This window comes from Elaeis guineensis, chromosome 8 (assembly GCF_000442705.2).
Source record: "Elaeis guineensis isolate ETL-2024a chromosome 8, EG11, whole genome shotgun sequence".
NCBI classification, from domain to species: Eukaryota; Viridiplantae; Streptophyta; class Magnoliopsida; order Arecales; family Arecaceae; genus Elaeis; species Elaeis guineensis.
Genome location: NC_026000.2, coordinates 92,135,658 through 92,207,746, shown reverse-complemented (window position 1 = coordinate 92,207,746; position 72,089 = coordinate 92,135,658). Strand labels below are relative to the sequence as shown.

The following is a 72,089-nucleotide window of genomic DNA, read 5'->3' as shown; positions in this document are numbered from 1 at the left end:
CTCTAATTCAAAGAATTATCTTAATTCCTTAGTGGATACTAGAATCCGCACAAACTGCACATGGACCTAAATGTGGCTCGACCAACTGCTATGCACTATGGGTTGGTTCTTAATCAATTATTTTATTAAATAATTTTTAGTATTAATTTCACTCTAGGCACCTCTTCAACAGGCATGTGGCACCTCCACTAAAAGTTCTAATTAGGTCCAACCATTAACATAACAAAATTAAAGGCATCTGACTAACGAATGATCAGGCCTGAGTATGACTTGGCCAACCTAGCCACCTATTAGAAAGCATAACTGAATCATCATATTATAAATAATAATTTCAATAGCAGACAAGCACCAGATGTGGGGCACCTCCAATGATTATCAAACTATGAGACCGATTATCATCCACTTTAATGGGAGGCTATGACTTTGTTATCTCCATAACAATATCATTTTAAGGATCTAATAATTTAAAAGATTTAGTTAATTATTTTACAAAAGAAAAGAGATTAACTGGTAATCAAAAATTTTTTCACTGACTTCATCAAGTCAGAGGACTAAAGATAGGTTGGTTCAAGGGCACCTAGATCAGTTATACTGATCAACCTTAATAGCATCAGTCAACTCAAATCACTAAGCGATCTAATTAAAATATAATTCATCAAGTTGGTTAGATAAGTGAGATCAGTGGGAGGATCTATCAAGCTTGCCTTAGATATCATCGAAATAGATAAATAAGTGGCTGCCAATTAAAAATCATTGGTCAGAACTATCGAACTTATCTTAGACATCAATTGGTTAATTAATTTTGATTTGATCAATCAATGACTCAGGCTCGACCGCTGAGCCATAATCAAGTCCATTTGGTCTAATCAAAGATATGGACTTGACCAACTATAACTATTGTATTTGATCTTAAAAAATTCTGATTTAATCTAATTCAACTCTTGGTTAGATTTAATCAATTTTTCTAATTAGTCCGTATTACATTTGATTCTAACCTTTGGGCTAACCTAATTAAAAGGCCTGACTCAAACTAACCCATTGTCTATGATTTATGAAATATCTTTAAATCTTTCATTCTCAAATCTAGATCTTTAATTTTTATAACTTAATTCTTAATTAAGTATATGACCATTAGATATTGAAATAGTTTCATATTATGAAATCATTTTCAAATATAATCTAAACATGATTTTATATAGAATAATTTTAGATTTGAACCTAAATTTTATATCATATAAAATATTAATTTCATATCTAAGAATTCATGAAAATCTTTTCAAAAACTTAGATCTAAATATGAATAAAAATCTATTTCTAAACTAATATGAAAATTTATAAAAATTTTATTCAAAATAGAACCAAAATCCATGCTAAAATAGATCTGAAATCTGTTCAAAAATTTTTTGCAAAATCTACTCAAAATGAATCTAAAATGCATGAAATAATTGTTCAAAATCAATCTAAAAATTTGTTCAAAAAAAATAGATCAAAAATGCATGAAAAATTTGATCAAAATCAATTTATGATTTCAGATTTTAGCAAAAAAAAAATAGCACATGTGATCAACAATTGATTAGATCTAAGATATCTTATATCAGATCATGTGATGATAAATTAACTAATTTTAGATCTAATGTATCAAATATTAGATCTAAATTAATATAAAATTATTTCACTATTTTTCTTCATGAGACATAATCATATGACACCCTGACATGTCATAAAAAAATCTCATCGAATAGAAAGAGAGGATCTTTAAATCCTACTTGTTCTTATGACTGGATGACCTGATGATCAATCCAATCCAAGTATTTGGCTACTTAGATATCTAATCTAACATATCATATATGAAAGATATAAATTTTAAATCTAATATGCATATATGATATGTCATAATGAACTTACTCTGATACCACTGAAGGAAACCGACAGGGATTTTATGCATGCATTTTTAAAATTTTTGAAATAAATCACAGTAGAATAACTATAGATTAATCATATTAATCTAATCATGCATATGATCTGATCATGAAGCCATCTATGTTAAGATCTATGACATGATATATTATGCATAAAAATCTGAAAATCAAAAACACAAATCAAATCTATGTGATCAAAGCAATACTGTAGATCATATCTACGATAAATCTGAGTTTAGAACTCAATACCTTGCATGGGTTGCTGATCTCCACAATTGAGTAAACATGGTATAAGATTCTTTCTGAGCCTCACAACAGTCGCACAGCACATTCGGCCCCCACAGCAAGTTCACACGAAGTCTTAGTGTTGATCGATCTCCCCAGAAGTGCTAGCTCGTATAGAGATCTCTTGATGATTGATCAAATTGCTTCCTTCGATCTCTCAGACACTTATAGGAGGTGAAGGAGGTCGCTTGGGAGGAGAATGTGGTGGAAGAAAAATGAAGACAAGACACTCTTATTTTTCCTCTCTTCTCAAAACCCTAGACCGAAACCCTAGGGTGTCATGCCAAAAAGACCCACGCCCAATACTACTCACGCCCCAACCTTTCTCTTGGTAAAACTCTAATATTTTTAATGGTGAAAACTTTTCTCTCCATCGGCACGCATGCCAAAAATGACTCTCATTTATTTTGGCATCCCAATGTGGTTCAGGAAAAGATCAAAGTTGAATTTAAATGAAGTTATATCCTTATCATAATTCAAACTTGAATTCAAACTTCATCCAAATTCAGCTTGGGCATTGAGGAGGGTGAGAAAACACTTTGGAGTATTGAGAAATTTCATGCAAATCTAATTTGGCATGAAAGTAAATGGCATGGAGAAAGGGAGGTGGTGCAATGAAAGTTCAAACAAATTTGAACTTCAATTTGAATTTCAATTGGTTCTCCAATTTAATCCAAACCAAATCTTATTTGGTTAGACCCAATTAAATAAGAGAACCAAATCCAATTAGGCATTAAACCTTCTCAATTAAATCCTAATCAGATTAAAAATTAGTTGAGCTCAAGTCTTGATCAAATCAGAAATTAATCTCCCTTAGCAATTAGGTCATCTCATAACCTAATTGGATCATATCTAATTGAATCTAATTCAATTAAACTTAATCTGAATCTCATTGCTCAATTAAAATGAGCTAATCAGCAATCTAATTACTAATAAATCCTCCATTAATTCACTAATTCTTAGCAAATTATTTTTATCATAATTTTTGCATGAGGTTAATTTATCAATCATATTGATGATTATACCCTTAAATAATTTTTAATCATTGATCAGCCATCTGATCAGACAGAAATTTTTTTTGTGTGTGACCCCATAGGTTCGAACCTAAGCCAGTAGCACAGGAATAAATTTTTGTACCAATCAAAGTGACCATCTAGCAATGATATCCGATGTCCGGATAGGTCGAATGATTGCAAAGCAATATTCAAGAATCTTTGGTATATGGTTACCATATAATTCATCTTTTTGATCCTCAGTACTCATGATGACTTCAGAGTTAAACTGTCAACTCTTAGTTAGTACATCCATAATGTATCTCAACCTCATAAGTCTTGTGACACCTCACAAGGACTATCCTAGCCAAGATTTTGCTGAATTGAAATACAATATAGTACTAACTCCTAAAGCCAGAAGCAGTCAATCCTATCATAATCACACACCAACTTCACAAGTACTTGACTATGCCCAAAAATCTTTTGTTACTAAATCAAAAATTCAGATAGTCCGACACCAAAGCATAGTGAGTTGCTTGTAACTCACCGTGATGATCTTAAATCGGAGGGATACTTATATCTATATCCTTCGTGAGCTACTTTTGACAGTAGAGTACTCCGAGATGAATCACATTCAGTGAAATACACTCCTATATTTTACCTGCATGCCATACCAGTATCTCCACACTTCTTGGTTATGAGGACAACCAATCCATATGGCATATAACGACCTACACTTGATGAACATTACATCCTAGTTAATAATACATCGTTTGGTCGTGAACTAGTTTATGAACTATACAATAAATCCTCCTTTATCGATTAAAAGTAGATCTAAGGACTTCATCATAACACAGGAGTTCAATAAAGAAGATGCATAATTTATGATAAAAGTATCAAATAATTTTAATTAATAAATAATTTATATACAATGTACAATGAGCTCAATTGTCAACAAATTGACGATTGGCTATAGGATATATTTTTCAACATCACCAATATATTAAGTAATTCATGCAAAGTGCTATCAATCTTATTCATATAGTAGTTTATAATAAACTATCCATATGAATCAGGAAGGTATTGTAGGATCAGATCCACCTACAATTCTTTATCCATGTTCATTCTAAGCTTTTGAAGCTCCTCAATATTTTTGATCATTATCAAATAACGATCATGAACCAACTGCCCATCACACATCTTTATTCTGAAGAGTCTCTTGGAGACCTTAAAGAGTGCTATGTGACTCTGATCACCAGACAACTCTTGCAGGTGAGACAGCATGTCCTTGATAGTCTTGATATCTTCATGCTGGTGCTGAAGATTGTTAAACATGGACGTCAAGATGCAGCACCTAACCCAATTATCATCATCCATCCACTTTTCAAGTGTAGCTCATTGATCAGTGGATGGATGAGTCGGCAACACAGAGATTTTCTGATCAAGAATATAGGTCAATTTTTCAGAACTGAGAACTATTCTTAAGTTCCTGAGTTAGTCCTTATAATTGGTTCTGATCAACCTATTGGTCTCTAGGATACGAGCTAGTAGGTTGGAAGTCGACATGACTAATTACAAAGTAAAATTTTCTAATTAGATATTTGTACTTAATTTTGATTTATTTTAAAAACTTTAAAAATAAATACTGCTTTCACTATTTTTTTGAGTCTCTCACACTCTTCGAGTGGAGAAATGAAAACCCCTATGCGATTAGAGTTTCAAATGGAGACTGTACTTCCACTGATCTACGTGTATTTTATCTAACAGTTATTAGTGATATGCAAACTAATGAGTGGACAACTCTTTGCCCATTGCTTCACTAAGCAAGATACAATGACATCGGTCTCTAAGTCCTGTAGCCTCATCTAACAGTTATTGATATATTTTTTAGTTAAGTCAGACCCACCATTTACTAGTCGGTGTAAGCTGTCATTGGATCCCTCACAAATAGTTATTGGACCCAATTGCATCTCTATCCCGAAGCATCTAATGTTAATAGAATAGTTGCTCTTTCCCAATGCAATCAAACCACTATGACCAATCGAGAACGATCAACATCAGGAAGATGCCCGTATCTCTACAATGATGGAAGACCGCTAAACTTAATTTATGCAAGAAGATTTATTTAGATCTCTTTTAATCATTTATATCTCATGCAAATCTTTAATTGATTAGGGTATGAGTTCAGCTCAAATCACCAGGCATCCAAATCAAAACTGATCACAGTTGGCCAGATAAGCAAGAGATTGATGGGAGCCTCCCCACTGCCAGTGGCAACAATCCTAATTAAATAACCATCACTCAATATGCTTGCCTTGGACACCAACTGATCCTGACCAATTTCAATTGGGTTAACCTAAGTAATCGAGCCTTGAAACACTGAGCCAAGATCAGATTATGGGTCAAAGATTTTAACACACATGCAACTTAATCGATTTGATCCTATAACTATTGTTTCGATCTTAAGCTAACTCGACCTAATCACAATCAACTCCTTGATTTGATTAGATCAATTGCTCATTTTGATTGGGCCCAACATGTGCTAATCAAGAATCCTAAGACTCTAATCAAATTAGAGATCTAAATTGGTCTTCTTATGAACCTAAATCATAGAAATTTTAGATCTTGACATAAAATTTAGATCTGAATTCAGATGTGAGATATATTTCAGATTCGAATGATAATGACTCAAAACATCTTCAGATCTGAATCTAATTTTGGATCTGAAAGAAAATAAATTTATTTTAGATCTGAAACAAATTTCAAATCTAAAACAAACACATAATCATATCTTGTATTATGTAGAAATTTTAGATCTAATAATTTATGATGTTCAACATCATTTTAGGACAATCTTTTAGCATAACCAAGTTATACCAGGATAATCTTATTTCAAAATAATATTAAAATATTTAATTAATTTTAGATTTGATTTCTGCAAATCAGATTTCAGATAGCATGCATTTATATTCATATCATAACTGTAGCTCTGATACTACTGTTAAATTAGGTGGTTCTATGCATATAATTTTAAAATATTTTTGAATTAAGTAGTTAAAGTAAATCTAGATTAAAATATTTTTAATCTAAATATGCATCAGATCAAATATGCTAAACCACCTACAAATAGATCAATGATAAAATCATAATCATACATCTGAAATCTGATCTAAGATCAATCTGTCAAGAGGAGATCTGATTTCCATACCTTTGCACGGATCGATCTACACCACAGTCGATGATTATGGATGTCTTGGTTCTTTGAGCCACACAAACGTCCAGCCTCTACAAGTATCCACACAAGATCTTGATCTGATCAGAGGCTCCTTAATCTCTTTGAGGTGCTAGCTCCCATGCAAAGATCACTTCCTAATGGTTAATTGAAGATCTTCTTTAAATGTCTCAAACCCTCTTGAAGATGAAAAGAATGAGGAGGAAGAAGAGTTGGAAGAAAAAGATGGGAGAAATTCTTTATCTTTTTTCTTTTTCTCTCTTCCCAAAACCCAATGCCCAAAGAGGAACTCCCTAAGAACTCTCATGGCCAAGAGAAGTATTCCACGCCCCTCTCATCTAAATTTTATTGTAGAAAATTAGATGCCATGCTTCTCACATGCCCAAAAATAGCCCCTTTTAATCTTGGCATCTAAGAGAGTTTAGATGAGATCAAACTCCATCAAGATAAGGATTGAATTCAAACAACCTATCTTTATCCATGAGGGGCGATGAGAAGGGGTTTGGCATGATTTTCTTCATGCAAAATCAAAATTTGCGTGAAGAGTTTTCGCATGGCTTTGATGGAGTAAGTGGATATATGGGTCACGGCAATATGGGGTGCTAGGGAGAGAGAGTCCCAGTCCAATGGGACTCTCAAGATGCTTCATTAAAATCCTAACCAAATCTAATTTGGTTGCATCCAAGGAGAAGTCTAATCCTAATCCAATTAAGAATCCAATTTTCTCAATAAGATCCTAATCTAATTAAAAAATTAGTTGGATCCAAGTCCCAATCAAATCAAGAATTGATCTTCCTTACAATTGGGTTATCTCATAACTCAATTAGACTTGATCTAATCAAATCCAAATCAAGTCAAATCGAATCTAATTCAATTAGATTTGATCTTAATCTCATTGTTCAATCAGATTGAGCTAATTAACAATTCAATTACTAATTAATCCTCTTACAACTCACTTACTCTTAGTAAATTATTTTATTATAACTTTTACATTGGATCAATCATCAATCAAATTGATGATTAAACCCAATAGCGATTCATAATCACTAATCAAATATCTGATCATTCAAAAACCTCTATCGTGTGTGATATTATAGGTTCTATTCTATATGATAGTGAGATATACTATGATCCCTATTACAATATCATTAAAATTTTTTTCAATAAGTTAGAATGATTCCAACTCTATCCATCAAGGATCATCGATCATCAAGATGATGCTCGATGAATCTCATAATCTACCAATGATACCTAACAGTATGTAGTGACAATATAACAAAATAAAAGTATTGAACCTTTAGATGCAATTACCATATGATAAATCTTTCTATCGTGAGTCCCAACTAGATGAAGGTCATGAAAAACTCATCAAACCTCAACGTCAGTCATATACATGATTGGCTCAACTCGAGTTCATTCATGATCCTATGAAAACTCATTTTCAGTATTCACACTTGCTTTGGTCAAAGTCTTTTTGAACTCAATCTCATGAATCGCATAAGACTACTCTTTTTTTACTAAGATTGATAGATCCATCTGGGTGCATCTTACTCCTAATAGTGAACCTGAACCAACTGTAGTCAACATACACTATAAGGACTCAAATGGCTAAGGATCCAAGTTTATGTGCAGTCAAACTATAATAGTCTCACTACGAACAATCGAGGCACCATAGGTCAAAGAACCACTCACACCACTATAGCATCAGGCAAACCACTGATGAGTGAGTAGACATCCAAGTAGTTTCTCATGTTGGTCATGTTCAATACAAGTTGTTCTCTGTTCAATACAAGTTGTTCTCTAACAATCACCTACACTCTTATCTCAATATCTCTATACTGTAGACTCGAGACTCATCTATCTGAAAGAAAAGCGATCCATGCACCGATCTAACTGGATCGATCACCATCCTCCATGATGATCCCTCGATCGGGAGCTTTTAGAAATTAACCATCAATAATATATATCCCAAATTCTCAATATCTTAAGAATATATATTATCATCTATTAATCCCTTCGGTGAATCTTGGATACATAAAACATGATTGAAATAAAAATTATCTATTTATTAATAAATAAAATTTACAAGTATAAATTTTGTATCCTAAAATTTACAATATGTGTCAGCCAATAATTGACTTCTAAAGCACACATTTAATAGATAAGAGGGGTGGGGTCAGATTGGATCAAGTCAAATACATGTAAATATTATAAAATAATAATAATTTTGAAAGATAGATATATATATTAAGATTATATTAGGTTAGATTCAGAACAGGGTATACTATTATCTGCATTGGATCTGAATCTGCTTCGGATATTTTTTCTAAAACCCATACCCATTCTGAATTCTAATCAGATTGAGTAAAGCCCACACCATTTAGATTGGATTGGATATCCAGTAGGTCAGCTAAAAATGCTATCCTTATGACCAACTTTCAAAATTTGTATGTCCTTGATGCAGGTGAAATATGGAGTTGAGGAATAGATCCGGCATTGTAGACCTTGCTCTTTCATCCAGAGAGCCTTGTGCGTGATTGCTCCCAAGCTTTCTTTCAAGTTTAGATGGCTAATTGGTGATGGGAGATCTATCAATGTGCTCAATGACCCTTAGATTTCTACTATTCTCCTTGCTTGTTAGCCACTCCCATCAATTACAAGGCCTTGGAGAATATGTGGTCCACGACTTATTCTTAGATGGAGCTAAAATGCGGGATTGAGAGTGCATCAAGGGTGCATCTCGGCATGTTTTGTTGGCAAGTGCAACTCACGAGTCCTCTCCATGGTGATTCCCTTGAATGATTATCCTAATAGATTAATGTGGGATGGGTTCAGCTCTCGGAGAGTGAAGGCCAGTAAGTTGTATCTCTTGCTCAGATGGCCACTGTGGAGACTGTGGATCAACCTAGAGTTTATCTGAAAGCTGGCTTGGAACTGGTTACCCTACAGAAGCTTTTTGCATTATCATAGCATTGTTGTTTCCCCATACTATGGTCAGGGCAAGGATGTGGAGGAGACAGTTGATCATGTCATCTTTCAGTGCCCAAGAGCCTCTCTCACTTGGGATCAAGTGTTCGTTCAGTTGGCTTTTGCGTAATCAATGCTGGAACAGGGAAAACTTCATCCACTTCATGGGGTAGGAAAGCCAAGTTGGGGCATTGCGGTAGGGTTTGGCTATTTGCCTTTTCTATACAATTAATTACATTTGGGCCACCAAAAAACAAAAGGATTTTTCATAGTACCAACAATAGCCCAATCGAGTTGTGATGAGAGTCATGGTTTTTGCCACTACTTCATGAAGATTAAGAATTCAGAGAGGTCTTTGATAGATGGGGAAACCTAGGTTCCACCACTATGGTCTTTGTATCTCAGCTGGTATATATCTCGTGGGAACCCCTATCTCCCAGCTTCCTGAAAATCAACTTCAATGGTAACGTGAAAGATAGAAGGTGTATGTGGAAGCCAATTTTGTTATCTAGGATCGGATATGTTAGAGCCCAAACCCATTACAGCCCACAAAAGCCCAAAACGAAAAAAAAAATAGAAACAGAGTTAAACCGGGAAGAAGACTCCCGGTAGGAGTCTTCTTCTCCGGCGAGACCTAGGGACTTTAGGAGTCCTAGGATCCCTCGAAATCCTAGGACCCTCTATAAGAAGGTCTCCCCTCTCCTTGGAATCAATCGATCAGCCTCTTCCCTCTCTCCTTCTCTCCGTTTTTCTCGAAATAGAGCCACGGACACCGTTGTGAATCCCGTCGTGATTGCCCGCCGATGAGGTTCCAAGAGGCCGAGCTAAGTTCTTCTCTTTTTCCCCTCTTCCTTCCCTTTCCTTCCGTGCGCTTGTGCGCGGTGGCCGGCGACGAGCGTCGTCGATTTTTGGTCGGGAAAAGACTCTATTTTTGGGCACCATTTTCGTGAATCTCCGACCCGGCGATCGGAATTGATCGCCGGCCATGTTTCCTCCGTGATCGGAGGAGCGGCCCCGTCGGCCGTCGGCCTCCGCCGTGGCAGCCGCGACTCGAACGGCCGTTCAAAGCCTGAGGACCAAGAGTCCTCTGTTCCGGCGCGGGAAGAAGAAGAAGAAGAAGAAGAAGGAGAAAAGAAAAAGAAGAAAAAGAAGAAAAGAAAAATAAGAAAAAGAAGAAAAAGGAAAAGGAAAAAGAAAAAAAAAAAAAAAAGAAGGGGCGGAGAGAGAGAAACTCTCTCTCTCTCTCTCTTTAGATTTTAGGATTTATGGAATTAATTTAAAAAAAAATAGCAATAAAAAAATAAAAATAAAATTAGGATGTCTATGGATTAATTCAACAACCGGGATACTGTCGACGAATTGATCCTAGTGGAGATATTAGATTTTAATAATTTAGTTATTTTTAATTTGATAAAAATTTGATTTAAAATATGATATTTGATGTATCAGATTCTGAGAAGGATTTTCGAGATCCCTAGAATTTCTAGTTTGGACTTTCTTTTGAAGTAAGTAGTGATTACTTTTACTGAATTTATCTGGAAAATTATGAATTAAATAAATTTATGCATGATTGTGATTGAAATTATTTATTGAAATAATTGTTGGAATTATTTATGATAGAAAATTATTTATTGAATGATGTTATTTGCTGAGCAATTATTATAAGAATGTTATAATTGATTTGACTTGAATATCAATTAATTTTATTATTCTTGAAAATAATATATGAATTGGAAGACAATATGAAATTGACAACCTGACTGTGTTGAGGACCCCGCCAATGGGGGCATATACGTTGGCAATTGACTGTCTGAGGGTTTACGTCGCCAGTAAGACCAGTGACATGTCGCCAGATAGACCAGCGACAAAACTGCCAGTTAGACCAGCGGTTCCAAAGGACTTTGCTGCCAAATGATTCGCAGCCCACCGCAAGCAGATACGCGGTATTATGACCCTGCCACAGGGATAATGTGGTCATAGTCATGGTTGGTAAGAAGAATTTAAGAAATTGATGAAATTAAGAAGAAAAGCATAATTGAAAATTATGATGAATTGACTTTTAAATATGATTGACAGTATGAATATGATTTCATGAAATTACATATTGAATTGTTATGCATAGTATTATTGCCTGATTATTCAGTTAAAGGTATACACTGCTTACTGGGCTATTTAGCTCATGATAAGTTTTATGTTTTTCTTACAGATCCAGAAAATTAGCATGATGCGGGATTTCGGTTGGGAGAGCGATTAGAGATGGAGTTAACTCATTGATTTAGGATTTTCTCAGAATTGATTCAAGACCTTTAGTTTTGTTTTTAGTATTGACTTTGTCAGACAGTTACTTTCTTTTGAACACTTAGTTTGGATTTGTTATTTGAACCAAGGTTTGATTATTGAATGAAGAAAAATTTATTTAACTATTTGTGAAGATATCATGATGAGATGCCTTGCATGCTTATGGAAAAAGTATTCTATAAGTATGCGGCGGTTGCCATGACCCTCGATTCAAATCTCAGGTCGGGGGCGTGACAATTAATATGGTATCAGAGCATAAGTAGATAGATAGAGACATGTAGAATAAAGTGAGCGAGTGACGGGTAGACATTAGGAAATTGAAAGGTTAGTCATGATGATTTTGATTTGACTTGTCATAAGTTATAACCTTATTAAGGATAAGTTATTATCTCAAATCTAACATAGGTCAATATGCCTCCACGACGAGCGAGGAATACTCAAGGAATGGTAGGAGGGATATCAAATCCACTTGGCGATAATACTCCCCAATTAAACAGTGGTACAACTCAGCAGGAGGGAATCCATGATCCTACCGAAAATACTCCGACAGTATAGGAGCCGAACATGACTCAACTAATGCAAACTCTGATCGGAGTAGTTCAAACACAGCAACAGTTACTTCAACAACAACATGCACAGCCACATCAGCAATTTCCACCAATACCTGGACATGGAGAACATCCGATGCAAAAAAATAATATCGTCGAATTTAAGAAGCTAGCTCCTCCAGTCTTCAAAGGGACCATCGAGCCACAAGAAGCAGATAACTGGATTATGGAAATAGAGAAGGCCTTCGCCGTGCAAGAATGCCACGATGAAGAGAAGATCCGTTATACAGCATATCTGTTACAAGGCGAGGCATACAACTGGTGGCGTATACTGGAACAAAAATATGAGCACGATGGGATACCACTCACTTGGGAGAGATTTCAAGATGAATTCTTTGACAAGTATTTCCCCCGAAGTGTCAGAATACAGAAAGAACAGGAGTTTATTCACCTGAGACAGGGTAACAGATCTGTTGCAGAATATGAAGCCAAATTCACGGAGTTAGCCAAATTTGTTTCGAGACTAGTTGAAATTGAGCAAGACAGAGTACACAAATTTGAAATGGGACTGAAGACAAAATCAGGAGACAGGTTGTACCCTATGAGCTAACTACCTATGCCTCAGTTGTGAACAAAGCTCTAATAATTGAGAGAGAAGCTAATGAAGCTCATGCGGAGTGTGAACGGAATCAGAAGAAGAGAAATAGGTTTAGTGGAACTCAAGGACGAAACCAGAACAATAAGGTTCCAGCAAAGAAGCCAGCAACTGATAAGAATCGTGAGAATGAGGTAGCTAAATGTTCAAGATGTGGCCGAAGAGAGCATGAGACTTCTAATTGCCCATGGAATACTGGTACGTATTTTAGATGTGGCCAGAAAGGACACAAGATTGCAGATTGCCCGTAGATGGACGAAAATAGATCAACACAAGCAAGGGACGGAGGTCAAAGGCTGAAAACTCAAGGAAGAATCTATGCACTCACACAACAGGATGCTCAGGCCTCCAATGATGTGGTGACAGGTACCATTCCTATATCTGGTATTTATGCTTCAGTTTTGTTTGATTCTGGTGCTACACATTCCTTTATATCCACTACTTTTATTAGACAGCATGATATAGGTTGTGAACCCATGAAAACCAAATTATATGTTGAGACACCAGTAGGTGGTATTTTGAGTACCGAAAGTGTGTGCAAGTCCTGTAGTATTAAGATAGGAGAAAGAGAATTACCAGCAGATTTGGTGGTCCTGGATATGCATGATTTCGATGTCATTCTAGGAATGGATTTGCTGGCTACCTATCATGCCTCTGTGGATTGCCATGGAAAGAGAGTGAATTTTCACATACCGGGAGAATTAACTTTTAGTTTTGATGGAAGTACAGGAACCACCCCTCCATGTATTATTTCACCTGAACAAGCTAGACAGATGATAAGAAAGGGATGTAGAGGTTACCTAGTATCAATAAAGAATAAAGAACATGATGAATTGAAGTTACAGGATATTCCTATCGTAAATAAATTTTTGGATGTATTCATTGATGATTTAGTCGGGCTACCCCCAGATAGAGAACTTGAATTTACTATTGAGTTGGCACCTAATACCAATCCGATTTCTAAAGCTCCTTACAGAATGGCCCCTATGGAATTAAAGGAGTTAAAAGATCAATTACAGGATTTATTGGATAAAGGTTTTATAAGGTCTAGTGTATCTCCTTGGGGAGCTCCAGTCTTATTTGTGAAGAAGAAAGATGGTAGTATGAGACTCTGTATCGACTATAGAGAGTTGAATAAAAATACTATCAGAAATAAGTATCCTCTACCTCGAATTGATGATTTGTTTGATCAGTTGCAAGGTGCACAAGTCTTTTCTAAAATTGATCTTCGTTCAGGGTATCATCAGTTAAAAATTAAAACAGAGGACATACCAAAGACGGCATTTAGAACTCGTTATGGACATTATAAATTTTTAGTGATGCCTTTTGGGTTAACCAATGCTCCAGCAGCCTTTATGGATTTAATGAACAGAATATTCAGATCTTATCTTGATAAATTTGTTGTCATATTTATTGATGATATCTTGATATATTCAAGAAGTAAATTGGAGCATGAAGAGCATTTACGGTGTGTACTACAAATATTGAGGAAAGAAAAACTTTATGCCAAATTTAAGAAGTGTGAATTTTGGTTGGACAAAATAGCCTTTTTAGGACACATCGTATCTAAGGATGGAATTTCTGTGGATCCAGCAAAAGTGGAAGCTGTGATGCAGTGGAACAGACCTACAAATATTTCTGAGATTCAAAATTTTCTGGGAATGGCAGGATATTCTAGACAATTTGTAGAAGGATTTTCCAGCATAGCTGCACCTTTGACTCGTCTTACTCAAAAAGGGGTTAAATTCGAGTGGTCTGAAGATTGTGAACAGAGTTTCCAAGAATTAAAATAACGATTAGTGTCAGCCCCTATCCTTACTATACCAACAGGAGATGAAGGTTTCACAATATATAGTGATGCATCTAAAAAGGGACTCGGCAATGTATTGATGCAACATGGTAAGGTAGTAGCCTATGCCTTGAGACAATTGAAACCATATGAACAAAATTATCCGACACATGATTTGGAATTAGCTGCAGTGATTTTTGTCCTAAAAATTTGGAGACATCACTTATACGGTGTGCAGTGTGAAGTGTTTACAGATCATAAGAGCTTGAAGTACATTTTTACACAGAAAGAATTAAATATGAGACAGAGAAGGTGGTTAGAACTATTAAAGGATTATGATTTAACAATCCATTATCATCCGGGAAAAGCTAATGTTGTTGCTGATGCCCTTAGTAGAAAATCTGTGGGAAATTTGGCGGTTTTAATCACACACCAAAGTCAATTATTAAAGGATATAAGAAAACTGGAATTAGACATCCGAATATATGACTCAACAGTACAGTTAGCCAACATAAGGGTTCAGCCAACACTCATTGAAAGAATTTCCGTTGCCCAGAATGATGATCCACAACTAATAAAAATAAGAAATTCAGTGGAAGCTGGTGTTCAATCTGAATTCAAGATACATGAAGACGGTTCGTTAAGGTTCGAAAATAGGATTTGCGTACCCAATGATTCAGCACTCAAGCATGAAATACTTCAGGAAGCACATCAGATCGGTTATACAGTTCATCCGGGAGGTACCAAGATGTATAGAGACTTAAAAGAAATATACTGGTGGAATAATATGAAGAGAGAGATCGCTCAATTCGTGGCTCAATGTTTGGTGTGTCAACAAGTTAAAGCTGAACATCAGAGACCTGCGGGACTACTTCAACCTCTTGATATTCCAGTTTGGAAGTGGGAACAATCACTATGGATTTTGTAACTGGACTACCAAAGACTCCCAGTAAAAATGATGCAGCCTGGGTGATTGTGGACCAATTGACAAAGTCTGCACACTTTCTTCCAATTAGAGTTGGATTTACCTTGGAAAGACTAGCAAAGTTGTATATGAAAGAAATTGTAAGACTACATGGAATTCCAGTGACCATCGTATCAGATCGAGACATCAGATTTGTATCACAGTTCTGGAAGACCTTATACAAGGCATTAGGAATAAAATTGAACTTCAGTACAGCTTTTCATCCACAGACTGATGGTCAGTCAGAGAGAACTATTTAGATCTTAGAAGATATGTTGAGAACTTGTATTTTGGATATGAAGAGTTCATGGGATGAGCATCTACCTTTGATTGAGTTCGCTTACAATAATAGTTATCAGGCTAGCATTGGTATGGCACCTTACGAAGCTTTATATGGTAGAAGATGTCGGTCACCGATTCACTGGGATGATGTCGGTGAGCAAAGAATATTGGGTCCCGAACTTGTTCAACAAGCAGTCGAGAAGATTCAATTAATTAAAGATTGACTTCGGGCAGCACAAAGCAGACAGAAAAGCTATACAGATAACAGGAGGCGGAAATTAGAATTTCAAGTCGGTGACCATGTGTTTCTCAAAGTATCTCCTTCAAAAAGAATCTCAAGATTTGGCATTCGTGGCAAATTGAATCCTAGATATGTGGGTCCATTTGAGATTTTGGAAAGAATTGGTGAGGTGGCTTATCGACTTGCCTTACCCCCTTCACTTGCAGGAGTACATAATATTTTTCATGTTTCTATGTTAAAGAAATATTTACCAGATCCAAGTCACATTGTGGAACTTGAACCAGTACAAGCCAGGAAGGATCTAACATATGAAGAATACCCGATACGGATTGTAGACCGTAAAGAACAGGTGCTGAGACGTCGCAACATTCCTTATGTCAAGGTACAGTGGAGTCGGCATTCAGAAAGAGAAGCTACTTGGGAGCTAGAAGAAGAAATGAAGCAAAAATATCCCCAGCTCTTCGAGACTACAGGTATGAAAAATTTTGAGGATGAAATTTCTTTTTAGGGGTGAAGAATGTTATAGCCCAAACCCATTACAGCCCACAAAAGCCCAAAATGAAAAAAAAAAAAAACAGAAACAGAGTTAAATCGGGAAGAAGACTCCTGGTAGGAGTCTTCTTCTCCGACGAGACCTAGGGACTTTAGGAGTCCTAAGATCCCTCGAAATCCTAGGACCCTCTATAAGAAGGTCTCCCCTCTCCTTGGAATCGATCGATCAGCCTCTTCCCTCTCTCCTTCTCTCCGTTTTTCTCGAAATAGAGCCGCGGACACCGTTGTGAATCCCGTCGTGATTGCCCGCTGACGAGGTTCCAAGATGCCGAGGTAAGTTCTTCTCTTTTTCCCCTCTTCCTTCCCTTTCCTTCCATGCGCTTGTGCGCGGTGGCCGGCGACGAGCGTCGTCGATTTTTGGTCGGGAAAAGACTATTTTTGGGCCCCATTTTCGTGAATCTCTGGCGCCGGCGATCGGAATTGATCGCCGGCCATGTTTCCTCCGTGACCGGAGGAGCGGCCCCATCGGCCGTCGGCCTTCGCCGTGGCAGCCGCGGCCCGAACGGCCGTTCAAAGCCTGAGGACCAAGAGTCCTCTGTTCCGGCGCGGGAAGAAGAAGAAGAAGAAGAAGAAGGAGAAAAGAAAAAGAAGAAAAAGAAGAAAAGAAAAAGAAGAAAAAGAAGAAAAAGGAAAAGGAAAAAGAAAAAAAAAAAAAGAAGGGGTGGAGAGAGAGAAACTCTCTCTCTCTCTCTTTAGATTTTAGGATTTATGGAATTAATTTAAAAAAAAAATAGCAATAAAAAAATAAAAATAAAATTAGGATGTCTATGGATTAATTCGAAAATCGGGATGCTGTCGACGAATTGATCCTAGTGGAGATATTAGATTTTAATAATTTAGTTATTTTTAATTTGATAAAAATTTGATTTAAAATATGATATTTGACGTATCAGGTTCTGAGAAGGATTTTCGAGATCCCTAAAATTTTTAGTTTGGACTTTCTTTTGAAGTAAGTAGTGATTACTTTTACTGAATTTATCTGATAAATTATGATTTAAATAAATTTATGCATGATTGTGATTGAAATTATTTATTGAAATAATTGTTGGAATTATTTATGATAGAAAATTATTTATTGAATGATGTTATTTGCTGAGCAATTATTATGAGAATGTTATAATTGATTTGACTCGAATATCAATTAATTTCATTATTCTTGAAAATAATATATGAATTAGAAGATAATATGAAATTGACAACCTAACTGTGTTGAGGACCCCACCAATGGGGGCATATACGTTGGCAATTGACTGTCCTGAGGGTTTACATCGCCAGTAAGACCAGCGACATGTCGCCAGATAGACCAGCGACAAAACCGCCAGTTAGACCAGCGGTTCCAAAGGACTTTGCTGCCAGATGATTCGCAGCCCACCGCAAGCAGATACGCGGTATTATGACCCTGCCATAGGGATAATGTGGTCATAGTCATGGTTGGTAAGAAGAATTTAAGAAATTGATGAAATTAAGAAGAAAAGCATAATTGAAAATTATGATGAATTGACTTTTAAATATGATTGACAGTATGAATATGATTTCATGAAATTACATATTGAAATTCGACATCAACTACAGACCTAGACCAGCAGTAAAGGTCCAAATATTGACAGATTTCATAGTAGAGTGCACCATCCCAGAGGAGGCCGAACCTGAGCAAAGCAAAGTTGACGACTTGAAGTCTCAACCGAACTCCCCCAACGAAGGAGCCAATCCCTCCGATTGCTTTTGGACCCTCTATGTGGATGGATCTTCCAACATGGCAGGCGCGGGTGCAGGCCTGATCTTGGTCAGCCCGGAGGGAGTCATCGCGGAGTACGCTCTGCGTTTCGAGTTTCCCGCAACAAATAATGGAGCGGAATATGAAGCTCTGATCGTAGGATTAAGGATCGCCAAAGAGCTGGGAATAGGTCAACTCCAGGTACACAGCGACTCCCAACTAGTGGTGGGACAAGTCAGCGGGAGTTATGAAGCGCGGGAGGACAGTATGGCCAAATATCTTGAGAAGGTAAAGGAGCTTACCCCCGCCTTTAGCAGTTTCGACATCAGGCAGATTCCAAGGCTGGAGAATACCAGAGTCGATCTTCTCTCCAAGCTGGCGACATCGGCTTCGGCCGAATTGCCCAAAGGCATCCTCTTTGAAGTTCTAAAACATCCAAGTACAGAAGAATCACGGCCCGTAATGGAGATCGACCACGAGCCCAGCTGGGTCGACCCGCTGATAACCTATCTTAGAGATGGAGTTCTCTCCCAGGATGCGAAGGAGGCTCGGAAGCTCCGAAATCAAGCCTCCCGGTACATCCTTCATGAGGGCAAATTGTACAAAAGATCATACTCCTTGCCCCTCTTAAGATGCCTCCGGCCCTTGGAAGCTGACTACGCCTTATGGGAAGTACACGAGGGAGTTTACGGAAACCATTTGGGAGCTAGATCTTTATCCCATAAGCTACTCCGCCAAGGATATTACTGGCCAACGATGCATCATGATTCGATTAAATATGTTAAAAAGTGTGATCGATGCCAGAGATACGCCAACATCCAGAGACAGCCCGCCACCGAGCTCACACCCTTGAGTGCCCCATGGCCTTTTGCACAATGGGGGATGGACATCCTTGGCCCCTTTCCCATGGCGTCTGGACAAAGGAAGTTTCTCCTTATAGCGATCGACTACTTCACCAAATGGGTTGAAGCCGAACCACTAGCAAAAATCACAGAAGCGAAAGTACAAGATTTCGTCTGGAAGTCAATTATATGCAGGTTCGATCTGCCTAGAACCCTAATCACTGATAATGGACGGCAATTCGCGGGAGAAAGATTCACCGAATTCTGTGAAGATCTAAACATCTCCCACAACTTCACATCAGTAGCCCATCCTCAGGCGAACGGCGAAGCTGAGGTGACTAATAGAACCCTTTTGCAGGGGATTAAGACAAAGCTTGAAAAAGCAAAAGGAACTTGGGCGGACGAGCTTTATCATGTGCTATGGGCATATCGAACTACCCAAAGGTTACCTATGGGGGAGACCCCCTTTGCTTTAGCCTTCGGAATGGAAGCCGTCATCCCGATCGAGCTTAAACTCCCATCAGCACAAGTCATGGCATTCGACGAACACCAAAATTCACAAAGTCTTAGAGCCAACCTCGACCTACTGGAAGAAAGATGGGAGATCGCTCAGGTCCGAATGGCAGCCTACAGACAGAAAGTTGCTCGATATTACAACGCCCGGGTCAAGAACAAAGCCTTTAAAGTAGGAGATCTAGTGCTTCGACGAGCTGCTGTCTCGCAACCTCAGGACCGGGGGAAACTCGTCCCAAACTGGGAGGGACCTTATGAGGTCAAAGAAGTAGTCCGGCCCGGAACTTATTATCTTAAGGAGCTCGGAGGAGCCGACCTCCCGCGATCGTGGAGCTCAGAAAACTTACGGATGTACTACCAGTAACTTCGTTTTAATCAAAAATCGCATACCCATATGTCTTTGGACAATTCAAACAAACTGTATCAAAAGCAAAAGGGCAACCTCATAAAGTCGAAGGCCCGGTTCTATTTAGACTGGATGGGGGGAGAGGCCTTACAACGCCCATATGTGCCCCCACAGCCTTGTTAGGGATAGGAGGAGAACCTCGCCCTAACTTGAGCAAAGTCAAAGGCCCGGTTCTTTTAGACCGGATGGGGGGAGAGGCCTTACAACGCCCATATGTGCCCCCACGCCCTGTTAGGGACAGGAGGAGAACCTTGCCCTAACTTGAGCAAAGTCGAAGGCCCGGTTTCTTTTAGACCGGATGGGGGGAGAGGCCTTACAACGCCCATATGTGCCCCCACAGCCCTGTTAGGGACAGGAGGAGAACCTCGCCCTAACTTGAGCAAAGTCGAAGGCCCGGTTCCATTTAGACCGGATGGGGGGAGAGGCCTTGCAACGCCCATATGCGCCCCCACAGCCATGCCAGGAACAGGAGGAGGACCTCGTCCTGACATGAACAAAGTCAAAGACCCGGTTCTTTTAGACCGGATGGGGGGAGAGGCCCTGCAACGCCCATATGCGCCCCCCAAGAGGAAAACCTTGCCCTAGCTTAAGCAACTTCGACCGGTGGTAAGCCCAGCCCGGACTCCTACGGGAGCCGGGCTCCGTCACCGACATCGACTACAGGACAACTCCGTCCGGACTCTTACGGGAGCCGGACTCTGCCGACAACAGCAACTGCCGGTAAGCCTTGTCCGGACTCCTACGGGAGTCGGACTTCGCCTATGGCCTTGATTGCAGGAAGACTTCGCCCTGACTCCTACAGGAGCCGGGCTCTATCCACGATGCCAAGGAAGGCTCCGCCCGGACTCCTACGGGAGCCGGGCTCCACCCATAACTCCAACTTCGAGAGGGATTCTCCGATCGGACTCCCACGGGAGCCGAACTTCGCCTCGGCTTCAGCAGAGAAAAACTCCAAGCGAAAAAGGAAGGCAATGAATTACAACAGTGACGATTGGAAAACAAACAGTGTCCGAGGTATAAAAACCCTGTCACAGCAAGGATTGGGACTCCCGATGGGAGTCCCAGCTTTCAAGGAAGCTTTCGGCGCAAAATAAGACAACTCCCTTAGGGTGACAGAGGCTCGGATCCCCGAATTCAAGCCCTAGGAGGGACCCCGGGCCCGAATGGCCCCAAGCGAACCTGCAGCCATTGACTGAATGACAATCGGGTATCTTCGAACAGCGTAAAAGTCGAAAAGGAGCTCGGCAAATAACAACCCTACACGAATAAAAGAGGTCGTCGATGACCTTAGAACGACATGAAAAAGAAAAGAAGAAAAGGAGGAAGAAAGAGGAAAGGAAAATGAAGAAGTTCGACAGACAACTATTCGATGCAAGATGCAGACAAGATAACAAAATCTCCTTTTCATTTAATAAAATATACGTTACAAGATCTGGTGGGTCAAGAAAAAAAAAAAAGAAGATATACATCATTGCAAGCCTCGCGAACACAGCTTGGAAAGGATATACCGGAGGCCGCTCCAAGCTGCAAACTCCTCTTCCCGTCTCTGTCCTTCTCAGCCGTGTTCTCCAGTGCGTGTAACGAACCTATCGGCTCTCATCCCATCTCGCTTCGCTCCATCTCCGAAGTCCCAACCCTAGGGGGAAAAGGGTGGGATAGATTCTCGGGGGCGGTAAAGGCAACGGTAGCAGTGACGAAGACCTGTTTCAAGAAGAGCCGGAGTCACCTTGGAGGCAACGGTGATGCCAAAGATATGCTCCATCTCTGAATGCTCCGCGACAGCCGCCACCCAAAATACTCCGGCAAGGTCGGTATGCGCTACTTCCACCATCCCCGCAACAAATTCCACTGCCCCACCATCGACGCCGACCGCTTCTGGTCCCTCGGCCCCGACGGCATCAAGGATCCCGTCACAGCTTGTGACGAAAGCTCTACCCTCTTGACCGGTATCACCCCGTCTTGCTACTTCGAAATTCTCGGGCAGAATAACTTTACCGGCGGCCCCCATTATTAAACCCCTGTTGTTGAAGGAATTCTTCTTTGAGCCCCCTTTGAAACGATGAGGATCCTCACCGACTGCTGTTCTCCTCCTCGCCTTCCTCCAAGCCTAGACATCCCTTCAAGGATGGCCTCCGGGGTAGAGGACATGGCGTGGGAACCCCTTAGAGAAGAATTGGGGGGCTGAAGACGGCAAGGACCGGTGCGGGGGAAGTAGCTGAGTAGCTAGGCTCTCAGATGAAAGAAGGGTGCCGTCTTCTCGGCAGAATGAAACCCCGAAGGGAGAGAAGGGGGGGTTTAAATAGCCAGCGAATCTTAGCGCAGTTATGGCAGCAGACGTACCTGGGCCAACCGATGCATGCCACGTGCTCTGCATGTCCCCCTCACCGCTATCAAGGATTAACCGTTCGCAGATTTCGTAGAGCGACGCTTGGGATCGCATTTCGGCGGGAGTTCCGAAAAGACTCTTCAGGTCACCTTAACCAGAAAAAGAGTTCCGATATGCACACATTTAATGCCAAAATATCTGGGAGCGGCGGTGCGCAGGATTCGAGGGGACGGCTTCGGCTGTGCCCATCTCTCTGTACTTCCTTCATTCGAAATTCAAACTCGAAAGTAGGGGGACTGGTGTTGGGTATAAAATATCCACAGCCGAAGCCCTCAGCAGAATCAGCTCCAAGTTGACTCCGCCCAGACTCCCACGGGAGCTGGGCTCCGTCCTCAACATCAACTGCTATACCCACAGCCGAAGCCCTCAGCAGAATCAGCTCCAAGTTGACTCCGCCCAGACTCCCATGGGAGCCGGGCTCCGTCCTCAACATCAACTGCTATACCCACAGCCGAAGCCCTCAGCAGAATCAGCTCCAAGTTGACTCCGCCCGGACTCCCACGGGAGCCGGGCTCCGTCCTCAACATCAACTGCTGGTAAGCCCCGTCCGGACTCCTACGGGAGTCGTACCTCGCCTTTGACTTTAATTGCAGGAAGACTCCGCCCGGACTCCTACGGGAGCCGGGCTTCATCCTCGACTCCAACGGCTGCAGACAGACTTCGTCCGGACTCCTACGGGAGCCGGACTCCGTCGATAACTTCGATCTCAAGTTGACTCCGCCCGGACTCCCACGGGAGTCGGGCTCCGTCCTCAACATCAACTGCTGGTAAGCCCCATCCGGACTCCTACGGGAGCCGGACCTCGCCTTTGACTTTGATTGCAGGAAGACTCCGCCCGGACTCCTACGGGAGCCGGGCTTCATCCTCGACTCCAACGGCTGCAGACAGACTTCGTCCGGACTCCTACGGGAGCCGGACTCTGCCGACAACTTCATCTCAAGTTGACTCCGCCCGGACTCCCACGGGAGCCGGGCTCCGTCCTCAACATCAACTACTGGTAAGCCCCGTCCGGACTCCTACGGGAGCCGGACCTCGCCTTTGACTTTAATTGCAGGAAGACTCCGCCCGGACTCCTACGGGAGCCGGGCTTCATCCTCGACTCCAACGGCTGCAGACAGACTTCGTCCGGACTCCTATGGGAGCCGGACTCCGCCGACAACTTCGATCTCAAGTTGACTCCGCCCGGACTCCCACGGGAGCCGGGCTCCGTCCTCAACATCAACTGCTGGTAAGCCCCGTCCGGACTCCTACGGGAGCCGGACCTCGCCTTTGACTTTGATTGTAGGAAGACTCCGCCCGGACTCCTACGGGAGCCGGGCTTCGTTCTCGACACCAACGGCTGCAGACAGACTCCGTCCGGACTCCTACGGGAGTCGGACTCCGCCGACAACTTCAACCGCAAGGGGGACTCCGCCCGGACTCCCACAAGAGCCGGGCTCCGTCGCTGACTCCGATTGCCGGTAAGATCCGTCCGGACTCCCACGGGAGCCGGACTTTCCACCTGACTTTAGTTGCAGAGGACTCCGCCCGGACTCCTACGGGAGCCGAACTCCGTCATCAGCTCTGACCACTGTCGAGCTTCAACTGATAGATCTGCACTCCCTGACAGGCTGTTTTAACGGCCACAATCCTGCTCCACTTCCTGCGGCGGACCCTACGCGACCCCATTACTCTCTGACAGGCTATATCAACGGCCATGATTCTGCTCCACTCCCTACGGCGGTGCTGCGTGACTCCACTACTCCCTGGCAATTAGCAGCAACGGACGCCGCTCCACTACCTGCAACAGGCTCCACGTGGCAGGCCATAGCAATAGCCACGGTTCCGCTCCACTACCCTTTGCAATAATTTCCACCTGACTATGGACGGCCCACTACCAGACGGTTACGAACGTCGCCATCAATCCGTTACCTCCTCCGCCTATAAAAAGGGGGACCCAGATACGTTATGCTATAAGCTCTCGTCTTTTTGTCTAAAAACTCTGCTAAATTCTCCGTTCGAGCGCTCCATTCTTGTTGAGGCAGAGAACTGACTTGAGCGTCGGAGGGTCTTGCCGGAGCAACCCCACCTCCGGTTTAGACTTCCTTTGCAGGTCCCGGCGGCGATCACGACTTCCCCAACTCCAGCTTCTCCGGCGCAAGCGGATTTTTGCACCAACATGATTGGTGTTGGGTATAAAATACCCACAGCGAAGTCCTCAACAGAATCAGCTCCAAGTTGACTCCACCTGGACTCCCACGGGAGCCGGGCTCCGTCCTCAACATCAACTGCTGGTAAGCCCCGTCCGGACTCCTACGGGAGCCGGACCTCGCCTTTGACTTTGATTGCAGGAAGACTCCGCCCGGACTCCTACGGGAGCCGGGCTTCGTTCTCGACACCAACGGCTGCAGACAGACTCCGTCCGGACTCCTACGGGAGCCGGACTCCGCCGACAACTTTGATCTCAAGTTGACTCCGCCCGGACTCCCACAGAAGCCGGGCTCCGTCCTCAACATCAACTGCTGGTAAGCCCCGTCCGGACTCCTATGGGAGCCGGACGTCGCCTTTGACTTTGATTGCAGGAAGACTCCGCCCGGACACCTACGGGAGCCAGGCTTCATTCTCGACACCAACGGCTGCAGACAGACTCCGTCCGGACTCCTACGGGAGCCGGACTCCACCGACAACTTCGATCTCAAGTTGACTCCGCCTGGACTCCCACGGGAGCCGGGCTCCGTCCTCGACATCAACTGCTGGTAAGCCCCGTCCGGACTCCTACGGGAGCCGGACCTCGCCTTTGACTTTAATTGCAGGAAGACTCCGCCCGGACTCCTACGGGAGCCGGGCTTCGTCCTCGACTCCAACGGCTGCAGACAGACTTCGTCCGGACTCCTACGGGAGCCGGACTCCGCCGACAACTTCGATCTCAAGTTGACTCCGCCCGGACTCCCACGGGAGCCGGGCTCCGTCCTCAACATCGACTGCGGGTAAGCCCCATCCGGACTCCTACGGGAGCCGGACCTCGCCTTTGACCTTAATTGTAGGAAGACTCCGCCCGGACTCCTACGGGAGCCGGGCTTCGTCCTCGACTCCAACGGCTGCAGACAGACTTCGTCCGGACTCCTACGGGAGCCGGACTCCGCCGACAACTTCGATCTCAAGTTGACTCCGCTCGGACTCCCACGGGAGCCGGGCTCCGTCCTCAACATCAACTGCTGGTAAGCCCCGTCCGGACTCCTACGGGAGCCAGACCTCGCCTTTGACTTTAATTGCAGGAAGACTCCGCCCGGACTCCTACGGGAGCCGGGCTTCGTCCTCGACTCCAACGGCTGCAGACAGACTTCGTCCGGACTCCTTCGGGAGCCGGACTCCGCCGACAACTTCGATCTCAAGTTGACTCCGCCCGGACTCCCACGGGAGCCGAGCTCCATCCTCAACATCGACTGCGAGTAAGCCCCGTCCGGACTCCTACGGGAGCCGGACCTCGCCTTTGATCTTAATTGCAGGAAGACTCCGCCCGGACTCCTACGGGAGCCGGGCTTCGTCCTCGACTCCAACGGCTGCAGACAGACTTCGTCCGGACTCCTACGGGAGCCGGACTCCGCCGACAACTTCGATCTCAAGTTGACTCCGCCCGGACTCCCACGGGAGCCGGGCTCCGTCCTCAACATCAACTGCTGGTAAGCCCCGTCCGGACTCCTACGGGAGCCGGACCTTGCCTTTGACTTTGATTGCAGGAAGACTCCGCCCGGACTCCTACGGGAGCCGGGCTTCGTTCTCGACACCAACGGCTGCAAACAGACTCCGTCCGGACTCCTACGGGAGCCGGACTCCGCCGACAACTTCAACCGCAAGGGGGACTCCGCCCGGACTCCCACAAGAGCCGGGCTCCGTCGCTGACTCCGATTGCCGGTAAGATCCGTCCGGACTCCCACGGGAGCCGGACTTTCCACCTGACTTTAGTTGCAGAGGACTCCGTCCGGACTCCTACGGGAGCCGAACTCCGTCATCAGCTCCGACCACTGCCGAGCTTCAACTGATGGATCTACACTCCCTGACAGGCTGTTTTAACGGCCACGATCCTGCTCCACTTCCTGCGGCGGACCCTACGCGACCCCATTACTCTCTGACAGGCTGTATCAACGGCCATGATTCTGCTCCACTCCCTGCGGCGGGTGCTGCATGACTCCACTACTCCCTGGCAATTAGCAGCAACGGATGCCGCTCCACTACCTACAACAGGCTCCACGTGGCAGGCCATAGCAATAGCCACGGTTCCACTCCACTACCCTTCGCAATAATTTCCACCTGACTATGGACGGCCCACTACTAGACGGTTACGAACGTCGCCATCAATCCGTTACCTCCTCCGCCTATAAAAAGGGGGACCCAGATACGTTATGCTATAAGCTCTCATCTTTTTGTCTAAAAACTCTGCTAAATTCTCCGTTCGAGCGCTCCATTCTTGTTGAGGCAGAGAACTGACTTGAGCGTCGGAGGGTCTTGCCGGAGCAACCCCACCTCTGGTTTAGATTTCCTTTGCAGGTCCCGACGGCGACCGCGACTTCCCCAACTCCAGCTTCTCCGGCGCAAGCGGATTTTTGCACCAACAGTTATGCATAGTATTATTTGCCTGATTATTCAGTTAAAGGTATACACTGCTTACTGGGCTATTTAGCTGATGATAAGTTTTATGTTTTTCTTACAGATCCAGAAAATTAGCATGATGCGGGATTTTGGTTGGGAGAGCGATTAGAGATGGAGTTAACTCATTGATTTAGGATTTTCTCAGAATTGATTCAAGACCTTTAGTTTTGTTTTTAGTATTGACTTTGTCAGACAGTTACTTTCTTTTGAACACTTAGTTTGGATTTGTTATTTGAACCAAGGTTTGATTATTGAATGAAGAAAAATTTATTTAACTATTTGTGAAGATATCATGATGAGATGCCTTGCATGCTTATGAAAAAAGTATTCTATAAATATGCGGCGGTTGCCATGACCCTCGATTCAAATCTCGGGTCGGGGGCGTGACAGGATATCACATCTTGTTGCTGCTAGTGGGTTCTCTCTCTTTGACTCGATGGTGCCTCAGACTGAGCTAAGGGTGGCATGGGAGGATTTAGTGTATATTGTTTCTAAATTCTAAGCTAACAAAGTCATCTTAGAGGGAGACTCTAGGATGGTAATCTCATAGCTATCTACTAAGTTTGAGCCCCTGAAAATTAGCTTCCCTTGCTAGCTGATGCTCAAAGACTGATTGCACGATGTTTCTACTTCCCAATCAGGCACATCTACAAGAGGGGAACAATACAGCTGATTGGATAGCATCTTTTATGACTAAACACACTGGTAGTGTAGTGTGGTTTTGGAGTTTGCTACTGAGATTCCACATCATTTTCAAGACTTATTTTGCCTGATGATGCCGATGGTTGCATTTATACTGGGGCTTAATGTAGCTAGGTTCAAAAAAGAAAAAAAGTAACTCACCATGTTTCACCTCCTAAAATCATCCAATTTTGAGAGAACAAACATGACTAATCCATTAAAAATATGTGGACTAAATAAAAATTTAGATTTGGATCAAGTTGTGCTAGTTCAGGCTTAATATTAGCCCTTCATTGGCTTGATCTAAGTGAAGCTTACTCTTTTAAGCACATGCTGCCACTAGACATCTAACAATTACATCTTAAAAAACCTACATGATCTCTAGATCTAACCCTTGATTAACATGTCCCTCCCTTTTAATATCCATTAAGAGAGAGCCTTAGAGGACTTTCAATTTGTTCATTCATTCTAGTGTTATCTTAGGAAATTAGGAGAAACTCGAGAAAAGGTAAAACTAGGGAGAAATGGTGAAATGACGTCTACGCCACCACCCCTCCTTGACGCGCGCGTGCGCAACTATCATCAATTTAAATATTAAAACAACTAAATTTTAAATCTAGCCCATTAGTTTGTCGATTTAACCACCACACGACTCTTCCAAGATTCCGAAAGCCATTCTTCCAAGATTCCTAAAGCCTAGATCTAGAAGATCCAAGAGCAAAAGGTACATCAAGGAGTGCTAAAATAGAAGGCGCCGTCTAACTTATCCTATCCAGGAGGCAAGCCAATCAAACCACCAGAGCAAATTCAATACTCTCTCTCCTTTTCCAAAATTTTTTTTATATTTTGTTTTAATTCTAGGTAGATGGGAACTAAAACTTGATCACACTTTGCTCCAAGAGATGAAATTTACTTTGGATTCATCATATCTCTCCTCAGATTTCTTCTGATTTATTACATCTTTTTTTCCAATTCGATCTCGACGTATGGAAAAGAGGTAGGGTACAACACCCTTTGCCCTCTTCACTGAGGGCCCCCTGGAACTAAAAACCCAAACACTATACCTAGATCCATCAAGGCAAGTGAAACAAATCTCATCAACCGAACCCACCTCAATAATCACAAATTAAACTTGCATTCCCTGGCAGTGGTCTATATACCCCCACCTAGAGGTGAACACGGGCACATTCTGAGGGCGCTAACCCTCTCTGCTAGAAAATATCTTAACCTCACATTGGACACAGCTATTATTAGATTTGCATCTAATGTGTTATCTTGCTTAGAGACTCGGAGTCTATCTAACTATGCCCCTCATTTCTGAAACACGCTAACCATGGTGCAACAAAAATTTGGCAACTGTTGTTTATTACATCATGCCCAGTAAAAGGCTATAAGCCAGAAAGGAGGTTTTTCTCGCATTCAGGTTACAACAGATGCACTCCTAAGGATATTTGCATCATCATCAGCATAAAAACACATTCAGAAACTGCTAACCTGTTTGTAGTTTATTTTTCTAGGCCTGATTCGAGTTCACCTAGACCCTGCTCGCACAAAGCATAGATATATTTCTTCATACACCAGGAAAGCACAATATGCATGCTAGCAAGATGCAGACTAAAGAAAAACATGCATCTAGATGGAACATTTGAACCCTTGTATTAGCTCACTTAAACCTATAACATCAAAAGGTAGCTTCAATGATTTAGTAATTTATATCTTGCCCCTTCAGTAGCATAGATCGTATTATCTACAATTATACTGAAACCATTTGAAATGAATACAACCTCGAACCCTAATCAATGTGCTCATCTCTTGATCAACATACTTTTTCAAAAATTTAAAGTGCCCAAGGCCACAGCATCGCTTGATGAAAGAAACAAAATGAGGTTAAACCCTAAATAATGATTTTTTTTGTGGTGTAAACAACCCAAGCTACAAAATCTCTTAGGCTATCTTGTGTAGTCCGATGTTCAGGTCAGATGATATGGAGGTGAGAAGTGGCAGCGATTGGTGCCATACAGCTTTGAATACTCGCTTCTGGTGAGCTCGCACAGATTGAGAAGGGGTACGCCCATCATATCTGATGTCAAAGATATGAATCATGGGGTCAGCTGAACCAGATGATAAAAATAGACCATCGGGAGACCATGCCTGATTAATCAATGCAGATTGGGATTCACTGCTTTCTTGTTTCCACCCGAAAACATGAACCTCAGTCTGCCTTAGCCGCACATCAAATAACCGAAGCTGCTTACCGGGTGCTCTGCAAAAAAAAAAAAAAAAAAAAAGAAGGCTGCCAAAATAAGCAAACACAAAAACAACAGGGGGTGTAAAAGGAGCATGAGGCAACATGACTGATGATTCATAGAAATAGGGAACATATTAGTAGAAGATATAAACAAGTAACACAACCACATTTTCTGAAAAAGAAAAAAGGTAAAAGGAGCATCCTCAAAAGTGCCTACTTAGTAGGTCTTTCTTAAGAAGGTTAGTTTCAAGAGCTGCAAGCTCCATGTAGTTTCCAATAGCTTAACTCTGCTTGGACTTCAACAAACTAAGGTAGCATGCTCAAAGGAACTGGCACGTTCATAAGTATGTATTTAAATATAACAAATTAAAAAAGAAAAAGAGAGAGAAGCAAAGCATCATAAGCATCACAGTCTAATATGGTTTTCCTTTCTATCTATCTATCTATCTACCTACCTTTCTTTCCTTCCTTCCCCACCACATGTTCTGAAATTTGATAAAGTTTCTAAGTCATTTAAAGGAATATTACAATGTAAATTATCCAAAACATGCAAGTTGATAGCTAATAAACATGCACAATGTATTGCATTATGTAGTCAACAGCCTAATTAGTATAACTACAACCACATAAGCTTAAAAGAACATTTTTTAGGGAAAGAAGTCCTGATTTTGAAATTGTTATTATAAATCATATATTTGCTCTAAGATATTAATATACGCATAGTGTAGCAATTTGCTTGTATCAACATATTATACATGAAAGATGAATACGACATAAGATGACAACAATCTTAACCTAACAATAGTACTGCTGCTCAGACTAAACTTGTGTGCCAAGATTGTCAGTAGATATCTTGATAATGAATTGTTCAAATCTTACTTTACCGAAAGACATCTGAACTAAGCATTGGAAAACCATCATAAGTTGCTTAAAGGGAGGGAATGAAAATTTGATGCCCTAGACCTAAGACGATCAACTTGTGATTCAAATGAGAGCAGCCTAAGCCACAATATTTTATTCATATCACCATATATTGTATTTGTGTGCCATAACATATGGCAATACACCATGCATGACACATCCTGGCATTGTGCATACGTGCAGCTTTCTCATCTCTGCCATTCTTCTTGTCTGCTTGGAATCTTCATTGCACAACATTCTATAAAAACAGGGCCTACTAATCTTACAGAATTTTACCTTTAGTTTGACTTGAAGGCACATAACAATAATAGAATATCAAAGCATCTCTTCACTTCATCCACCAGGCTTTGGAAAGATTTCCAAAATAAACTTGGCTTTTTCTCAGCCCTTAAATTAATGTCTGCCAAAGTTTATATTCTGCATGGTAACTTAAGCCTATAACCAACCCTTTAACTACACGGTAGTTCTAGATATGTTTACCAGCTGCTTGCATTACACCTAGTAAATAACAATTTTTGACAAGCATTGGAATCTCAACATAAGGACCTCCCATGTTGCAAGAAAATCTTTAGTAAATTAGCTCTTAAGATTTTTTTTTTTTTTTTGGCATGAAATTCATATTCTGCTGCCTTCTTACAATTTCATCAAAATCAATATTAAGAGAAACAAAAGAAAAAGAAATTCTTAACAGTGATCCAGACCAGCAATTGAACTGTCGAATATTAATCAAATAAACAGTTTTTCTCCTTTATTTTCAGTAATGTTATTCTAGTGCGACTGTTGTTGCTAATGAATAATCAAGATATATGTAGTCCTTATGGAAGTTTGATAAAATGGTTTCAAGGTTGTCATGGTGCAGGTTATCATATCTCAATTTGGTCATCTCAAAGTCCACATCAAGTTAAACCAACTCCCACACAGGTGCTCCTTGTTAAGATGGAATGACAATGATGCAGGATTTTTTTTCGTTCTTTTTTTTTTTTAAAGGAAACACTTCAAGGTTGGAGTCCAAAAGTTCACATGAGATAAGATGTTAAACATGCAGTTCCTATGAGCTGACTGAATCAGCATGCACACACACAGAGGACCCATGCAAACGTGAGTTTAGTCCCATATCAGTTATTTGCTGAATAATCTTGGATACTTGTACAGAACAAAGAAACTCAAATATTACTTTCTGGCTAGTCATTTTAAGTGAGGTCCTATATTGTGACAAATAGTACCAGAGTAGACCCGGCCTATAACCTCTGTACTAGGGGACACTATAGCATTAGTATATTTGAGTTAACCATAAGCTAATCATAGTGTTCGTGATTGGATTTGAATAGATTTGAACCCTTAGCCAGGCAAGGATGCTAAGGCTTAAAAGGGCAGAGTATGTTTGGACTTGTGCGGGCATATGTTTAGTTCCATATCAATTATTTGCTTAGATTTTGCATAGTTATATAAGACCAAGGATCTGAAATAATATCTTCCGCTAGTTATTATGTGTGAGGTCCTGAGTTGTGACATGCACACACATATTCGGCAATTATTCAGTCTCTTAAAAATCGAATTAGCAATATTCGTACATGTAAAGGGCTAAGATACAGTGAAGATTAACGATTAAGATAAAATTCTTTCAAAATTTTAAATAGCAAAAGAACTGTTGCAAGAAGAGTTTTAATACAGAATAAGAATCTAGAAAATATCTCTTAGTCCAGTATTTATGCTAGAAGTTCATTCACTTGCCCTGTTTGCACCATGTACAGATTGAAGTCTGCAGGATTTGGTAGAATGCTCATGCATTTACTTTCTATCTGATTCTTGAACTCAGATCTCCCAGCCAACACATCATATGCAATGATCCTTCTGTCTGCACCAGTAGACAATATAATCTTCTTGTGCTGTAGTCCCGCTACTCCCATAACAGCTGAAGAGTGAAGATTCCCATGGATGGTCTTGGGCTTCCATGAATCATCATTCTCATGCCACAGAATGACAGCATGGTCACTCCCACCAGTCACAAAATATAAATCAGCCCAGGGCATGAAAAATATACTGTTTATAATGCCCTTGGTATGAGGCTTTGCTTCTAAAAAAGTGACCTTTTTCTGTTTTCAAACACAAAAAAGGGGATATTTATAACTAACAACATGAATTTATGCATCTTCATACATTAACATGTACCTAAAGAAAAACATGTTCAAACTAACAGGCTAGTTATAAAATTTATTGCCTTGCAAATGTAGGGTGCAATTGAGATAATTGGAGAAAACTATAAGTAGCCACTAGTCTTCTTATCAACCTAAAAGATCATAACTGACATGTCATAGTCTTCCTTTCGAAAAATGACATGAATCAAAAGATTGGAGACTTTACAAAAGGAGAATTTCTCTTATTAGATACCACTGAATCTGAAGCCAATTAAAAACAAAAGGCTTTATATCGCCATAATGAGAAACCGATTGTATATCATCAGCCAGTGGTAAAGACAAAGGATATTCAAAATACGAATCCCTATATACCAGAGATGTTACCTGACGCTGCATGCTTACCAAGTAAAATATAAGAAAGATACATGCTTCCACTACCATAATAACTGAATCAAATACAAGAACAACTAAAGAAACCAGACATATTACTTGTTTTTTCAAATCTAGGGGATCCATTGTTTCACAAATGGCTGCTATAGATGTTTCAGCATGAAACCACTATGCTAAGCTTCAGCCATATGGTGATTGGGCATAAGGTGCATGATATGTCGAGCAAAAACCCACTATAGCAGCTGCTATACTATAGGCAAAAACCCACTAAAAAGCAGCTGCTAATGACTTTGTCTTCGTCGAGTTAAATGCAAAGTTCAAGTAAAAGAGTTTAGACAAGAAAAGAGATCCCACAGCAATGAAGGGATTTGAAGATGGCGAAGCTGTTGAATGGTCGATGAAGGATTCTTTTGCAAATAAGCCTTTCACAATGAAGGGTTGATTTGAAGTATGGTTGAGGAAGCCTATGCCAAGAGCCAGAACTAAAGATGCTAGACCTACTTCATCTTTGCAATCAAAGAAATAAAAGAATTCAAGGTCAGCCATCTTGTCCCAAACTGTGCAGTTCAAGGTGTATTGAATCAAGCTAGCCAGTTATTGGGACGAGACATGAGTTTGGGTTGGTATAGGTCTTGAACCCTCCCAACCCTCCCCACTCCTGGTCATCCTCACCTCTCTTGCACTTGATTTACGGTTCCATCATCATTGCCACCATTGACAATGATGACCACGGACCATCAACACACGTCCCTCCTTCCTCCAACCTCTCCCCCTCTCCTCAATTCAAGAAAGCCCTCCGTCATGGAATTCCCCAACACCTCCACTTCTCTCTTGAGGCCTTGTTCGTGTGACCCTACCTTCTCTCTCTTGCACTTGATTTACAGTTCCATCGTCATTGCCACCATTGACAATGATGACCACGAACCATCAACACACATCCCTCCTTCCTCCAACCTCTCCCCATCTCCTCAATTCAAGAAAACCCTCCGTCATGGAATTCCCCAACACCACTTCTCTCTTGAGGCCTTGCTCATGTAACCCTACCTTCACCCAAGATCCCTGACCCCCTCGCTTCTTTCCTCTGTCCCTCTCCCTCCCTAGTTCCGGTATGCTTCAGGTTAGTACAATACATATTGGTACCACACCAAACCGGTTGATGGACAGTAAGATCCCTGATACTAGTTCGTTGAACCTTGAAAGAATGAAAACATCAACATTGTTGAAATTGAGTCTAAATCATCAATGTCAAGCGAGATGGAGAAGGAAAGCCATATATCAAGATGAATGACTTGGGCATCTCTAGTTCAAATGCTCGAGTAGACATCCTAGAAGCAAGAGATGAAGATTGATCATTGGATAGTCAACCATCATTTGACCCTTTTGCCTAGATTTTGAAGGAGTATATTATCCATATGCTCATGTATTATTTGGTAGATTATCTCATATGCTTGTGGGCATATTTCTATAGTTAAGGTTGGGTTATTGTGGGCATCTTTATTTTATGGTTGATCTTATGTGATTGCGGCCATCTTTATCCCATAATTGATGTTACTAAATTAGGTGGATGATGATATTATGCCAATAGGCTATGCACCATTGCATTATACGTATGTTGACATGATGTTAGGATGTCAAGCAGATGATCTTTCATAGCTTTGCCCTTGATATCTTTTCCTCATTTTTCATAAAAAAAAAAATCGACTTGTTTTAGTAACCAGCCTTGGATACATGGCATCCGCTATAGCATCACTAGCCACTATCTGTCATGAAAACCCCCAACCGCTACATGCTCACCATTTGCTTCAAACACAATGAATATATCTGAAGCATTGGTATGAATGAAAAACAGAAACTTGTTGATAAGGGAATGACAGGAAGGAGACCATGACCTAAGATCAGGTACAAGGAGCACCTAAGAATTACAATTATCACAAATTTAAACTTCCTTGCTCCAACCTGCAAGTGCAACTTAAAAACTAAACCCACCAAAAATAAAATTGAAGATAAAGGACTTTCCTAATCATAATGAAATTTTTTACAAACTAAAAATGTCATAAACTATGGACCTCTAAATTTCTACTTTTAACAACCATCCTCATCATAAATTTGAAGACTATTTTAAAAAGATAAATGAGATAAAATTTAAAGAACAAATATATCAATCAATCTACCTAGGTTGGAGAAATATCATGTTCAACATGATAGTGCAACTTGTTTTGGTGCTCCCAGCACCATTTTATACATGCTAGGTTTCCCATATATGATTGCATCAAGGTGGCAATGGGTAGAATTTAGGTGCCCCAACTCGAATTATGTACATAAGTCCTGAACTTGACTCTTCACTTGTACAAATATAGACCCAAAAAGGGTCAAGCTCACAATCAGGCATTTAGTTGTTATCAAGTACTTGTTGGGCTCTGTTGAGTATATTCTTGGACTCTAGAGAAAAACTCAAAGGCAAAGCTTGGAGCAAGAAAAGAAGATTTTGACACACTGCCTACACTGGATGAAGCATCCTCATTCCTCATCTCAACAAAAGTGACCGACAAGAGGAAGATGAGGACCAAGGACAAAAAGGGCAGTCACTGCATGATTTCCATTGATGTCCTATACACTGTATCGATGTTCACCAACAACAATGCAAATGCTGCCACAAAAAAAGTGAATTACTTTACGGACTAGGGCTGCTTTAACATGCAAAGATGGAGTAAAGATGATTAAATGAAAGGAGAAAGATTCTAATTAGTGAAAAAATATCATAGAGAGATCAACATATTTAAAACTAGGATATCATGTTTTCAGGTATCAGGTATGCATCAGCCTATAGTTGAAACCCGACCCATTGGGGATCAGGATCTGCATCTAAGACCAAAACTGAAATTCTAGGTCAGATTTGGGTGGGCCTTAGGGGGCTATTTGCTCCCACTGCCACCCTTATATTAGATTAATAAGCAACAGATGATATTGATTTTCATTAGGCCACTAGAATAGTCAATGAAAAGGTCAAAAGGAAATGGAAGGGACCCAAAAATGAACAAGAAATGGGGACCCATTCCCTGTGTTGAATTCACAGCAATGAAATTCAATGTGGAGACAATAGAAGTTCCTTTAGATAGAACATTACAATGTTAACAAAGAAGAAAGTGGTGTTTGACCTACCAGATCTGGTCAAACCCTGCATCTTTTTATTTGCAACAAGCAGGGAATCAGATTTTTTTTTTTTTGGCTTGGCCTTGTGATTTGGCCGACAAATGACTGATCAAATTATACATCTTATCCTCCCAAAATCCCAATACCATCAATAACAACTTGATAAACATCATGACCAAAAAAACAACATGATCAACAACATAACCATAGACAACAAACTTTTAGTCTTCAAATGCATCAGTCACATCTGAATACAAGCTAGTCAAGAAATGGTAAATGTATGAAGCATAAAGGAAGACATGAATATGAATACAACCAAATACAGATAGGCCAATACAACAAATCTTGAAAAAAATGGATTATAAGGACACAACATGGATAAATATACATTTTTATGTGTGTGAAAAAACATGCATAAAGCATGATGCATTAAGACAGTAAAAATTTCTATATTTCATATGATAACATCATTATCATAAACTTTAAAACTAACCATCATCATATCCATCATTAAAGGTTCATAATTATCACAAAAAGAAAATTAAAAAAAAAAATAGAAACTCCTTTCACCCTCAAATGTATCGTTGAAGTATCTAGGCATAACTAAGAGGTATCTAGAGCCTTTTTTTTATTCTAGAAATAGGATAATTGATACAAGTGCTGATGCATATCAAATTTGATCATGGAACGCAATTTGAAGGATCTTCAAATCACACAGTTAAATCCTCTTCATTAGGAATTCTAGCACAAGAAAATGCAATGTACCATGTCTATGCATGAAAATTTTGGCACATGAATATCTAGTTAGCTGAAGATCTTGGTGCACTAAATTAATGGTTTCAGATACTAGAAAGAACCTAGAAAACATGAGTAAGATAAAGGTGAGATCCTTAGTGACCATAGAAACAAGCGCATGGAAACATGCAAGTCCAAACTTGCAACAAACATAAATTTAACTATTTGTGAGAGGTTGATGAACTTAGAAGGGTGCTGATACAAGAGGTTTTTTTTGCTTACATGTAAATAATACTATAGGGGATTGCGCTCAAGGTTTTTTCTTGAAAATTCTTATCATGGATAACCAAAATTTTGAGAAATAGTATTAAAGTTCGCCGAACCAATACCAGAGGGCGTACCAACCGGCGGCCAGTTTGGCACGGTACGTAGGGGTAAAAGTAGTATGAATAATATCCATCCAGATCCATTTTCATATCTGAATCAATCCGGATATGAACAAAAATTTGAGGATCCAACTAATATCTATATCCGTATCCATATCCGTTAAAGAAAAATGGATATGGATATGGATAGACAACCATCCGATCTATATCCAAATATCCGAATCTATCTGTAACCTATATATTGTTATGTAGCACCTATAATTTTTTAAAAAAAATATACAACCATATAAACCTACAATTAACTTGATTTATCATATATTTAGTAATATCTTTGATTCCATAATCATAAAGTTTAATTATCCAACTTATATTCATAATTATATTCATACTTTTAATATCCGCATTATATTCATATCCGTTTAAACAAATATGGATATGAATTTTTGCATCCGAATAATATCTACATCCGTATTTGTATTCGTCAGACAAAACAAATATGGACATGGATATGCTAGTATCCGATCCGTATTCGATCTGATTTTAGCCCTAATGGTATGGCTTTATACCGTGCTATTTCAAGGTGTATCAAATATAGGAAGAGAAAGGGGTAGAGGAAGAAAGAAGAGAGGAAGAGAGAAAGGAGAGGAAGAGGAAAGACAGACGAAGGGGTTGGGCTGAAGGTTAAACCCTAACCCTAGTAAAGCGAGAGAACAAGAGAGGTAGGAAGGGAGAGAGCCAAGGGAAACTCTAACCCTAGCAAAGCAAGAGATAGAGAGAGAAAGGGGATGCTTACCAATGACGTTGCAAAGGGAGAGCGAGCAGCACTGATTTAGGAGAGGGGTCTCAAACATGACGGAACGCAGGGGGGAAGGGCAATCATGAGTTTGGAGGGAGGTGGAATAATCGAATTAAGCCTCTATTCCAAGTTGACAAGGCGAACCATCCCAATTCCCATCGCCTCAATTCAGTACACTCCAAATAGGTCAATTTGAGGTGATACCGTCGACCCTAATATAATCCATCTCCATCAAACATTTGGCCTAAACTATAGAGAAAGATTCGCCGACTCAGAAACATAACCCTGTGCTAGCCAACCAATGGTATGAGTCGATACATCCCCATACCGTATCGGATCCGAACCAATATAGAAACAAGGGATAAACCGGGGAGAAATAGAGAGAGAATAAGAGAGGAGGGAGGGAATGAGAGGGATAGAAAGAAAGAGAGGCCGGTGGAGATGTCGGCGGTGGCCACTGCCCTTCGGAGGGCCATCGATGCCTCTCGAGCTCCACGATCCTCCGCGAGAGAAAATAAGAGCACCAAAAAAGAAGGGACAGAAGAGAAGTGAGGGGAAGGAAGCGGGAAGACCACCAAAGGGCTGTCGGATAGTCGTCATGGCCATCAAACGACCCAAATCCATCAGGCCAATACCCCTATTTCATCACTTTTTCTTAAAAAAATATGATAAATAGTAAAGCTGGCAATGGATTTATCGCATTTTAAAACAAATGTAATGAAACAGATGCATCATCCCTATTTCAAATCCGTGGCAACCATGAGACGGATTTGGGCCGTCTGACGATCGCAGCGGTCACCCAGCATCCCTCCGACAACCTCCCCACCTCCTTTTCCTCACTCCTCTCTCCCTTTCCCTCTCTCTCTATCTCTCTTCTTGCATCTAATGGAGGACCGCAAAGCCCCAGAGGCCTCGACGGACCACCACTAGCCTTTCTCTCTCCTAATCTCCCTTCGTCTCTCTCTTCCTCTCTTTCATTCTCCTCACTCCATTTTCACTGATATTCCAAATCGAACGTCCGAACCACACCAGTTAGCCGCCGGATATAGTTTGACATGCTCCGAACCATTCGATTCGAAGCGGTTTGGCAAACCATGCAAGTATAGAGACTTGCTCTCAAATTTGGTGTAACAAAGGCGTATAAGAATAAAAACAGAATCAGGCAATGTCTATCAACAAATTTCCACCGTGGCAAAATGCTTATGGAGACTCTCTTGCCATAGCATTTCCTATGGGAAAAGAAAATCAACAAAGAACATACCTAAGCAAATCATATGCAAGTTATAGGAGTCAAAATGCAACAAATATCATGCCATTAACTTAGATAATGATAATGTAACTAACCACAACAATGACATAGGTTTTGGTGGACTCCAATGTGGTGAAACTAGTCGCAGCTTGCAAGGTTGTACCAAAGGTGTTGCATCTAATAAAAGACTTAAGTTTCACTTCTTAGCAAGGTTTGCCGTCTCGATACTGAACCCCACATCGATAAAATCCTATTATAATATTGGTATGTAGTACAATACGATATGACAGTATCAGTATGGGATGATATAGCATACCAGTAAGGTACTGATATGGTATGGCATGCCCCATGTCGGATGGTATGGAGTGGTACAACAAACCATGCTTCTCATGTTACAAGGATCTAAACATATGACAACATCTAAAATGCTTTTGCTCCACAAATCTTACATTTCTATTCATTATTAAATATGAAAAGCCTGTCTGGAATAACTTTTTAAAGTTTTGATTAATAACTATGAATCATGACATTATTTCACACAATTACTAATGCACTCCTAGTTCAAATCATTTCTAGACTACTATTTTGGGTTCCAACTTCCGAACTTTTACGAGTGTAATCCATTTGTTCATTGACACAATCAGGTTACGTTGATTCTGCATGCATAACCCTCTTGCTAATCCTTACCAAAGAAGGCCAGGTTTAATGTCAATAATAGGAGCAAATGCCTATTATGACACATTGGCTAAAAATCTCATGAGGTATAGCTGCATACAATTCTCTCTTTTTTTCCTCCTTACTTTGCTAATTTAGTAATTTTTTCCACTGAGAATGAAACACTATTCAATGGCTTGTGAACCTAGAAATTATCTAGATTGAATACCTAAGCTTCAAATTGAAGATAGCTGTTATCTGAACCAACTTGCACTGTTGCAGAGGTTGGGATGCAGACTAATGATAATCAAATGAATAATCTAGCAGTACTTTCCCTTATTTCCATTCTAAATAATCCTATAGGAGTCATTTTGGGACTTATCTGCTTAAGTTTCAATCTCTTTACACAAGGTTCTAGGAAGAAAGTTCAGTGTTTGACATGATATAACAATAGCTTGTTCACCAAGCCACAGCCACAGGTCAAGCTCCTCTTCCAAATCATTTCATTAAGATATGAACATAAGGTAAAAACTAATATCGCAGATTTGGATAGTGAACTTAATATTTGGATTGGGTCACTATTGACGCACACTGTCAGAAACAAAGGTAAACACAAAGACTTGAATCATGATCTTATAAGCATCCTTTCACTAAAGCATGTTAAGATATGGCAAACATTTAAATAAGTTTTATACTCAAATACATAATAATTTTAAAAGAAGTCAGTTCAGTAATTGCTCTTTCATTTGCTCATTTATAGTAACCTTCTCAATCTCTTTGACAACTCACAACAGTGTTTCTATGCGTGGATACACAAGCATGTTTATCATTTGAAGAAATATGTAGAAGCTATTCGAGTCTTACTGAGCCTATTATGAGTTAAATGACTTGATGACTCCAAAATTTCATCCTTGTCAATGATAATACTTAGTTGAGTAAATGCAATTTTTTCTTGACTTGCAACCTAAGATACAATCATAAATTATATAATTCAGAGGCTGTTAGTTTTTACACTAGTAACAAGCATACTAGTAAAAGTGCACATGCAAATGCACATGGCCTTAACTAATAATAAAATAGAAGGACATTAAAGGTATATATTATGAACTTTCTAAATTATAATTAATTGTGAACACACAAGAGGGTGGGCCTTGGCGCAAGGATAAGGCTGCTCCATTGTGACCTGGCTATCATGGATGAGAAATAAAGAAATATCCTCTCCACAGGTGGGGGTAAGGATGCGTACATCTGACCCTCTCAAAGAGTATGATATACTCGGATGCCTCTTTTTTACACACATAAGAAGCGAGTTCCTAAATGAACTTGGATGATGACTTTTGCAGGTTTGAGGAACTGCAAGAAGAATTGCTGAAAAATAAAGGCTTGGTAATTATTTTTTAGAAGGAAGGGGTACTCCAAGAACAATTAAACAAAAATAGGCTTGAAAGTCTTGCTTGAAACTCCTACAAACCAGCTTGAAAGCCTTAAGAGCACCCACCTTAAAATATCAGATTTTATATACACATGAATTTTGCTAGAAAGTGGCCATTTGCTAGAATTATAAGGCAAATAACAAATTCATTTTGCTAAACTGAATGGGACCATACAGTTCTATTGTTTTCCTTGTCGTTTTCCAGAATGGTTCCTGATGGTTTTATGTGGAACCTGGTTCAGAAAAACCATAAACAAGCAACAACCATTCTTTTAAAGAGAGAGATAGGCAGCAACAACCATTCTTTTGGAGTTAAGGGTTCTTCATTGATTTGGCTGAGTTGTAGAATTTGATGCTAGATCAGGGATAGAGGAAGGGAGGGAGGAAGAGGGAGAGAGAGACAGAGAAGTTTGCATAATTCAAAAATGTATTAGACTGCAATCATGCAAAACCTTATCTAAGCCAAACAGCTCAAAACCCTACTGTTGGATATAAAATACACCCCAGCCGAAGTTCGTGACAAGAGTGACCCTCCGGGGATTCTACCGACTTCCGACCTTCGGCGACATCTCTCCGAACCTCTCTGGCGGCCGAGCCTCCGCAACACTCCCAAGTTTTGCCGACGGATAAGCCCCCACCAGCATCGACCGGATTCTTCGCGATGGACGGACCCCACCCAAGTTTCCACGATGATCGACCACCTTCTAGACTTCATCCGGACTCCTACGACAGCCGAACTGTCCCCGACTTCAACTGAAGGAAGACTTCATCCGGACTCCTACGGGAGCCGGACTTCGTCCCCAACTTCGACTACAGGTAGACTTCATCCGGACTCCTACGGGAGCCAGACTTCATCCCCGACTTCAACTGCAGGTAGACTTCATCCGGACTCCTACGGGAGTCGGACTTCGTCCCCAACTTCAACTGCAGGTGGACTTCATCCAGACTCCTACGGGAGCCGGACTTCGTCCCCAACTTCAACTGCAGGTGGACTTCATCCGGACTCCTACAGGAGCCGGACTTCGTCCCCAACTTCAACTGAAGGAAGACTTCATCCGGACTCCTACGGGAGCCGGACTTTGTCCCCGACTTCAACTGCGCAGGTAGACTTCATCCGGACTCCTACGGGAGCCGGACTTCATCCCCAACTTCAACTGCAGGTGGACTTCATCCGGACTCTTACGGAAGCCGGACTTCGTCCCCGACTTCAACTGAAGGAAGACTTCATCCGGACTTCGTCCCCGACTTCAACTGCGCAGGTAGACTTCATCCGGACTCCTACGGGAGCCGGACTTCGTCCCCAACTTCAACTGCAGGTGGACTTCATCCGAACTCCTACGGGAGCCGGACTTCGTCCCCGACTTCAACTGAAGGAAGACTTCATCCGGACTCCTACGGGAGCCGGGCTTTGTCCCCGACTTCAACTGTGCAGGTAGACTTCATCCGGACTCCTACAGGAGCCAGACTTCGTCCCCGACTTCAACTGCGCCGGTAGACTTCATCCGAACTCCTACGGGAGCCGGACTTCGTCCTCGACTTCAACTGCAGGTAGACTTCATCTGGACTCCTACAGGAGCCGGACTTCGTCCCCGACTCCGGCTGCAGGTAGACCTCACTCCGAACTCCTACGAGGGCCTCCGAGCTCCTACCGCAAGCGACCCACTCCGAGCTTCCGCTACACAGCGATCTACTTCAAGTTTCTACCATGAGCGGTCCGTGCCGGATCCCCACCGTAGGCCTTCGTCCGAGCTTCCGTTGCGGACGAACCTCTCCAGCACCATCCGACGTCCACCGCCAGTCGGCCCTCTGCCAAAGTCTGCGCGAGACCGGGCTATGCCTGCGGGAAGCCTCTGACCGAGCTCCTACGGCACATGGTCCTCGCCTGCCGCCTTAACGCCCAAGTCACCCAACAGGATTTGCAGCATCCGAGCTCCTCTCAGATGGGTAGCTAGCCACCTTTCTCCGCCAGACGCCCCAACCGAACTTCGGCCGACACGCCTGGACCCCCTGGCAGGCCACAGTAACGGCCACGACTCTGCTCCACTTCCTGCGACGGATCCCGCGCGGCTCCATCACTCCCTGACAGGCCACAGTAACGGCCACGACTCTGCTCCACTTCCTGCGACAGATCCCACACGACTCCATCACTCCCTGGCAGGCCACAGTAATGGCCACTACTCTGCTCCACCTCCTGCGACGGATACCTCGCGGCTCCACCCTCTAGCAAGTCGCGACAACGGGCGCCGCTTCACTCCCCGCAACAGACTCCACGTGGCAAATCGCAGTGATGGCCACGATTCCACTCCACTACGTTTCATAACAACCTCCTCCTGGCCCCGAACGGCCCGCTGCCAGACGGTTACAAACGTCGCTATCATCTATTGCACCATCCGCCTATAAGAAGGGGACCCCAGATACTTTATTCTTTAAGCTCTAATTTCTATCCCAAAAATTCTGCTAAAATTTTCGTTCGAGCACTCCATTCTTGTTGAGGCAGAGAACTGACTTGAGCGTCGGAGGGTCTTGCCGGAGCAACCCCAACTCCGATTTAGACTTCTTTTGCAGGTCCCAGCGACGACCGCGACTCCCTCGACTCCAGCCTCTCCGATGCAGGCGAATTTTTGTACCAACAGGATTGGCGCTAGAGGAAGGGCTGTGTCTTCGCAGTATCCTTGTTCTTAAAGGAGCGCTCAACGGGACCGCCTCTAGTCATCTTTTCCGACGACCTCTCCTCCTTCCCCCACTAGATCTTCGCCCGATGCCTCCCCGCAAAGCATCCACATGGCGATCCACGACCTCCGCGGCCAGATCTCAGGCTCCGACTTCACCTCCAGTTTCCCAGCCTCCTCCCCCTCCGGCTACGGCGGTTGGCGCGGAACAACTCGACTTACTAGCCCAGCAGGTCAGAGGCCTCGCTGAAGCGGTGCAGGCCATGTAGCAGCAGCAACAGCCACAGGCGTCAGTGCGGCTGGACAGAATGTCGCCGGAACTCCAAAATCCGACGGTGGGACGGGCCACTTGGGCCAATCGCCCCGTCTTTCCCGGAAAGACGAATCCGAGGGTGGAGAGCCCTCAGTCAGATCACGATTCCACCCCTGAAAGATCTCTACCTCCATTCTGCCAGAAGACTCTCGAGACCCGTAGTCGAGAGGATTTTCTGAACCGGAGGCTCTACGAGATGAACCGACGGATCGAAGAACTCCGCCACGCTCTCCCCACTTATGGTGAGGACATTTGTACTGACCCTCCCTTTTCTCAAATGATCATGCAGGAACCGATCCCGTCAAACTTCAAGCTCCCTCAATTTGAAAGCTACGACGGGACTTCGGACCCAGTTGACCACCTGGAGGCCTTCCGGACAATGATGCTGCTTCATGGCGCACCCGACGCCATTCTATGCCGAGCCTTCCCATCCACCTTGAAGGGAGCAGCGAGAAACTGGTACTCGGTGCTGAAGCCGGGTACCATCTTTTCCTTTGATCAGATAAGCCACCAGTTTGTGGCTCATTTTGTTAGCAGTCGGCGTCCCCGGAAGGGTTCGGAGTCCCTCATCAACATCAAGCAGGAGGGGGAGTCCATTCGGGCATACATCAACCGTTTCAACATCGCCGCATTGGAGGTCCAGAACTTGGACCAATCGGTAGCGATGGCCGCCCCGAAAGGCGGCCTTCAGAAGAATGACCTTTTATTCTCCCTGGAAAAGAAGTACCCCAGGAATTTTGCTGACCTGTTGGCTCAGGCAGAAGGGTATGCCCGAGCGAAAGAAGCCTTCAAAATGAAGGATGAGGAGACCGCGAGAGAGCGGCAGGCGGGAGACTCGGGTAGGCCCGCAGTCGAAAAAGGGTCGAGAGAAGCTCGGCCACGTTCTCGAACTCCTCCCGGGCGCAAGCGGGTCCAGACTCCTCCCCGAGCACGCAGGCAAGGAAGCCCGGAGCGTCGGGCTCGACGGGGCTCTCCCCCAGGAAGATTCCGCAGCTATGCCCCCCTCAACACATCGAAAACCCAGGTGCTGATGGAGGTCAGAGAGCAGCTCCCAAGGCCAGAGAGGATGCGCACGCACCCCGAGAAGCGCAATCCTAACAAGTTCTGCCTCTACCATCGTGACCACGGCCACGACATGGAGGAATGCATCCAGCTCCGAGACGAGATCGAGGAGCTCATCCGACGAGGTCAACTCGATAGGTTCATTCGGCGCCGGCCTGAGGGTAGAGAAGATCGGCCAAGGGCCCTGCCACAGCCTGAGCCGCCAAGGAGGGAAGAGCAGCCCGGAGATCGGCCTCCAATTGGGATCATCAACTCCGTCTCTGGAGGACCTTGCCAGGAAGCAGACCTTCCACAGCCCTAGGGTTTGAAAACTTGTAAATGTACTGCGAACGATCCCGCTTTAAATCAAGATTTCTTTCAGACTTGCACATCTTTTCCTTTTTGGCATAGACTTGTAACGACAGGAGACGACCCCATCGGACAACAAAAACAAACCCCAATGTGGGCAAGGTCGAAGGACCGATTATTTGTAGACCGAATGGGGGAAGAGGCCATACAGCGCCATATGCGCCCCCACAGCCATGTTAGGGACAGGAGGAGAACCTCGCCCTAACATGAGCAAGGTCGAAGGCCCGGTTATTTGTAGACCGGATGGGGGGAGAGGCCATACAGCGCCCATATGCGCCCCCACAGCCATGTTAGGGACAGGAGGAGAACCTCGCCCTAACATGAGCAAGGTCGAAGGCCCGGTTATTTGTAGACCGGATGGGGGGAGAGGCCATACAGTGCCCATATGTGCCCCCACAGCCATGTTAGGGACAGGAGGAGAACCTCGCCCTAACATGAGTAAGGTCGAAGGCCCGATTATTTGTAGACCGGATGGGGGGAGAGGTCGTACAGCGCCCATATGCGCCCCCACAGTCATGTTAGGGATAGGAGGAGAACCTCGCCTTAATATGAACAAGGTCGAAGGCCCGGTTGTTTGTAGACCGGATGGGGGGAGAGGCCATACGGCGCCCATATGTACCTCCACAGCCCCGTTAGGAACAGAAGGAGAACCTCGTCCTAACCTGAGCTGAAACCGATCACATCAGAAATAGGGGAAGAACCCCGTCTTAACACCAATTAAGGTCCGGCCATTCGAGACCCGACAAGAAAGAAGAAAACCTTCTCGGCGACCCTTCTGCGCTACCGCGACTCTGTAAAAAGCTAGGGAGAACCCTTGCCCAAAAAAAAAAAAAAAAAAGAGAGAGAAGAAAGAGAGGAATGTGAAGGAACAGTGACGGGCTATCCCCATGAAAAACAGAGGCCAAACTACACTAAAAGCACAAAGGACCTCGTCTCTATGAAGAGGGAGGAAGAGAAAGTAAGATCTACGGTCGCGAACAAAAGGTAAATCGACACGGCGATGGCTAGGAACCTCCAAGCGGTGTCGACGCCGAACCAATCAAAAGCACAAGAAACTCGGTAATGGCGACCTAATACAAAGATGAACCAGGAACCTTCGAACAACATCGACATCGCACGGGACAAAAATGAAAGAAGTCCGACGCACGACAATTCAACACGACATACGAGTAAGGTAACAAAGACCTTTTCATTTCATTAGCAAAATATGTGTTACAGAGCCTGGAAGACCGAAAAAAAAAAACAACGACAACAACAACGGCGACAACAAACAGACAAGCAGCAAAAGAAGACACTTAGAGGGACGAAGGACAAAAAGAGCCCTAAGGGGGCCCGGCTTCCTCCGACTTCGAACTTTCGGCTTCAATCCTCATCAGGGAGTGCCTTAAACTTTCGACTTCTTCCAATTCCTTCTCTCTCATCAGCATTTTCATATATCTCCGATGAAGCCGCTGGCTTTCGTTCTCCGCCTCTCGGCGCCTTTTTCTCAAGACCTTGGATTCCGCCTCCGCATCCTTAACTGCCTGCTGCTCGCATACCAGCTGGATCATCAATTGTTGTAGCTCGGCCTTCCCCTCCCCAAAGGCGACAGATAGCTCTTCTACAGTTCTTCTCAGGGATTGGAGTTCGTCGGAATCCAGAACGGGAGCAAACTGAGCCCCCTCAGCTAGCTGCCTTTGAAGGCGGGCAACCTCGTCGGTCGCCATCCTGAGTTTCCCCTTGTATTCGTCCACCTGCCTGCACCAACCGGTCTGGTATGCGTCATAGCTCGCCTCGGCATCCTGGAGCTGTTGCTGAAGGTCAGAGAACTTCTTCAACCATTCCCGATCGCAGTCGGCCCGAGTCGAAAGCCGGGACGAGCTTCCTTCCAACTGGCTAATCCTCTCCCGTGCAACCGACAGCTCCACTCTGAGAGAACTGATCTTGGCAGCTTGAGCCCAAGATCGGTCGCTGGCGCACTTTTTGTGTTCCTCGAGCTCCTTCTCGAAGGTCGCTTTCCTCCGACTGTACTCAATGATCCCCTTCACGTGGAGGTTTCGAAAGCGGATGGCCTCCGCGGTGGCTTCAGAGTGGCTCTCCCTCAACCTGCGAAGTTCGCCATCCATCTCCTTCGAGCTCTTTGTCAAATGATGAACTTTCTTCTTCAAACATTGGATCATGGACTTCAACAGAATTCCCTGTGGAAGGGGAAGCGCTTCGGCAGGACACTGCCATCGTGAGACAAAAGCGTCAAGGCGCGTCTCATTGCAAGAAGAAAAAAAAGAGAGAAGAAGAGGAGAGAGGGGGGAAGAAGAGAGGAGAAGCCCTCTATAAGGAGAAACCCAATTTTATTGATTGAATGTTCCTTAAAGACAAGAAGGAACAGAAAAATTGCAATAAAAGAAAAATACAAAGTCAGAGGTCTCAGACCTCTGAAGTAGGGGTTGGGGAGCTCGGTGTTCCCGAAAGGAGGGCTGCGGTGGCAGTAGCAGTGGGAGAGGGACCGGCTTCGTCTTCAGATGTCTCGCCCAAGAAGCTGAGGTTGAGCTCGGGAAATTTCTTGACCACCTTCTCCTGACAGAGCTCAAATCCTTTGATGAATGCTTCTTGGCCGAACTTGACGTTCAGGTCCCTCATCTTCGCAGAGGCCTTGAACTCTTCCACCGCTAGAACCCTGGCCTCCGAGACCAGGACCGGGATCTGCTCCACCAAATTTGCGACCTCGGCCTCCGCCTTCCTCACCGTCTCCTCCGAGGTCTGCTTTTCTTTCTCCAGGGCCTGCTTTTCTTTCTCCGGGGCCTCTTGGAGTGTGACTACCTCGGCTACCTTCTCCTTGAGGCGAGCAACTTCGGCCCGACGACTCTCCTCCGCCTGGATGGCGTCCCTCCTCGCTCGATTCATCGCCTCGATATTGGCAAGGAGCTGGTGCCCGATCTGCAAGGGCGGCTAGGAGGTCAGAACGAAGGTTGAAAAGCTAATTAAATAAAGGGCGACGACAAAGGGCGGAAGCGGAAGCTGGAGTCCGGCACGAAAGGCCTCCTGATGCAGGCAGAAACGGCCAGGTGGGGGGGTGCTAGCCCGATCGGAGGGACCAGGAAGCTCCAGATCATACTTCGGAGGAACTCCATACTGAACCCTTATCAGTAGAAGTTTATCCGGAGTCAGAGAACAAGGAATGGCACCCGGCGCAAAAACCAGGCGAGGCCCAGCCCTAGATGTGGGTTCGTTTACAGTGTGGGGGTTCTGAGGGGCTGAGGCGGACGAACTCCTAGAACCACTAGAGGCGGAGGTGCCAGAAGACATTTCAAACAAAGACCCTAAAAATCCCGGAGAAATCAGGCGGGACAAGAGGCGCAAGGTTTGCGGGGGACCAAACCAGAGGAATGCGGCAGAAGAAAAATGGAGGAGAAAGGGCACCTAGATGGCAAGAAGAGAAACGAAAGTTCCGGGACTAACCTAGATCGCTCCGAAGGGTGCAGAGGGCGAGGATAGGGATGACTCGAAGAACGCTTAGGGCCAAGTTGGACGCCAAAGAGGATCAGAGCTCTCGGAGAGAAGGCAGACACCGACAGAACTCTCAGGCAGAATGAGACTCCTGAAGGCGGAAAGGCAGGTTTAAATAGACCCTGGGATCCGGCGCTATAATGATCGTGGATCTCTCTAGGCCGACCCACGCTCGCCGCGTGTCCCACTCGCCACCGCAGGCGGCTAAAAGCGGCTGACAGCTGACAGAGCCATTACTGCGCCGTACCTGAGCCAACGCACCAGCGGGAATTCTGAAAGGTCCCTTCGGATCGCCCCGATTTGAAAAAACTCCAGCACGCGCGCATTAAATACCGGAATATCTGAGGGCGATCATGCACAGGATTCAAGGGGACAACTTTGGCCGTGAAAATTTCTCTGTGCTTCCTTCGTTCGAAACTCGAACTCGAAAGTAGGGGGACTGGTGTTGGGTATAAAATACCCCCAGCCGAAGTTCGTGATAGGAGTGACCCTCCGGGGATTCTACCGACTTCCGACCTTCGGCGACATCTCTCCGAACCTCTCTGGCGGCCGAGCTTCCGCAACACTTCCAAGTTTTGCCGACGGATAAGCCCCCACCAGCGTCGACCGGATTCTTCGCGACGGACGGACCCCACCCAAGTTTCCACGATGATCGACCACCTTCTAGACTTCATCCGGACTCCTACGGGAGCCGGACTTCATCCCCGACTTCAACTGAAGGAAGACTTCATCCTCCTACGGGAGCCGGGCTTCGTCCCCGACTTTGACTACAGGTAGACTTCATCCGGACTCCTACGGGAGCCGGACTTCGTCCCCGACTTCAACTGCAGGTAGACTTCATCCGGACTCCTACGGAAGTCGGACTTCGTCCCCAACTTCAACTGCAGGTGGACTTCATCCGGACTCCTACGGAAGCCGGACTTCGTCCTCGACTTCAACTGAAGGAAGACTTCATCCGGACTCCTACGGGAGCCGGACTTCGTCCCCGACTTCAACTGCGCAGGTAGACTTCATCCGAACTCCTACGGGAGCCGGACTTCGTCCCCAACTTCAACTGCAGGTGGACTTCATCCGGACTCCTACGGGAGCCGGACTTCGTCCCCGACTTCAACTGAAGGAAGACTTCATCCGGACTCCTACGGGAGCCGAGCTTCGTCCCCGACTTCAACTGCGCAGGTAGACTTCATCCGGACTCCTACGAGAGCCAGACTTCGTCCCCAACTTCAACTGCAGGTGGACTTCATCCGGACTCCTACGGGAGTCGGACTTCGTCTCCAACTTCAACTGCAGGTGGACTTCATCCAGACTCCTACGAGAGCCGAACTTCGTCCTCGACTTCAACTGAAGGAAGACTTCATCCGGACTCTTACGGGAGCCGGGCTTCGTCCCCGACTTCAACTGCGCAGGTAGACTTCATCCGGACTCCTACGGGAGCCGGACTTCGTCCCCGACTTCAACTGCGCAGGTAGACTTCATCCGGACTCCTACGGGAGCCGGACTTCGTCCCCGACTTCAACTGTAGGTAGATTTCATCCGGACTCCTACGGGAGCCGGACTTCGTCCCCGACTCCGGCTGCAGGTAGACCTCACCCCGACTCCTACGAAGGCCGGACTCCAAGCTTCTACCGCAAGCAACCCACTCCAAGCTTCCGCTACACAGCGATCTTCTTCAAGTTTCTACCATGAGCGGTCCGTGCCGGATCCCCACTGTAGGCCTTCGTCCGAGCTTCCGTTGAGGACCAACCTCTCCAGCACCATCCGACGTCCACCGCCGGTCGGCCCTCTGCCAAAGTTTGCGCGAGACCGGGCTACGCCTGCGGGAAGCCTCTGACCGAGCTCCTACGGCACGTGGTCCTCGCCTGCCGCCTTAACGCCCAAGTCACCCAACAGGATTTGCAGCATCCGAGCTCCTCTCAGATGGGTAGCTAGCCACCTTTCTCCGCCAGACGCCCCAACCGAACTTCGATCGACAGGCCTAGACCCCCTGGCAGGCCACAGTAACGGCCACGACTCTGCTCCACTTCCTGCGACGGATCCCACGCGGCTCCATCACTCCCTGACAGGCCACAGTAACAGCCACGACTCTGCTCCACTTCCTGCGACGGATACCTCGCGGCTCCTCCACCCTCTGGCAAGTCGCGACAACGGGTGCCGCTTCACTCCCCGCAACAAACTCCACGTGGCAAATCGCAGTGATGGCCACGACTCCACTCCACTACGTTTCATAACAACCTCCTCCTGGCCCCGAACGGCCCGCTGCCAGACGGTTACAAATGTCGCTATCATTTATTGCACCCTCCGCCTATAAAAAGGGGACCCCAGATACGTTATTCTTTAAGCTCTAATTTCTATCCCAAAAACTCTGCTAAAATTTCCGTTTGAGCACTCCGTTCTTGTTGAGGCAGAGAACTGACTTGAGCGTCGGAGGGTCTTGCTGGAGCAACCCCAACTCCGGTTTAGACTTCTTTTGCAGGTCCCGACGGCGACCGCGACTCCCTCGACTCCAGCCTCTCCGACGCAGGCGGATTTTTGCACCAACACCTACATTCATGCATAAATGGAGGTGGGCCTAAAGTTCCAAAAAACTATGGCATGGCATACTTTAAATAACAACCAAAATAATACCAGTATGCCATGACAGAATATCATGGCATACTTGAAATAACAAAAAAAAGAATATCAATATGCCTACTAAGAACTGATTATTTGGGTTTTGTCCAGAAGAATAAAAAATAACAACCAAAATAATTTCAATGTGCCTACAACTACTACTAATAATAATAATAATAATGAGAAAAAGTATGGATTGGGCATGGGAGGGATTTAACAGAGCAGATCTAGTATTCCAATAGAATAAGGACTCTTAAGTAGAACGATGTGAGTTCTCTCAGAGGAACAGTGCAAGGGAGTCCCAGTATATGTTCAGTCAGAACTAAGAGGATGGTTTTGATGGAGAAACTACTTGGGCATGTCTGGTATAGAAGTTAGAACTGGCAGCACACATCCATCTAGAGAGAGAGAGAGAGAGAGAGTAGCATATGCTTCGGGAAGATGGCAGGCATAAGAGTTTGAATAAGCCTTCATGCATTTCAAACAGCTTCCAAAAAACATTCATAACAAATTAGTAGTTATGCTGGTCAAATTTGCTAATGCCCTGCATAGCTATTCCAAGAGAAAAGCTGTCATTAGCTATTCCTGGCGTAAAACCATCATTTATTCCTGCCTTTTTATCTATGGATAAAAGCACCCTCAACCAGATATTATTCCAGATACAGTAATCAAACAAAAAGAAGAATGATGTGATAATATTATTTCAATAGGCATAGATATACTTAAACCACTTTTCCAACTCCCAAACCAAATAAAGCCAAAAAGGCTTAATCATATATAAAGTGGAAAGGATAATATTTGGACCTTATCATTATCCACAAAACCACATGCTCCAATTTATCTAAGTAGTTGAATTATCATATAAATATATTGGGCCAAACTATTCAAAATCTCATTCTATGAAGAAATATTTTGGCTACCTGAGTGAACAAGTTGACTTGCTTGGGTCAAATTATTAGAACTTGGCAAGTCAGATCTGAGTGATAATGATAAGTTAATGCAATAATGAATCAGCGTAAAAGACAAGCATCTTTACATAGTGAACTTCTTGAAGGACTTTTCTTACTTGTGACACATTGAGATTTAAAACTGATATTTGAGAATCACCACCATCAGCACTATATGCAGCAAATAAGCTATCTCCATCAGGGTGCCATGCAATATCTTCTGGCCACCTCCTTTGCTTTGGCGATACACAATCTGTAGCACTCAGTAGCAAGGCGCTAGGTCTACAATCACAAAAGTATTGACACAGTGAAATATCAGAAAGACACTACTTAATGTCTAAAGCAAGAAAGCACTATTGATAAGCAATTCAAGACGAAATTAGTGTATGCACATGCTTAGTTTAATGAAAATACCAAAGTAATAGCTTCACAAGGAAACAATATGCTCCAACATCTGTTGCCCACCATTAGTTATGAAAAATAAATCAATGTTTGAAGGAGTTCAGAAAGATATGTTATTATTGCAAGCACTTCTATTAAGGCAACAACATATATTTACCTCAAATACATATTAACAATCAGTAGCAGGAAAGAATTAATGACAACAACGACAACAACGACAACAACAACAACACATCATCAACAACAACAACAAATACCATCAAATATTCAGTATATCATGAACCAAGAAAGTTAATGATTAATTCAACATCTACATAAGATTGAATAAATTATAAATTGCCCTTTTTCCATATCATATGTTCATGAATAGATTGTGAATGACAGGATGTTTTCCAACATTTAAAAAAACTTTATGACTGTGGTGTCAACAGCTATATATATATATATATATCATGTTAACTAATTAAAATTACAAATGTCTTATCCCTGATTGCTCCTAACAGTTAATTTATTTTCAAATTTGCATATAACTTTTTAGAAGATGTATTGTGTATTCTCTTTCGGATATAAAAGTCAGATCTCTTTCTTTATATTTGTTGAGGGGTGATTTCGTATTGGCCGAAGACGTGAAGCATATAAAGGAAAGGTTGACTCTCATGGATCCTCAAATTCTATGATCACCAAAATAGCTAACGACAGGCAGATAAGGAAGAAATAACCAACAAATCTCTCCACATAAGGAAAGGACAACGACCAAATCTCATCTGATAAGTCAAGATTAACCGCCTGATTCTTCTTCCTCCTCAAGGCTCTTCAGCCTCGTCTATAAATAAAAACCCACAGAAAATCCCCAAGATATGAAATCTCCTCTCTCCCAACACACTCACTCCTTTCCTCGGTTGTCCAGAATTCTAACTTGAACGTCAGAGGGTCCCCACCGAAGCCACCTCCAATCGAAGACTTTTCTTGTAGATCCTACCGTCGCCGATCTGCCACCATCGCCCAACTCCAGTCAATCCGACCCAAGGAGTTGGGAAGAACGTGTGCGGAAGTCTAGAATCAAGCTAATCCGAAGCCCAAAATCTGGCCTAATCCAAAGCCCAGAATCAAGCTAATCCGAAGCCCAAAATCTGGCCTAATCCAAAGCCCAGAATCAAGCTGATCCGAAGTCAAAAATAGGCCTGATCCGAAGCCAAAAACAGACCTGATCCGAAGCCCAAAATCAGGTTGATCCGAAGCCCAAGTCCAAACCAAACAAAAGCCAGATCTAGGCCAATCCGAAGCCCAGATCCAAACGAATCCGAAGCCAGATCCAGGCCAACCAGAAGCCAGATCCAGGCCAACCAGAAGTCAGATCCAGGTCTAATCCGAAGCACAAAATTAGGCTAATCCAAAGCACAAAATTAGACTAATCCGAAATCTGATCCAAAGCCTAGAATCAGGCTAATCTAAAATCTGATCCGAAGCCTAGAATCAGGCTAATCTGAAACCCAGAATCAGGCTGATCCGAAGTCAAAAGCAGGCTTAATTCGAAGTCCAGAATCAGGCCAGATCCAAAGCTCAGGTTCAGGCCAACTAGAAGCCAGATCCGGGCCAATTCGAAGCCAGATCCAAGCCAACCAAAAGCCAGATCCAAGCCAACCAGAAGTCAAAGCCAAGGCTGAACCAAGGTATAGAACAAGACAAAACCATCCACCATTCTATTTCCTTCTTGCAGGACAACAAATCCTTGAGCACATGAGCCGAGGCAAAAATTAAACAAGGTCAAGGTCATCAGAGGACCAACCTGAGCGAATCAAAATTGAGCTATCAAGCAAAAGACCAACAGCTGAGATGAAGGACCAAAGGCTGGAATCAAGCTCGATGCCAAGATGAAGCCTAAGGTCGATCCGAAAAGGCCGAGCCCCTAGTACAGACCGTCCAAAAGTCAACCTCTAAAAGCCAACCCCCAGAAGCGAGCTCCCGAAGCCGAACTCTTGGAAGCCAAAGTGAAGCGATTTAAGAACACCAACCAATGAAAGCCAACTAAAGGGAAACCAACTAAAATAGGGTAAGTAACACAGGTCTAATTATCTGTCATTTTCTTTACTGCAAAGTTCAACTTAACTGAAAAATCAAAAGGCCCAATCAGAGCCAGTCCGACGAGTTCTCTTATCTTTTGTACAGATCCGTAACTCAAGACTTCTGTGACTGAAAAATGAAGACTAACCTACAAAGACTCCCAAAGGCCATACTCGCTTTTCAGTGACTCAACACCCATGAAGACCTTAATCGTACGGAATGTGGGGGCTAACCTACCAGGACCCCCAACGCTCATCGATCCAACTTACATGGGCAGAAGACCTCGTCAGTTCAAAAAATGAGGACAAACCTATAAAGACCCCCAAGGCTGTGCTCGCTTTTTAATGAAGCCAACACTCATGAAGGCCCCGGCTAGTGGAGAAGCGAAAGCTAACCTAAAAGAACCTTCGAAAGACTAACCTACAAAGATCCTTAGTCCATCAACTTCGACAACAAATGCGGGGTAACCTATAGGATCCTCGAAGGCCCCTCATTTTTCAACGAGCAGAGCCGATAAAGACCTTGTTAACTAAGAAGTTGCAAACACCAGGATGATGTGACCTTTCGCCTCATCGAGAGCCACAGACATGGCACATCTTCAGCAAAGCGGAAGTACTCCCTTCACCCGACCCAATTCTGACTCAAACTCGGAAGCAGAGGGCTTATGTTGAGGGATAATTTCGTACTGGCCGAAGACATGAAGCATATAAAGGAAAGATTGACTCTCGTGGATCCACAAATCCCATGACCACCAAAATAGCTAACGACAGGCAGATAAGGAAGAAACAACCGACAAATCTCTCCACATAAGGAAAGGATAACAGTCAAATCTCATCCGATAAGTCAAGACTAACCGCCTGATTCTCCTTCCTCCTCAAGGCTCTTCAACCTCGTCTATAAATAAAGGCCCACAGAGGACCCTCAAGATATGAAATCTCCTCTCCCAACACGCTCACTCCTTCCCTCCGTTGTCCAGAATTCTAACTTGAGCGTTGGAAAGTCCCCGTCGGAGCCACCTTCGATCGGAGATTTTTCTTGCAGGTCCTGTCGTCGCCGACCTGCCGCCGCCATCCAACTTCAGTCAATCCGACCCAAAGATGAAATTCTACCGCAATAGATTGACGCTAGAGGAGGGGCCAAGCCCGTTTATGAGATGGAGGGAGCATTCAATGAGAAGAATCTCATCATACCGCTTCAATGCCGACGACATCCAAGCCATCCACCTCCAAATCGGCCAGATAGCCCGACCATCCACAAACTGACTGACGTCGATCGGATCTAATCGCCCCCAAATCGATCAACACCTTTCAAATTATTCTAATCGGGCTTGGAACCGGGAAGCTAGCGAACCAAATGAGGAAGAAGATATGGGAATCCCTCAATTTTCGAATCATTTTTATTTCCTCTACCTCCGATCAGGGATTTTTCTTGCAAGTCCTGCCGTCGCCGACCTGCCACCACCGTCCAACTCCAGTCAGTCCGATCCAAGAACGAAATTCTGCCGCAACAATATTGTATCAAGCAAATGAAGGGAATATTAATGTCTAAGTTATTTTTGTTAGATATGTTTCTTTTAGTGTATGAGAAGGCAATTTCTAGATGCTTTCAAGATGGGCAAATCGGGCAAATTTGAATTATCACAAAATTATGAGTCCATTTGATGAAATTGATGAAGTTTTGTTTAAACACTTGGATATTTACCTTGTTCAGCTGGTGAGTTGTTTACCTTGAATCTTAGTCTAATTATATGGTTCACCCTGGTACAGAAATCAGTTTTATACAGAACATAAACAGAGAAGAGAGAAAATAAAACATCAGTGGTTATTAGTCAGTCCTTCCTATGCTTGAGGATGACTGAAGATCCTAGGTGCAAGAGCATTATCGGAGAAGCCCCACTTGCCGTAAAAGCTTATTTCCAATTCCTTTTAGCTTCTGATACAGCATAGTTTTTAATGCTTTGGTCATGTGCAATTGTTACATAAATCTAGGCCTGCCTGTAACTTGATTAATTTTATTCACCATTTCAGTTGTGCACCTAGTGGATTCTGGATAATAATAACTTTGTTAACTGAAGACCAATAAATTATAATTTAAGTGCACTATAATAGGTAGATAGAACTGTTTTTAATATTCTGCTTGCCCACCAAGACAAGCTCTGACTTTTGTGCAAACAGATTGCATGACACTGCCTACCTAAGAAACAGCTCTAGAACTTGTTAACATTCTAATACCGAAAGAAAACATTTTGGCACAGATTAAGAATTCTACCCTTTAGCCTGCACTTGCCATAAGTTTACAACTCCATCCAGTGCACTGCAAAATCAATAAAAGTAATCAATAAAGCAATAAAATAAGTCAAATCTGAATATGACAGTTCATAATGTCCTGATGCTGGAAGAGGACATCTGATGAGTAACAAAACATGGAAACAACAATAGACAAAATCATAAAATGAAAATCCCAGACTGTGCATAAGCCTGGAATAAGTTTACATTTAGCATGAAAGAACTGCCAAGAGAATATAACAAAATAGAAATTATGCTACTATTTTATTGCTCATAAAAAAAAGAGCGCTGCAGATGCAAACAAATAAAAGCTCTTGTCCACAATTTAAGCATAGGCTCCAGTACAGTTGAGCCATCACTCATTGCACTCTAAAACATCAATACAAACATTACATAGCAAGGGACATTCACTAAACACATGATCAAAATTTGGGTACCACCACCACACAATGCTTTTATAGAGCAGTAAGGGACATAAAAGACATAATCTTGTCATGCAGCTGCATATACTGTAACTAGCCATTTTTCTTGAGCATTTTTGTTGATAATGCTCAGGGGTCATTGCTTGATGCAATAGTAAAAAACTTGGGCTGACAACCACAATGACATGGGTTCGAGACCGTGCGTAGCCACTCTGTGCAAGAAAAAAGAGGCCAAAGGTTACATATGTCTCTAGTTTGGCCCTCAGAGGACCCCAGATTGCCAGGACCATAGCTGGGTAATGCGGTTTTTTTCCTTGATATGCTTCCCCTGAAATCTAAAACTTGTTTTTTTGTTCGTACTCCTTTTGGTTTTTCTACTTCAGGATCCTTGATTGAGGGATTTAGTTCTTTCAGTTCCTACATCTCCACAAACTGCTGACTCTTCTGATGTTGCTCCAAATAAATTTTAATATCTATAGCCAACAATATGACATGCTATCAAAGTCTATCTTGGTCCTTGTTGTATGTCTTACTATTCAGAACCCCATTCAGGTGTTTCCATAACAATCATGAGCCCTAAAGTTATTGTGTAGCTAACAGGTTTTGAGAATGCAAATTTGGTATGTTTGAGTAAAATCATGCAGAGTGATGTACCATTCGAGCCTTTTCCCCATTCCATTTAAAAAGTCCATCATCCCTAACAAATGATTGCAAAGCAAACTCATTTGGATAATTCAAAAATTCATGAATGATCAACACTTCTTCCATGAGAATTATAAGCCCTAGGTCAGCTCTCATGCATGCTCTATTGGTGATTACAATGCTCCCGCCTTAATTGAGCTTCATTAAAATCTCTATACCAATGATGGTATAATGGTGAGTTATCAAATAATCACCTATTGCTCATAGCTTGTTGAGGACATGTTTCAAGTGCTGGTGGTGGCAGTCCTAGCCAAGCTAGTATTGGCACCCATCATAGTTAGCATGACACGTATTAAATCCATTTTCTAAATTTCTTAGTTGAAAATGGGTTTTCTAATTTCTTATTCTTCTATATTTCTCTTCGATGAGGAATGACGCATGTGCCCGGACTATGTGGCATGAGCTATGCCAGCAAGTGACTCATAAAGGTACTAGCACCAATACCTCAATCCTCGGTCAAGGGTTACCATGTAACTGACCATCTTGCACCATAACATTGCATATGCATTTTATATTGTTAGTCAATTCAGTGCTACTGCCCAAACTACTCTTTATTTAAAGGTCATTCAGAGACTTTGCCATCACAGGAGCTCAATTAATGTATTTTGCCACATTATTCTGTTGCTTTCCTCTAGCTTTTGGCATATTTAATTTCCAGTTGGAACAATGATGTCCAGGACTGCCATTCTCTTATTCGCTGCTAACTCTTCGTTGATAACCTCCAACTTCTACAGAATAAGAAATAGGACCATCTCTCATGCAACATATGAGTCAGAATAGTACATTTTAGCTGACAGCATTGGCATAGACAATTTTATTTAGCATCCTTTTTAAAGATAGGGGCCTATACCACCTGCCAAAATGTTCTTTTAACAGTTGTGCACAATAAGCAGATGAGCACATTGAGATTTAAATTTGTTGTCATAATTAAATTACCAGCAGACTCTCCTTTCCAAATCTAGTCTCTAGGCTATAGAATGCAGAAGGGCATTTAATAAAGGGAAATTGTTTGAATGTGGCTCCAAACTTGTAAGTTTTGATATTTACACTTGAGCTTGAAGTGAAGAACTGAAGATAGGAGAATATATCATTATTTGATTAAGGAAAAGGGTATGGTGTAGCAGCTTTTGGGCCCAAACTAGTAGGTTTCATATTATGAAGTGTAGATCATACCACACATGAATCAAATTAAATCGTAATTCAAAGTTCTAGCTTTTTACTAGAAAATTCTGTCACTTTACTGCCAAAAGTTGATATCTTCATACTAAATACTGAAAATAGAATGCACATTACATAAATAACTAGAGATATATGACAATGACATTCTCTTTCCTTCTTCCTTTCTCTCATTTTCTTCCCTTGTCTATATTTTATTCTTCCGATAATTATTTTCTTTCTTTTCCTCTCTATGTTATATCCTTGTAAGGTACCTTTCTTGCTACTATGGTGATATTCCCTTTAGGGACTCCAAGTTTTCAAACTGAAGCCTTAATGCTATTCTATAAGACACCATGTTTCAACAGGGCTTATGCCCAAATTGGAAGGATGCCATGCATTTCGATGCTAGTTTCCTCATGTTAACTTGCAGAACAATTACTTGTCCTACTGATAAAGCAGAGGAGACAGACAATCAAAGCACACAAAAAGGGTACAAAGTTATGAGCTCCCTTGCACTTACTCAACCTTTAATGTGTCATGATCATTGTATTTTCTTTCTATATATAACCGTCGTGCTCAAAGTGGGAAGCCTAATGTTGGACTAGGCTGCTCAAAATAGAAACTTAAGAAAAGAGGGAAAAAAGCGTTGAACAATTAAGAAACATTTAACATGTTGTTTAATTCTTCTACTCAAGGTTTTAAATCCCGTGGGACAAAAGTGTGCCGGTTTCTCAATGGAACGGAACACCCCCTTGTCCTATCCCGTTCCGACAACAGTCCCACTCATACATCCCAATAGATATCCTCCATCTTTCTCTGCTTCTTCTTTCCTTTCTTTCTTTCATTTTTTTCTTTTGTACTTTCTTTGTTCTTTTTTTTTCTTTTCCTCTACTTTGCTTTCTTTCCTTTCCTTTTTCTTTTTTTTCTTCTCCCTTCCTTTCTTGTTTTCATTTTTCTTCTTCTTTCCTTTCATTTTTTCTTTTCTTTATCTTTCCTTCCTTTCCTTCTTTCCTCTTTCTTCTTCTCTCTCCGTATGGATGGGTTTCAAAGTTCCGAGCCTGTCTCGATCCCGTTTTCTTAGAAGAATAGGACAGAATGGCCAGGATGCCCACTGTCCCGTTGGGACATAAAACCTTGCTTCTACCATGCTTCTTTTAGATATAACACATTTGGTAGGTGATGAACTCTCTGGTATACAAGCTTTGCCAATAACATGAGACATGCACCAAGATCTGCATCGAATGTATCTACAAGCTCTTCAATAGATTGTGACATAGCCATCAAGGGAGATTTCACTTACATGAATTTCCATTAAGAATATCCTTCATTTTGTTCCCTGAGATCCACAAGTAAAATAGGAGATCATACGGACCAATTTGCCTTGACAATGCCATGGGAAACCCTGCAAAATTCTCCTATTACATGACGCTGATAGGAAAGAAACAGCTTGGTGGCTAATCACAAGCATCCAACATTTTCAGTCTTTTCTAGAGTTTTAATATAAAAGGAGCACCTTATTTACTATCTAGATACACTGATGCACTTCAAATGCCCTTCTGCTATTGTAATAATTGGTGAAAAAGATAAATAAACTAGAAATAAAACTAGCCTCACGTATTCTTTCATGCTTCAGCACATTACCATGTCTCATACCAAACATATATTGGTTATCCACAAGGTTCTGAAGCCTAAGCACATCCCAAACTAAATGAAACACCTAATTTTCTGTCTAGATTCAATACCCATGCGCTACAAATGCCCTTCTGCTATCTATCAATTCATGAAAAAGAAAATAAACTAGAAATAGATAAAATTAGCCTCATGTATTCTTTCAGCACATTGTGCATTTCAAGCCAATCAGATATTGGAAATCTACAAGGTTCTAAAGCCTTCGCATGACCAAAATCAAAATTAGTGGTCTCACCCTACTCAACAACAAAAGTACATTGAATATCAACATATCTTCAGTAACAAATTTCATTGTCTGACAAAACCTTTTTCCATAGCTTTTACATCCAGAGACAAGCAAGTTAGCAAGTATATTACTTTTATGCTAGTCATTAGCAAGTAAATGGATTTTTTTAAAAAAAAAAACAGAGTACTTTAGAGCATTGTTTATTTCTTTTTTTTTTTAATTCCAAGTTCTTTTTTCTTCTAAAACTTTGTGATACAGGGCTTTTCATATGAATGCTTATGGACACCAAATGATGCATATCAGGACACAGCTTACCAAGCATGCTACTAACTTTTTGTATTTTGGGGTCATTGTATCACCATATTAATGCATGTTGGCCTACAAATGTGAGCTTATAGGCTGATATAGGTCCATATGAACAGAATGACCAACCTCTAAACATGCTAATATTGTTTGGGTGAATTAGAATGACTCCAAATTTCAAAAAAAAAAATCCATAAGAATCTTCATAGTCTATTATTCCTCCATCTAACAATAAGTCATTGTCTTCATATCAAATATGCAGTGTTACTTGGACACTTAGCATAGGTTGTAGGTGTTTAAGTGTCCTCAAATGTCAAATATGGGAGCCTCAAGAATCTAGGCACAGGGTCACAACATATATATGCATACATGTATATATGTAAAACCATTATCATCTAGCCTTTTCCAAAGTATGGCTATATATATGCGTGTGCATCTTTGTATGTCTATGGATATATGTATATAAATGTATATATTTGTATATGTAATTATGTATATATGTATATGTGTGTGCATGTGTGTGTGTGTGTAGGGATCAGTTATAATACACAGGGTGTAAACGAAGAAACTTTACACCCACCACCAAAATCAATGTTGGTTGTCAAAAAAAAAAAAAATGTAAGCCATTGGATATGATCTAGAAGGCCTAAGACATCAACACACAAAAAAATCATATGTTCTCTAGACCCCCTAGACTGTGAATCAAGTCAACCAAAACACCATGAAGTTCCATTGCAACTATACATTGAGGGTGACTTGATGCATAAGCTAGTAGTCTCCATATCATATGATTTTTTGTATATTAATATTTTAGGCCTTCTAGACCACATTCAATGGCTTGCATTTTCATTTCTGGACAACTAATATTGAATTTGGTGATGGGTGCATAAAAGTCTTTTCTTTACACCCCATCTGTATTATAATTGTATCCACATATATATCTATACACACACATGTTGATATGTGAATGCATGTGTATGCATATGTACACACATATGTGTTTGTGGTTTTTTATGCTCATTCAGAGAGAGAGAGAGAGAGAGAGAGAGAGAGAGAGACTTAACACTTTGAGCAATGCTAGCAGAACACACGCATGTAGGTTGAAGCAATGTATATGAGTTGTTGGCTTTATGCATGTTCATCAATTAAGGAAAACATCCTAACTGATCAAGAGCTGCTAGTTGGGATGGTTAACTCCATCTATCTATGCAACTCTCTCCTCCATAAATCACTAGTTGCCCTTTATTAGTTCTCCACAACCTCCCTTCATGCCTTAGCTGTCTCGTCTCTATTGTGCAGTGGATGTGAAACCTCAAGTACCATACTTCCACAAAGGACCCATGTCATATGCTCAAGAACTCACAGTCAAGAATGAGCTAGAGGATGGAGGGTGCAATCTTGAGAATATATGACAAAAAAGATGATGAAGATGGTGAAGGCAGTCCAACAAACATTGGCTGACCTAGCATGATCAAAGATCGATGACAATGAAACATGGGAAGGAGAATTGATGCTCTAATGATCAGATTGCTTTTTCCTAGCCTCTAGATATCCCAAGGGACAAGCATTTTATAGGATGAGGCTTCGACAGCCACTAATTGCATTCTTTCTCTAGTGATTGGTAATGGCTCAGATTTATTTTTTGAAAAAATTGATGTGTTCTACATGTTAATTCTCTGGTTGCATTCATATATCATGGTTTCCCCATCAAGGATTTTAGACGTTTCAGATTGTTACAAGGATTGTGTGTTCTTTTTACTCTTTTGAACAATACAATGGAGGACTATGGGCTGCATCATGCTTGCTTCTAGAACGATGATGAGACTATGCTCTTTGTTCCTATGTGCCCTTCTCTGTTATTCCACCCATTCATATAGTCAAATCCATTGTGATGACCATATCCAGTCAGGATCAAGTAGTAACGGGAAACAATTATGAGATATGTACAGATCTTGACCTTAATGTTTACCATGGTCTACAGCTTGTACCTTAGGATCCAATATCTTCGAGATTGATTTTTTCAGTTTCATCCAATACCATAAATTATCAATTTTAATGATTTTGTTTAGAGATTAGAGGTGTAGAAGAAAGAGCACATTTGAGATACGTGCATCACCACAAAATGATCATGCTAATTGGTTTAAAATGTCAAAACTTGATAGGATGAGTCAAAACATGAAACTTAAATGCTCAAAACACTATTAGTTAATATAAACTGATGAAAAAGAGCGAAGTATTTTGGGGGGGAATCTTGACATCATAATGTTCAACATTAGTGTGGAGACATGCATTATGGCATGGAGTGTAAAAGGCTGGAGATCCTAACTTTAGTACCGGAGGCATATGACTATATGAGGAAGTATTCTTGTTTATACAGTCTGCACATGATCAGATTGCAACAATTGAACATGTTCATTACTTTCTCTAAACTAAAATCGTTGCGATGTGGTTCAACTTCACAAGTACAGATCATTGACTGAACATGAAGCAGATTTGGGTTTGCAAGTTGGTCTTTAAAAGTACTCTCACTTCATCTGTTTCATCGAGGCCATCAAGTAACAGTTAAAACCATATCATTATGCAAATAAACACAGATATGCTCTCTTACCTCGTCACAAACAGTTGATCGTTAACCGGACAGACCTCGAGACTTCGCAGCTTCCTTTTGTGCTGACTAGAGATGACAGTGCCTGGTTGGAACCTGATTTGGTTCGGCAACGAGTATGTACGTACCACAGGAATTAAATCTTGATGTTTTTTCTGTGCTGGAAAAATCAAGACACCAGTAAAAAGGATTATGTTAAAGGCATCAAAGGGGAAACAAAATGAAAAGAAAATAATTTGACTACCGATCTTCCTCTTGGCTCTTTTTTCTCGCACCGGACTTTTCTCTGAGACAATTCTGCTACTCGACTTATCCACGATGCTCGATTGAGCAGGAGAGGAGGCTCCTCTGCTGCTTGTTCCGTGCAATACTTTTGACTTCGCATTGTTCGCTGCTTGGCTAGGAACCCTTGTGCTTGCTGAAGGTATAAGAAGCTGCGGGCGCGAACCATTGATATTACCAGGACTTGATGATCTGCTTTCAGTTCTCACCGGTCTAGCTTCGTCGCTAGCAGCCGTTCTAGATGGAGCGCGCGCTCGAAGGCGAGCCAGCTTCGCCTTCGAGTCGTTCAATTTCTTCTCCGCTTCATAAAGCTGCATTTACAGAAATCAAGAAGGCAACACACCAAGGCAACACACCAATCGACGATTGATGTGATAAGAGAAAACCAAGCCCACACGAGAGAGGGTGATTAAAGGAAGGAATATTAACCTGAGATTTGAAATAGGCGACTTTCTGTTTGAGATGTTCGTACTCCTTTGAGCGGTGCTCGATGAGTGCGACAAGGGCTTCTTCCTGCTCCTGTAGGGCGTCGGGCTCATTATCTCCTCCGCCTCCAACGCCACCATCTCCTCTTCCACGTCCAGATTCGCCGCCGTTGACGTCGCTGGGTTCTTCCAGCTTAGGTTTCTTCAGCAGACGTGGGTCCATCGTCGAGCCCTTAGTGGTTCCGTTTCTGGTTCTAGTTCGTCGCCCCCTTTTTTTCTAACCCCGTTTACCACTCTGTCTAGTCTTCGCTCTGGTTTTTTCGTTGGCCAGGTGCGTGCACGGATATAAATAGGACAGTGGCGTAGATTCAAAGGGTGGGCTTCTGGCACTGAGCAGCGCAGCGGCAACGAGGGAGAACAGAGGGGACCGGAGAGAAATCATACAGGAGGCGCTCCCCCTTCGCCCTTGCCGGTCCCCTCGATTTATGCGACGCCCATAAGTATAGCCAGAGGGGGCGGAACGCGCGCGGAGTAAGTAACCTAAAACTAGTAGGGCTGCAAGCGGGTCGGATCCGTCAAAACATGCTCGGCCTTATGATTGGTCCTCTAATTTCATATTTAGATTTTGATTTTGGATCCGGACTCAATCTATTAGCTGATTGAGTTAGATTGGGTTAGATTCATAAAAATCAACATAGTGAGGGTATCGATATATCTCAGTTATGTTTGATATATATATATATATATATATATATATATATAAAAAAAAAAAAAAAAAAAAAATATATATATATATATATATATATATATGATATTTTGATCTATCCGAGATAAAATTATACCGCACCAGGTCATAATTTTCGATGGTAGTTACGCAATGGATTACCTAATCCATTTAACATCGATCATACTCTCTAGAATAATCAAATGACATACATAATTTCCTCAACTATAGCCGCCACCCCTATCGGATCCAAATGGCCCCATCTATAAATAAGAGATAAAGGGAACCTCAGATATAGAAATGATAGCTGGACGGATTTTTTCAGATATCCAATCTGTCTCAAAATCTAATAGAATCCATTTAGTATACTCTAATAAAATTTGAGATGAGTTTAGAATTTGTCCCATGGATATCCGCTACCCAAATCCAATTATATATATATATATATATAATCTTTGGATGGCATAACCACTGCCTTAACCAATAAGGTCTAATTCAATCTTGTTTATAAATTGATGGACAACCTATTTATACTATTTTAACTCTTATATATTACTACCAACACAAACCATACTCACCATCTAAGCTTCCTTATTTGACTGCCACTCCAAGCCTCCCACTCGATTGAGACTCCTAAGGATGGAAAAATGCAGAGACAAAATCAGGGTAAACATACGAAAAATCAATGCAAACAAAGGAAAGGAGAGAAAAAATTAAAAGGTAAGACCCTTTCCCACATAGATTAATCATTCTTTTTTCCTTTTCACTTCTTTTTCTTTTCATTTCATTCTCTTTTTCTAAGATCTGTGCGGAAGGGGAGCACTTGAGACAGATCGGAGGGTGTTCTTGATTTTGGTTGGGGTTTTTTCTGAAGCATATAGGATTTTGTGCAACTTGTGGCAGTGTGAGTTGGTCTCTTGAGGTTTTGATATCTTAATGTTGGTAGAAGCATAATATTTTGTAGGGTTTGGGGATTTTTGATCAAAAAGATTCTTCTTTGGCTACAAAAATTTTCAATTTATGGAGTTTTCAATTTATGTTTTGTTTTATGATACTATGAATGTGAATGAGGATTAATCAAATGGGTTTGGGTGCCCGACGAGTATGCTAATTTTAAATGGGATGAGTTTGGGATTTGTGGTTAGTTTAGCAATCAATTTTTAGATGTTTTTAGGTAATTAGATTTTAAATGGATTCGGGGATACAAGTAGGACAAATTTTATAGGTACCCTATCCATTGCCATCCCTACCCAAGTATACTTTCAAACCCCTCTCGCTCCCTCCTTCCCACTATTCTCAACTGATTGACTTGAGCATCAAAGGGGTCCCCTCCCCACCAAAAATAGTTCTAGCAAGGGATTTATCTTGCAGGTTAAGTCTTCTTCTTTGCTCAACTCGACGACAACATCATCCTACCTGAGAGCCACCACCCTAGACGCCACTTCAAAAACTAACAGTAATAAATTGGCACTAAAGGAAGGATTGAACACTCATTTTTGGGAAGGAGCAGAAAGACTTCATCATCATAAGACCATGCAAAGGAAGATCAAATGCTTCGCATTGTTTCAACATGACCACATCGAGATCAGTCATGGAGCAGCTCCTTCCTACCGAGATACCACCCCTGACCGAGGTGCCACTTCCATAGCTCAAGGTGCAACTTTTACTAGTCCATCACACTTTGGGAGTAGCCCCAAGTAGTTTAACCTACTTATTCAGTAGGTACAAATGTTAGTTATGGTTGTTCAAGCAATCCAGCTGGTGGCCATGACCCCATCATCATAAGAACTTCAGCCACAAGCTCCAGCCCAAAAATAGCCTCCTCAGGCACCTCCCTGTTGTTAGGAAATATATCTCAAAAGTCAATCGTCAAGCTATTGACAGTTGAGCAACCAAGTATGATAATTGATTTGTTAATAAATAAAATATATTTTGGCATTTTCATCATAAGCTTACATCTTCTAATGAACTCCGTTGTTATGATGAACTCCTTAGGACTATTTAGATTCGATAAAGAGAGGATTTATCGATTAGTCCTTAAAACTGTTCACGACCAAATGATAGGCTGTTAATAAGAATGACAGCTTCTGTCAAGCATAGGTCGCGGTAGGCCATATAGGTTGGTTGTCCTCTTAACCAAGGAATGTGGAGACATTAGTATGGCATACAGGTGAGATGTAAGGGTACATCATCATTGAACATGACCAACTCCAAAGCATTCTACTGTCGAGAATGTCTCTGATGGGATATAGGTATAAGTGTCCCTTAGATCTGACATCGCCTCAGTGACTTGCAAGCAACTCACTGTGCTTTGGTACTAGACTAACTGAATTTCTAATTCAGTGATGGAAGGCTTCTGGGCATAGTCAAGTACTTGTGAAATTAGAGTATGATCGAGATGGGATTGACCACTCCAAGAGTTGGAGAAGAATGAGTCACTGTATTTCAATTTAGCAAAATCTTGGCCAGGGTAATCCATCAGATGGATTTGATATTTTGAAATACAATGTGGATAACCTGATCAGAGTTAACAGTTGAACTCTGAGGTGTCCTATGATCATTTTGGTCAAGAGGATGAATTATATGGAAACTATATCTGCATGGGTTCTAAGGATGTTGTTCTACACATTCGACCTATCCGGTCGTCGGATACCATTGCTAGATGGTCACTTCAATTGATACAAAAATTTATTCCTATACTACGGACTTAGGTTCGGACCTATGAGGTCACACACATTAGAGTTCATGATCCGATCGGATGGTTGATCAATGATTAAGAATCGTTCTAGGGTTAAATGATCAATACGATTGACATTTAATCTAGTGCAAGTGTTGCAGGAGGATCGATTAGCAATTTGATTATTAATTAACTTAATTTGATTAAGCCAATGGGCTAAGAATAAGTCTAATTGAATATGATTTAATTAGATTTGGTTTAGGCTTGATTGGATCAAGTTTAATTGGTTTATTGGATAAGCCAAGTGCAAGGAAAAAACTAGTCCTAGTTCAATTAGGACTTGGGTCAACCTAATTTTTAATTTGATTAGAAAATTAAATCAGATTTAAATCTAATTTAATCTGATTAAATTAGGTTCTTAATTGGGTTAAGACTTATTTTAATTAGGTTGATCTAATTTTGGTTTGATTTGGTTTGAGAAACCAAATTAAAAAAGTCATAAGATAGAATCCTAGTAAGACTAGGATTCCACCTTACGCCACATAAGCCCCCCCCCCACGTCCTCTCTCTTATTCCACACCAATCTTCTCTTATTTTGTGCGACAAAAATCCTCTTCTAGGTCTTTCCTACATCCAAAAGGCTTCCTCTCTTCTTTCATACATGAAAAGTGGTTGTGAATCAAATCAAAATAGGAATAAGTTTGGATTTCAAATTCTATGAAATAGAATTTTAGAAATTCAAAACTCTTTTCTTTTTGTACCGAATTTATCCAAATTTTTTTTCAAATTTTTGTGACTTTTAGGGCATACATTGTGTACCTTTTTCTGATGGTCTATGTGTTGGGAATAGTGTCCCAAAGCCAATCGTCAGTCTGTTGACGGTTGTGCTCCTTTTGTATTAGTACATGAATTATAAATAAATAAAAGTTATTTTGATATTTTTTTATCACAAATGTTTCATCTTCTAATGAACTCCTATGTTGTGGTGAAGTCCTTAGGACTATTTAGACTCGACAAAGGAGGATTTGTCGCTTAGTCCTTAAACATGTTCGCGACCAAATGATACGTTGTTACCAAGGACGACAACGTTTATCGAGCATAGGTCGTTGTGTGCCATATGGGTTGGTTGTCCTCATAACCAAAGAGTGTGGAGACACTGGTATGGCATACAGGTGAGATGTAATGATACATCTGCACTGAACGTGACCAACTCCGGAGCTATTTCTGCTGTCAAGATTTGCTCCGATGGGATATGGGTATAAATGTCCCTCCGACCTGAGACCGCCACGGTGACTTGCAAGCAACTCACTGTACTTAGGCACTGGACTACCTGAATTTCTAATTCAGTGACGGAAGGCTGCTGGGTATAGTCAAGTACTTGACTTGTCGGTGCGTCTGTCAAGATGGGATTGACCACTCCAGTTTAGGAGCTGTGTACAGTCGTGTTTCAATTTAGCAAAATCTTGGTCAGGGTAGTCCTAGTGAGGAGTCACAGGATTAATTGAGTTGAGCACGATTCGGATGATATCATCAGGGTTGACAGTTTAACCCTGAGTCGTCCTAAACATAGGGGTCAAAAGGGATGAATTATACGGTAACCATATTCACGTAGGTTCTGAATGTTGCGATTGCGATTATTCGACCTATCCGGTCATCGGGTACCATTGCTAGATGGTCACTTCGATTAGTACAGGAATTGGTTCCTGTGCTACCGGCTTAGGTTCGAACCTGCGGGGTCACACACATTAGAGTTCCTTTCTGATCTGATGGCTGATTATGAGTCTTATCTGTCTGAGACTCTATGATTGAGAATTAAGATTCTCTGATCATGAGTTCCACACATTTTGGATACCGGGGTCAAAATTTTGAATTTCAAATTTTGAATTTGAAATTTGAATTCTTTGATCAGGGTTTCATATCGATGGTCTCTGATGCCTGATTGCCCATCGGATTTGGACTCAATATTTATGAGAGATTTAATTAGTGATTTGATCGCTAATTAACTCAATTTAATTGAGTAATTATTTTTGGATCAAGTTCAATTGAATTGGATTCAGTTTGGATTGACCCGATTAGGTTAAATGTTGACCTAATCGCTAAGGTGGTTTAGTCCCTGATTTGATTAGGGGTTAGGCTTAGTTAATTCCTAATTTAATTAGGATTTTATTGAGCCTAATTAAGCCTAATTATGTTAGGTTTAATCTATTCTAATTGTGCTTAACCTATTTAGATTAGGTTGGCTCAATTTGAATCAAACCATCTTGTTTTAAATTCCCTGCGACACCCAACTTCCTTGCACCCATTTGAATTCACGAGAAGAAATTTTTCATAAAATTTTTCTCATGCAAAACCCTTCCCCACACCCTTATTTATGCACCATATGGATGGATAAAATAATTAGTTAACCATTCAAATTCAAAGCATGTTTGAATTTGAATGGATAACTTATCACTTGCCCTTTCATCCTTATCCATTTTGTGCGCCACATTACTTACACGAGAAAAAGTTTCTCGTGAAACATTTTTCACGCACAAAGAGCCACGCCCCTTCTCTTCTCACGCCCAAAAGGATAGGGATAAGTTGATTTTCGTTTGAATTCAAATTTGATTTGATTTCAAATGTGTAACCTCTTGTCTTTATCCTCTCACGCGGATAAGACACATTCGACGTTATTTTAAAAATGAAAGAAAGGTGGGGTGTGCACAAAA

The 72,089-nt window shown here is 42.2% G+C and overlaps 1 protein-coding gene across 2 annotated transcripts; it reads right to left on the bottom strand.

The window, feature by feature from the left end:
* Window positions 1-29,525: 29,525 nt before the first annotated feature.
* LOC105035391 (uncharacterized) lies at window positions 29,526-66,495 on the bottom strand. Of its 2 annotated transcripts, XM_019847320.3 has the most exons (8): window positions 65,985-66,495; window positions 65,518-65,866; window positions 65,277-65,433; window positions 58,152-58,196; window positions 53,540-53,702; window positions 32,793-33,154; window positions 30,044-30,155; window positions 29,792-29,972 (listed from the first exon to the last, which is right to left on the bottom strand). In XM_019847320.3, exons 1-8 carry the CDS (start codon window positions 66,201-66,203, stop codon window positions 29,967-29,969), a joined length of 1,413 nt encoding a protein of 470 aa, XP_019702879.1. In that variant the 5' UTR covers window positions 66,204-66,495; the 3' UTR covers window positions 29,792-29,966. The 2 variants fall into 2 exon arrangements, with proteins under 2 accessions (XP_010909241.1, XP_019702879.1); XM_010910939.3 differs by having other exon boundaries at window positions 29,526-30,155; window positions 65,985-66,494.
* Between the last annotated feature and the right edge of the window lie 5,594 nt (window positions 66,496-72,089).

Excerpts from the sequence above, each read along its gene's own strand:
- LOC105035391 (XM_010910939.3), bottom strand. The coding sequence starts at position 66,203 with ATGGACCCACGTCTGCTGAAGAAACCTAAGCTGGAAGAACCCAGCGAC. Across the intron at positions 65,434-65,517 it reads AAGAGCCAAGAGGAAGATCG|CACAGAAAAAACATCAAGAT; the intron begins GTAGTCAAATTA and ends TGATTTTTCCAG. Across the intron at positions 58,197-65,276 it reads GATCAACTGTTTGTGACGAG|TGCACTGGATGGAGTTGTAA; the intron begins GTAAGAGAGCAT and ends TTGATTTTGCAG.